The following is a 61,266-nucleotide window of genomic DNA, read 5'->3' as shown; positions in this document are numbered from 1 at the left end:
AATAAAATATTATTGTTATTTGATTATTCTTATTAAAAATTAAAAAAAAAACAAAAAGTGTAAAAGTGACTGGGCGCCACGTGGCGCATAATGCCTAGGGGTGAAGAGTTATGACTACAGCCTGTTTTTGTAAAAAAACCATAACTCTGACTGGACGCTACGTGACGCATAATGCCTGAATGTGTAGAGTTATGACTACACATGGTCTTATCTTAATACCCCTAGTACCCTAGTGGTTTTTTTTTTTAAAATAAAAATAAAAAAATTGTAATTACTTAACTAGATCAATCATGTTAATATGTTATAACACTTGCATTTCATACAAATAAAAATTGTACATCGTTTTCTATTCAGTCTTGTAACTATCTTTCTACATAAATTTAATCCAGAAGAGAGTTTTCAACTCACTCTCACCCTGTGATTTCAATCCAAAAAAAAATCCCAATCACAAAAAAAAAAATAAATAAAAATAAAAAAAATAATCATTCAAAAAAGATATTTTGCCTAGAACTTTACCAATGCAACACATCATCATCTTCTGCATTAATCTTGCCTGATTCTTGATCAATAATATTCCGATCATAAGCTATTTTGCAGCTTTTGAAGAACACACATCCAACTATGACATCAATTATGATAAGAACAGAATACATATAAGCAATTAATAATCCCTCTAATACCATACTTGATGCGGGCTTATAAACCCCGGAATCGGAATAAGCCTTTATTATCCGGAACTGGAATAGGAATTCAATTCCGGCCAACACCATGTTTACTGGAAGCGATAACGAGAGCGCGATAGACGTTCTTCCTCTTATTAATACACAAGACTTGAGAATGTACATGATCCCACCTCTCAATTCCATTCCGGAGAGATTAGAGCCATGTTGCATGTGATCAACGTATTTGCTATGACTACGGAATACGCAATTCCGCTTATGATGGTAAGGAATAACGAGGGGATATGAAGCTTTTCTAAGAAGTTGAAAGCAATGAAAAGAACCCAAAAGCAAGTGGCATTTGCGGAGATGATTACAAGTGTGTTCCAAAGTTGTGTTTGGAGGATGGAATTGAAGATTCCGGTGAAAGAAGACCGGTCAACGGTGTTGACTGATTGGATAATGAAAGTTTTTGCTAGTAGGAGGGAGGAAAGGGAAAAGGGTAGGACTAGAATGGAACTGGAAATAGTTTGGGAGAGTTTGAGGGTGAGAATGGAACAGAATTCCGATTCCTGAGGGAATCCAGCCGCGTTGAAAAGCGACTGGAGATGGGGATGAAATGAGAGGAAGTCAGGGAGGAGGGTGGAGGAGAGGAGGATTGAGAAGGAGAACGGGAGGGCGAAAATGGCAGCCACGGTGAAGTAATTGTAGCTTTTGAGAAATGTGTGAATTGATGTTCGGATGATTTTGACGGTGGTTTCCATCGGATTTGGAAGTAGAGATCTCGGACGACCGTACCAGAAAAGATGGGTGAGAATATTGGGGTTGATATGGAGGGAGTTGGGTGCAGTAGATGAGTGCATGGGCCACCAACTATAAGCTAACTAATCCCATGTAAGTTTGAATGATATATAATTGTTACTCAATTAATATATTAATTTGACTTTATTTATTTGTAATATAAAACACTAGAGAAGGGGAACTTTTAACTAACTTAAATGGAATAATTAAGGAATAAAAAGATTTATTTATAAGATAAAGTGGAAGTGTAGGTTGCTTGGTGATGAAAAGAGGTTGATGTGTCGTAGGTTTGAGTGGCGTAGGATGAGGAGTTCCATCATTATAATATTCTCAAGCTTTCTTCGTGGGGAAAATACATAAAGATGAAAGGGATGATTAAAAGTTTGTTTATGAAACGATCGTATAGCTCGATTAAAAAAAACGTGTCGAAAGTTAGGCTTGTGTACTATTCGACCATTGTACGAGGGCCGGTTGAGATGGGGAGAAGGATGTAAATGATTACTTATGAAAAGTTACTAGTCGAAACCCGAGTGATGCTTATTGTTGTTTCGACCGTGACACCAATGAAAAAAAATGTGACAATGAAGACAAAACACTTAAATTAAAATTGAAAAATATTACAAATTGTAATTTACTAAAAAAAAATAAATAAGCTATCAACTCCTATAAAATTAACAAAATAAATTATTAGTCGCTTTAACCGGTAACTCAAACAGGGTCGTCGCCTCATCAGTTGGGTTGGGCGGTAGGTGCCGGTTTGGTTGACCTGGTTTAACTTTATTAACGTGTTGGGGCCGTTGGGTTACAAATTTGTGGTAGACCAGATTCAATTCAACTGTGAGCTAAGATTTTGAGCTATTAACCATTGGGCTACACTTCTTTTTGGGCCGATCATATTTAAGCTATTAGTGAATAATAGTGATTGTTGCAGTGTTCTATTTTTGAAATCAATATTTTAAACTTCCAGATTAAGCTAGATAAAATTATGGTTCCAAAACTTGTTTAAATTTAGATAACGTAAGCAACTCTTGGTTACCATAACAAATACAAAAACAACGATAACATGCTACTGGATCTAGAAGTCCTATAAAATTTTTTAATAATGAACTAAAAAAGTAGTAGAGTACACACTCGTTTGTAAATTCTTAATTTCTTATCTCATTCACCGGTGGCGGTGGCCTCAGTGTTCAAGGGGTCACACCTCCATAGCATGAGTTCAGGTGAGGTTACACTCCCTTGGCGTGGGTTTGGGGGCAAGGGGGCAATGCCGCGAGGAAGCTCCATTTGGAAAAATAATTTGTTACCTTAATGAACTGCTATTGGATGTTGATTTAGATCTACATGATTGTGGAAAATTGCTAGAAAATAGATAATTAGTTACAGGGCCGGCTCCGAAAAGAGTAAAAAAATTTTGGGTCAAAGACGAACTTTTTTTGGGCCTTAAGTAAAAGAAACATTTTGTTGGGTTTAAAAAATTTAATTATAAATGAGCTTATTTGATTATGATTTAAGTTGTGTAAAATTTTTTGTATAAAAATAAGCTTAAAATTGTTTCAAGTAAAACTAGAACCCACAACCTTTTGGTTAGATATTATATCCTTTTACCATTAGACCAAGCTAGTGGTTATGTAAATGTGTTGAAACATTGATTATACATGTGGTTTTGATAAAAATACATATAATTTTTTTTTGAAATAAAAAATTTTCGAGCCTGTGTCGGGCCTGTGGTTGTCGACTACCCTGCCATGCCTCAAAGACGGCCCTGATTAGTTATAGTCGATTATAAAGGTAATCATAGGTAGTAAGTTACTTGATATATGACAATGTGATTCTTTAGTTGAAAATGGTTATACAGTTATCAACTACTAACTAAAATGTTGTGATGGTTCGTTTTTATATAAGGAAGGTCTTTGATATAATTCATACGTTGTTTTCACAACTAATCTATATATTCATTCATTCATTCCCGGTTATAACTCATACGCCTATATATAATACGAATTCTAAAGCCTACAATGCAACTCTACAACCTACAATATAGGCCAAGATTCAAATACATTCATCAGAATTTAAGTTCATTATTAGAGAACAAATTAGCAGAAACTGTTCAGAATCCTTATGACAATTAGAAATTAGAATTCATCAACATTGTAACAAAAAAAATGGTAAAAAACACAATTTAATCAAACAATATTAAACAACAAAAGACTGAATCTTGATTCATCTTCCTTCAATATCTTCCATCTTAGAGAACAAAGGAGACCCCATGACCACACCTGAATCATCATTTATAAGAATACTAACATCACTCTCATTATTCATCTTCTTCTTCTCATCATCTTTCTTCACATTTTCATAATCCACCATCTTCGCCTTCTTCGCCTTGCATGCATCATCTTCTTCCGGTGGATCAAGCTGCAAAGATGCATCTTGAAGTTGCAAAGCAAACTCCAAGTTCCATAACACATCTCCCATTGAAGGCCTATCAACTCCGTACTCCGCTAAACACTTCTCTGCTGCTTCAACATATTTAGCCAATGATTCCGAGCTTATAGTTTTCGCGATTTTAGGATCCACAATTGTGTCAATAACACCCTTTCTTTGTTTTTGCATTGCCCATTCGGCTAAATTCACTTGTTCTCGTGGTAATGTAGGGTCGAGAGCCGGTCTAGCGCATAATATCTCGAAAAGAACAACACCAAATGAATAAACGTCGGATTTTTCAGTTAATTGTTGCCTTCGGAAATACTCTGGATCAAGATAACCAAAACTACCTTTGACTGCAGTGCTGACATGTGTTTGGTCTAGTGTGGGCCCGGTTTTTGATAACCCGAAATCAGATACTTTGGCGACAAAATTTTCATCTAGAAGAATGTTTGTGGTTTTGACATCCCGGTGGATTATTCCCTGGGATGATCCACCGGTATGCAGGTAGTGCAGCCCACGGGCTGCACCAATGCTAATCTCTAGACGTTGGCGCCATGATAATAAAGGGAGGGCGGGTTTGGATCCGTAAAGGTGGTCACGAAGCGGGCCGTTTGCCATGTACTCGTAAACAAGGATCATTTCATTGTTTTCATCACAATAGCCGATTAATGACACGAGATGACGGTGTCGAAGCTTGGATAGTAACTCGATTTCGGTTTGGAATTCATTGATTCCTTGTGATGACTTCGGGTTTCCTCGTTTTATAGCGAGTTTCTTTCCGGGTTCTACCTCACCTATATAAACTTTCCCGAACCCGCCAACGCCTATCACCACACTTTCATCGAAGTTCTTGGTTGCGTCCCGAAGCTCATTGAAACCAAAAGACCGACCTAATCCGACTTTTGAAAACATAACACTCGAATACCCGTTTTTGCTCTTGCTTTTACTCGACAACAAATTACTACAACTCGCGTTAATGGGAAGAAACCACGACGTGAAACTATTTCCGCCTTCTTCAAATCCCCTAGCCTTGTTCTTTCTCCGAACAAGGCTAACAATAAGCACCAAAATCATAATACCACCAATGGCAACGCCAGCTGCCTCAGCAACAGTCCTGGTAACTCTCTTGGACCCACCAGGACTGTTGCTGCCAGATGAGAAAACCCCATCTAAACTCCCAACAGAGTTACTCATCTTCATGACCTCCAACCCATTCAGTATGGCGTTGGGGATCGTGGTTTCAAGATCCGATGGTCCAACCTGGACCCGTATCACACCGTTTCGGACACTAGACGCGTTTACCACAAAATCTTTGTAGTAAGCAACGGCTAGTTCGGAAGTGAGAGCCGATAAATCAAGCCTCGACACCCCGATCAACCCGTTAACATACACATTAAAGTACAAAGAGTTCAAGCTAGCACTCACAATATCACAAAAATGTAGCCTGACCAAGTAATTAAACCCGGGATCAATGTTCATCTCCCATGTGAGATTAAAATTAGGGACCGAGACACCTGAATCCGCCATGGAAGCCGCGGTTGAGTAAACCTGATTCGGAGCAATCAAGGGAGTGGCGCCGCCTGCCGGATAATTAACAACACTAGGATCAACAGACACCACTTTATCCCCTTGTGGAAACACCATGCATCCATTATTATCACTCACCCAAGTTCTTGACAACGTGTCGTTTTTCGGAGTCACCGTTGGTCCTCCAACATTAACTCTATGCACAACTTGAAGGTTGTAAGCTGTCACTCCAATGAAAACTCCTGGAGGAGACATGGCGGTCGCAGTATCAGGAACAAGCTCGTTTGGGGCCGAAACAAACTCAATAGCATTAACAAAGGCGAACGATTTCTTTAACGGTGAGAAAATTAACGAAAAGTCTTCGGACGTTACGTTAATGAGGTACTCTTTGAAATGAGAATTATGAGAATTCTCTGTGCATGAAAAGTCATGCAGAAGTACTAACCCGTCAGCTGTTTTCACAGTGAAAACAGCTGACGTCAGGTTGTACTCCTGGTGGGGGATGGGGTGGAAATAAAGGCGGATGAAATGATGCCCCGGTTGGAATACAAGAAACTTGTAAACGGATTCGCTATCGAATATTCTTGCGGTTTTGTATAAAGGAAGAGAAGTGTTTCCCGGGAGGGAGTTTGAGGTGGCGAATATGTTTTCGCCGGTGGATAGGAAAGAAACGGATTGTGAGTCGGATTTAAAAGTCCGTCCGTCGTCGAGGATGGTGTTTTGTGGCGATCCACAGTCGATAAGGTAGTTGTCGGGTGGGGCGTAACTTGCATTGATGGAAATGGAAATAGAGTACAAAATGATTAATAGTAATTTGATTGAGGAAGTTGGTAGCTTGTTTCCGCCTCCCATTGTCGCGGTGGTGGCGGTCGGTGACGGTGGTGGGAGGAGGAAGAACAAGAGTATGGGGTTGAATGACGAAATTAGTTAAGAAATGTTGGTGTTGGAAGCATGTTTAGGAGGAATGTGAACGACGTGCAATGTTGTAGTGTGTTTAATATACTATCATAAGTCATAAGGAGACTTTTGTTTCGTATAACTTTATTAATATTAATTCAAGTGGTTATATATAAACTAAGATTCATCATTTGTTTCCTCCTTGTTATAAGGAATTAAGAATTCGTTGCTACAAAAATATATGAATGACTTTTGATCAACTTTAAAATCTTTGGACATGTGAATGTGGCCCCTAGTGATCAATTGATTTTATGATGTGACTATGTGAGAGTGGTACATTAAGTTGCATAGAAAGTGGCTTGTTTGAAGGAAGTTGTGTTTTAAGAAATGTATATGATAATTATAACAATAATTAACTACCAACTAATTATCGAATGAAGTCCAAACCGCGTATCCAGCTATCACAATATTTTTTTAGTTACTTTTGCAATCCAATTATTTAAGTTGATTAAAATATATATCTAAAAGGTTCACAATATTCATACTTCTTTTCATAAGTACCTTCTATTTCATTACCAAATTGCCTTAATATGTGTTGATCAATGGTTCAAATTTCCTTTTACATTTCTTAAAATTATAACCGTTTTTATTTGATCTCTCTCATGTTTTTTACATAATTAGTTTTAAGTAAAATACGATGAACCACAACATTTATATGTAATGTTTGTGTTTCTCATATGTAGTGAGAGAGGGAAAGAGATGTTATACTACACGGCTAGCGACCGATCCATTAATACGTCGATGGTTGCGGGTTCCAGACGATTCTTTTGATTGCTTATGTTTAAGATCATGGTCATCTACATATGAATGAGGAAAAAAAACAAAAAATAGTTGCAAAACCAAAACTTAGTAGCTTTTTTTTGTCCATTTGTTCACCGAAAAGCTGAATGCATTTGTTGTGTTTTTTTCAATGATTTGGAGGATATCATAATCTGGATTTTTGAGAAAGTTGACTTATGTAGATTCTGCTTAATCAAAGGCTGACTTTTTTGTAATAGCTTGTAAGTTGTCATAATTTAGACGTATATTTTATACTACCCTTAATCATTTCAACATTCGATGTCATAAAACATGATCCCAACGTCCCTAGCATTTTCTCAAGAGAAAAGTCAAACAAAAAATATTGTATACATCCGGTGAAAAGGTCATATTATTATTATTATTATTATTATTATTATTATTATTAATTAGATAGTTAATGGAGTAACAATACCAAAGAAATAAGGTCCATGGAGACAAGGTTTTCCTTCTAGATTACACAAACAGTTGATTTGATGGTCTTCCAATGGTCTCTTTAAAATTTTGGTAAAAAGTAAATAAGTAATGACAATTTAGATATGAACACTCGGAAGTTAAGAGTTCATATCTTAGCATGTAAAGTTGGTTACATATATCCTACTTAATATTTTGGTCAGCTATTGGCTGCTAGACTAGAGTAATGAATATGCCTTCAGTCAGGACAAAAGTCCTTGTATTGAGATTCAGCTTAATTTGCCAAAACATAATTTGAACAGTTTCATTAAGTGTTGACATTATTATGTTCTAACAGTATCCAGCAAATCTAAACATTTGATAAGCTATAGCTTTTTTATTTTGGCTTATGCTTATATTTTAAAGAACCTTATAGCTTATTTTCTATTATTTGATAAGCTATTTTTAAGTGTTTGGATTAGCTTATATTCTACAAGTTAATTATGTGTCTTAATAAGTTGTTAAATCCATTATTCTTTAATTTGTTGAGTAATAAGTTGCTTCAATAAGAGTAATCCATCACCATTTGAGGGCAAATGAGTAACATACAACCTTATACAAATAAGTTTCTTCAAATAAGCTAAAAAACCATCTTTATATAAGCTTCTTCAAATGAGCTTATATAAGCTCATAAGCATAAGCTTTAAAAGCTAAACCAAACACTAAGTTCATCTTATTTTATAAAAGAAAAGCTAAAAAAGCTATAAGCTTTGTTAAAAAAGCTAGGCCAAACACCCCCATAATTATCTTGATGTGAAAATCAGTTATGAAGTTGTCTGCTGTCTATTTAAGCCAATATTCCAAGTGAACCATATGTTCGACCCCTGTATTAAATTGTAATATCTTCGGTTTTTTATGTTTGTAACTACGTGTAGAAAACTTTTTTATTATACTTGAGCAGCTCTTGATTAACAGTCTGAACATTTGAAATTTATCTCAATATCGCGTTTCTAAAACTTTTGCGTTTCGCTGCACACATTTTGTTCTTATGTCAAATGGAAAGATAGACGAAATTCACTAGTGTTTATTTTTATTGACCAAAACATGACACAAAAATAATCAAATTTTGAGTTAGCATATTTACCCCATTCATAGAACATACCGTGTCAGAATTTACCTGTTTAATCAAATGGGTTGTGTTCGGGCTGACCTATTTAACTCATTTAGTTAAACAGATCAACCCGAACATGACTGGTTTAGAGACAAAAATGATTTTAACCTTTTATTTTCAGAACCAACATCCAATCATCCAATGTATGTAACAAAACTAATCAAATAAAGAAAAATTAATGCAAATATGCAATATACCAATAAATAAGCAACTATTAAGGATTTCACAGTAACCTTTTAACAAAAAAATCTACCTTGCTTTGACCCAATTCAAATACAGTGGCAATAAAATCAACTATAACTTGTTTAAAACTCAAAACCCATTATAAAAAAAAAAACACTAAAGATCATCATCCCCTCTTGCCAACAATCCAACTTCACTTCAGTTGCTAGTAGTAGCTTGACCCGAATGCCGAATATCAAACTGATCTACATACTCCAACGGGTTCACCGTCTCATTTCTAATCCTCTTAATTTTCGGGCTCAAAAGTCCCCTATGCCTGAACCCGTACAGCTTCAAAACCTGGTTATCAGCAAAATTAAACGCCCGTTCCATACTACTTAAACACCTCTGAACCGGGTAATCCCCGTAACTCCCACACGGTTTACACCCGACAAAATGCGTCACAAACGGCCATCTTTCATCACCCAAACCCGGATGATACTTCTCCATCATTTCCTCGTACCGGTCCACCAACCCGGCCCAATACCCGTGAAGAAAATAAGAATTCTCGATAAACACCTTCTTCATCCACTCGGGTTTCGTAATCAACAAATAAATTAAAGCCGATTGATCATCGGCTTCAAACGCAGGCCGCCCTTTCAAATTAGCCGTCAAAATCTTCCCGGCCTCTTCACGAACCGGGCCTTTCGGGCCCATTGGAGCCCAATCATCAAGCAAATCCAAAGACCACTGACAGTTTCTAAACAAGAAACTCCCGGTGTTCAAAGCGATCCACGACTTCTGCTCAAATAACAAATCCGGGTACCCGTGAATAATTAAGTTATGCTCCTTGTACTTGGACAACGGAAGCTCAAACACCATATCTGTAAACAATGCATCACTATCCATCCACCAAATCCACTCGACCTCTGGGTGCGACAACATCAACCTCCGAATCAACGGCAGTTTCGCCCAATAACCCGACAACTCCTTATCCAAATGAGCCATATTATACACAATTTCAATACCATGAATCCTACAGTAATCAATCTTATTCTTGATAGATTTCAACAAGTAATGATCACCTATAGCATTATCACAAGGGCTCGGTGGAGACCCGGTTACGAGCAAGATTCGAGCTTTACCGTTAACAATATTCGGAAAATCTTGATTCTGATTAAGCCAAAGACTCCTCTCCTCATCCCAATTTGAGATCTTTGCACCAAGGGTATAAGTGTCAATAAGATTTATAGTGGATTGATTCTGCAAATCTTCCGGGTCATCCGGATCTTTATCGGATCGGATCTCTGCCAGGATCCGGTTAGTCTCTTCAATCATTGCTTGGTTTTCAAGGTCATTATCAGAAGAGAGTGATCCAAAGCCAATAGTGCCACGTAGGACAAGAATTGTGACTAGCCCACAGAGGATTGTGATCTTGATGTTGTTTAGGGTTTTGTGGATCTGGCGGTTGCCGCCGCGAAGGAGTGACCGGTTGCTCCGGCTGCCGCCGTTGGCGGCGGTGGAAGTGGGTAGAGTGGCAGAGCCTCTCTTTTGAGCTCCTTCTTGACCCATAATAATATTAATAATAATATTTAATTATTGATTTCTGCAAAATACCCAATTCTTGAAATGGGTTTTTAAGATCTTGATGTGGGTGTTAAGATTATGGGTTAAAAATTGAATCTTGCATAATTAAGAATCAATTTCTTGTGATTCTTGAAGTGGGTTTTGGAGATCTTGATGTGGGTGTTAAGATTATGGGTTAAAATTGAATCTTGCATAATTAAGAATCAATTTCTTGTGATTCTTGAAGTGGGTTTTGGAGATCTTGATGTGGGTGTTAAGATTTTGGGTTAAAAAGTGAATCTTGCATAATTAAGATGTGGTTTTTTGAAATTCTTGATAAGGGTTTTGGAGATCTTGATGTGGGTAAGGAGATTATAATGTTAAAAATTGAATTTGAATATTGCAAAATCAAGATTCAAGAATTGGAAAATAATAATAATAATTTAGAACGTGGGTGAGAGTAGGATGATGTGTGAAATAAGGGCACCGACTGCTTATTATTGTATGTGTGTGAGTGCGTGTAAATGGAAACTACTGGGCGGTAAGACAATGAAGAGACTTTGAAGATTTTTGGGGAAATATTATATATATAAAAAAGTTGTAATAAAATGCAGGTTTATGGGAGTGGATAAAAGGTGTTGATGGGGTGGAATTGGAATGTTAAGCGCGTAAAAGGTTGATGCTTTGTAGCTTCTTGTTAAACCTAACTGGTGTTTGATTATGGTTTAACAACAGCTGTCAGATTGAGATTGAGGGTGAACTACAATGTGATACGACAATTGTATATATGCATACAAAAGGTTTTAAATTATAGTAACATCTTATCTTAAGACGTTGCTATTTTTATGCGTCTATTTGTAAATAGAAAAATATTAAACAAATTATTTTAAAAAATAAAGGATTTTATACACCAATTTACTAGAAATCTTTTATATATATTAAAAATTTTAACACCCGTATTTGATTTAAAAAAATTTTAAATATATTACAGTGATGTTCTACTATTTTTACGATACATATATTGTTGCTACAACAAAGATAAAACCAATGATAGTGAATGGACTGGTTAGGCTAACAAGCTTCAAGGGTTCAGGTTAACCTAACGCAGGTCGTGGTGTCCCTCTACGTTTGCAAAACGTAGAAGGAGGTTCACTAGTTAGTTGTTTGCTGTTATAGATCACCGAAGATCAAGAACCGTGATGTTTGGAATCGGTTTTAGGATGATGTTCTTGGTGAAGCTATGAAGTTATTGAAGTAAGAAAGAAATAAGCTAAGAGCATATTTCTCAAGGAAGAAGAGAAAATTAGGGAGATGCTGTTATCTGCCCAAATCTGTTGTTTCTTGTTTGTGACTAAGCATCTCTTATATAGGTGAAGAGATGTAAGCCTTTTAGTCCAGTTAACTAAACTAGTTAGCCTCTTGTTTGCATAGAGAGTTGACCTTTATGGGCGGGAAGGTTTGGATCGTTGGTCCATAGTTAAAATAATAATACTTTATCTGAGCATGTCCTTTGGTTAGAGGGGACAAGGATGTGAACAGTGATTTGACATCGTACTGTAGCACGTGGGTACTTGTTTACATAAGTTTGGGCGGGAAATAAAGCTTTTAACCTTTTAACCCTTTTAGCGTTAATGCGTTTCAGTCATTTTATTATTTCCTTGGGCTACCCCCGTCATCAGCCCCCCAAGTCAGAGGTGTTTGGGGAGTAGGCTCAAGGGCTTCTGACTTTTGCACACATTTTGTTTATTGCTTAAAGGCTTCAAGGCTTGTAGGCTACGAAGCTTTGTTCAGTTTTGGTTATTTTTTGAATTATTGATGTGACAGTTGATGTGATTGTAACTGTCAGATTGCGGTTTCCAATAACTGCTTTTTCATTAATAGTTATCAATGGGATAACTATTCATTTTCTACCAGATTTCTTTAACAATTTTCACCATAAACACCTTCAAGTTTTGTTCAATCCATTACCAGGTTAGTTTCGATCCTTCACTTTTCTTCAAAATTATGGTTGCCAAAAAGGATCTTTCGATCAGTTTTTCCCGATTAACCCAAGAAGAGGTTGAATCGTTTTGCATTGAGTGGGGGATAGGGTTAAAGTATAAACCGATTGCTCCGCCGGTCGATTCTTCAATCGATCGTTGTCCGGCGGGTTTTATTGCTCTATATTGCCGTCATTTCGAGTTTTCTAATCTCCGACACCCTTTTTCGGTTTTTGTTCTTAATATTTTGGAATATTATCTTATATCATTCGGTCAAATCCATCCTCTAGGGCTTGCTAGGGTGTTGCATTTTGAGGTTTTGTATAGAGCCCTAGGTTATGACCCTTCTTTGTTGAATTTTCGCCGTTTCTTTCGCTTAGCAAAAAATGGTGATTGGTACACATTCGAACACACTAAGGTCGATACATGTTTGGTTTCCTCGGCGGTTACAACCCTTGGTTCTAGGAAGGACCGTTTTTTCTTTGTTTCTGATTCTATCCTTCCGTTCAAGCCTGTTTGGAGACAACCCGAGGCTGTTCTCAATGAACTAGAACCAGCCGAGTCGGAGTTGAATGAGGCGTTTTTGAAATCGATTAGGGAATGTCCGTCACGTTTTCGTCCTTTCCCCGAACACCTTCTTGTGTTGTTAGGAATTAGCAAACTTTGGGATAAGCCTAATCGGGATCCTGTGCTTATGAGGGATAATAAGGGTATGCATTTGTTTGTACCGTATTTGCTTTGTTTCGTTGGTACGTTTGCTAATTATTTTTCTTTGTGTTTTGTAGTTATGTCTGCCTTAGACTTTTTGAAAAGCGATGACACTTCGGATGTTGGGTTTACTGATGTTGCTGCTGTTGTTGGGGAGGATTCGGTTGTTCGAGGGAAAGAGGGTCGATTCGAGGATGCTGAGTATGCTGTGGTTGCAAATGTTAAAGGGTTCACCAAGACCGCTGTTCCAAAATCTTCCACTCGTCGTTCCACACGTCGTTTGTTAAAGTCTGTTGCCACCTCATCCTCTCATGAGCCAGTTGAGGCTAGTGATGACATTCAAGTTTCTGAAGACCAAGGTCCAACTGTGGAGGTTGAGAAGGAACAGGGGTTGGTGGTTTCTAAGAAGAGGAAATCTGTTGGGAAGAAAGCTGCCATGTCTGTGGTTCAAGGGTTGGATGGCGATGCTGTTTATGTGCCAGGGTGGAGTGTCAAGGTCGGGGATAGTTTCAAGGATCCCGAAGTTTGTGCTGATGCTTTAGCCCAATTTGCTCTTCCGGGGGTTCGTGATACTATCTCCAAGATGGAAGATGATTTCTTGTTGTCCAGGTTGATCTTGAACTCTTGCAATGTTTCTGCCCTTTTGGCAGAAGGTGTTACTCGGTTTCGAAAAGGGATGGAGGAGTATGAGGAGTTCATGAAGAAGAAGGTGAAGATGAAAGCCTCTATGGCGGCCATGAAGAAAGAAGTTGAAGGTTATTCAGAGAAGGAGAAAATGCATGTGAAAAAGATTGAAGAGTTGTCTCGTGGCCATGCTATTGAGATGGCAGGGTTGAAGAAAGCTATGGAAGCTGACAGGGCTAGGTTGGATGCTGACCGTGAAGCCTTTGAGGTGCAGAGGAGAGCCTTCGAGATGGAGAAGGAAGGCTTGAAGGCTTCGGTTACCCAAACTTCTGATTACAACAAGTGGTTGATTGAGCATGGGTTTCAGCAGGTTGTATCTTACTTGCTTCATTCTAAAGAGTTTAACTCGGTGCTGGGCGATGTTTACACGAAGCTGCTAGGCCATGGGAAGCATTTGGGTTTTATTGCAGGCTTCCATCATCACGAAACCAGTCAGCCTATGGAGCAGTCCCCCTTGTTCAACCCTGAAGCTTACAAGCTTTTCACCGGTTCAGTTAATGCGATGGAAAGGCTCACTTACCCTTATGTGGGTGAAGTTTCGTCATGCAATGGTAAGCCTCTTTCAGTTTTGCAGTGTCACACCCCGACGAAAGGCGGAACATGCCGGGGTGCAACGTGATTGGACAAATACACAAGACACTATTTAAAGTGACAATATTTAATCAACTCATTTTATTTCAACAAATCAATAAACAACACATCTCGTCCACACAAACAAGTTGAATACAAGTAGCAATTATGTTGTTCGTTTTACTAATATCCTAATAGTCTTGGTAACGTTTTCATCAAGTCCTCGAGTCAACAAAAGTCAAACCTGTAACATTTCATAAAATAAAGTTTGTCAACACAAAGGTTGGTGAGCAATTCATAAGTTTGAGAATATAAGTATATAGTAATAAAAAGCCACAAAACTTGTATACAAAATGATAAATAAAAGCAACAACTTGAATAAACTGACAATCGCTAATAGCATTACGTTAGCGCCACCTAGCTACAAGGGGTTGCCAAGTAGTCTAGGATTTAATAGAATATCGTTAATTGCATTACGTTAATGACACCTTGCTACAAGGGGATGCCAAGTAGTCTAGGATTTATAGATTCAACCAACCGAAAGCGATAAACACATAGACGTATATCATAGAACACCAAATCAAGCAAGTATTTAAGTAATGTATACAATCACGTTTGTGGGTTTAAGATTCAAGTAAATAAAGCATTTAGTTTGATAAGTATGAAATGTCACCCCAAAACGGAAGATGGAAAAAGGGGTATGAAAGTACTCACCTCAATTGATGAACCGAGAAATAAATAGATAAATAAATGAAGCTCGAACGGTATACGAACAGATCCGACTTGAAACGATAAACACCTTAGCTAAAATAAATAATGTAATATACATTAATGAACTTGAAACCATAATGAAACTATATTTGAAACATTGGACGGGAAGGTTCGGTTGTTTATCGGGTTACCGGTTAGTTTGTTAATGATTAGAGACTCGTACTTAATTGATAATTTAAAATAAAATGATATTATTGATAATAATTTTAGAACATGTTATATATATCTAGATATATAAGATAATGACGAATATAATATATAATAATACTCCAAATTAAGAATTATTGTTAAAACTAATAGTAGTAGTAGTAATAATAAATATAATAATTATTACTTTCTTGTTGAATATGTTATTAATAGATTTATTTGTTTTAATAATAAAAATAATTATTATCATACTAATTATATGTGCCATATTAATAAAAACTAATACTTGTAACGTTTTAATAATAGTAGTATTAGTGATAAAAAGATATAACTCGAGTGACAATGACGCTAAACGACAACTAGGCCCGACATGGGTTTCGGTTCGATAAAACAAATGGGTAAAATTAACAATATTAGGTTTTAATAATATTCCTTAATAATCATAGTAATAAAGATAATAATGATCATAATAATGACAATCTATTATTATGAAAAATAATGATAACAGTAATAGTTTTGTTAAACGATGATAATAATGATAATAATAATATTAGCAATGAATACATATAATAACCAGTTAAACAAAATAATACTAATAATAATCTTTATATAGTAATGTTAATATTAATAGTAATACAATTTTTTTAAATATAAAAATAACACCGAAACCGGTCTAGGATTAGACTCGAACCCGAGACCTCTAGTTTAACAATTAACGTACAAACCAAAACGAAAACAAGATGACGATTGTTAATTAAACCCGTAAGAACTTAATATATCTATTACCCGACTACTCATCTTTTCCCGAAATCAAATTAATTCCATACCAAACCAACTCGTTTCAACGTATAAAACCAAATATAAAACCGATTATTAACAAGTTTAAATATGAAATTTGGTATATGAAATTTAATAACACCAACACCCAAATTATATACATTTTTCGTGTTCACGAGTCGTGGCTCGATACCGGGAATGAAATGAAGATGCGAGGGTCGTCGGAGGCGATTTCCGGTCGCCGGAAAAACAAAGGCAGAGAGAGAGCCGAGAGAGATAGAGACTGTGAGAGAGAGGCCGAGAGAGATAGAGACTGTGAGAGAGAGAGAGAGAGAGTCCGGCGAGAGAGAGATGAGAGAGGAGAGGGAGACGGACGGCGACACACCGCCGGCCGGTTTTTCCGGTCACCGGAAAAACGTGGGCTGTTAGGACTGTCGAAAAACCGAGGGGCTTGGTGGGGGGGGGGGGGTTATCGGGCCGTCGGAGGAGCCGAGAAGGAAAGAAAGGTAAGTGGTGGTGCGGCTGGAGGTGGGTGGTTGGAGATGGCAGCGGCAGCGTCCGGAAATCGGCAGGGGGTTTGGGGGTGGCGGTTGGGTGATGTTGTAAGGATGAATTATGGTTAGGGTTTTATATATACGCTTACATAATTACAGAAAATACCCTCCAAGTTTCAGTTATGTATTATATGAGTTTAAAGGTTTCCAAAGCTTGTAACGAGTTTACGAAAGTCATTTTAAACCCTTTATGTTTTTCTCAACAACTTTATATTATGACAAACATCATTTTATTCAATATCGAAGTCTATATTAATATTATATAATAACTAAATAAGGTTCTAAGAATGTTGAATCGGTTTTACAAAAATAAAAGTTTACAAAACTAATATAACTCGAGACCTGAATTTGACGAATGTCACATGCAGGGCTTGAAACCAGCCGGCCTTGATGAGAAGGTTGCTAAAAAGGTGCTTGATTTCTGGTCCAAAAAACGTTCCCGTTCCGGTGATAGTGAGTAGACTTTATCTGGGGGAAGCGACGGATCTCATTTGGCAAGCCTCGAAGGCTCGGCTGTTGCTGATGTTGTCCCACAAGTCAAGAAGTCCAAGAAGGCTAAGGGTGGTAAGGCTAGTACCTCAAAGCCTGTTTCTGATGTTTAAGTACCTGATTCGTAGCTTTCTTAGCACTTTTAAAACAATATTATGTAATCTTAAACAATGTAGGTTTGGCATGGAACTCTTAAAGTTTCTGCCTTGTGGTTGTGTTTGGCCTTTACGGCCCTTTGAAAATTTTCTTGGGTGTAACATCACGTAAAATTCGGGCAAAAAATGTCAAAATTCCAAAGTCGAGGGACCAGTTCTGCCAATTTCCAAACTACAAGGACTAAAGTGTAAATTCTGATTTCCTGACCTATCGCGGTACGCGATGGGCCAGAGGAGACACCCATCGCGTACCGCGATGGGGATGTCTGACACACGTGACACGTGTGCCACGTGGCACACGGTGGCAGCGTCTGCCGCCACGTGGCAGCACGTCCGCCACGTGTCTCCACGTGTAAGCGGTGCCTGCCATGTGTCGACACATGGCAGGTCTAGGCACTGACTCAGCAAGCCTACATCGCGGTACGCGATAGGCTTGCCAAGTGACCCATCGCGTACCGCGATGGGGTCCGAGATCAGCGCTATAAATAGCGAGCTCCGGCTCTTCCCATTTGCACACCAAAAACACACACTTTACTCTCTCACTAGCTTCTCTCTCTACCTCGTAAAGCGTGCCCACGATCCACCTCGAAATCCGTGCCCCGAAACCCCGTTTTCCGTGCCTAGTACCTCGTTATTCGTGCCACGTCCCGACGACGTTCCAAACTAGAAGAAGGTGATGCCCGACATCCTGACTACTACCTCGAAGTACGTGCCAAGAAGTATTGGTGCCTCGAGAAACGTGCCAAGTGTGTAAGGAAGTGTTGATCAAGTGAAAGTTGAAAATCGAGTAGTGTCGGAGTGCTGCCCAAGTGTCTAGGTTATTTCTAAGCCGACAAAGGTAGGCATAATGCCCGACCAAAATAATAATAAAATATTATAACGGCTTAATACCCGAGTCGATATTATTCTCGATAAACAAATAAATGAATAACAAAGAAAATAAAGAAAGAGAAATAAAATATATATGAGTATATCTATGTGTATAAATATTCTTTGTTATAAAATATATTATTTAAGTATAATGAGTATACTTAAATAATAAAGAAAAGAATACGTTTCTTAAAGAAGAAGAAACGTCGGGTTTTTATAAATAAACTAAATGTTTATAAAGATTACTTTTTAACTAAAGGTTTTAAAGTAAAAGAGATAATGAACTAAAGGTTTATCGAGATAAATAAGACTAGAGGTCTTAAAGCCGGGACGTGTATCCGACTAATGAATGTTATACTCGTACTATAGGTGCTAGATAGTGAAGGAAAGACTAACGGATGGTGTTGGAAGCCGATCCCATTGAAAAGGTGAATACACCCCACTTATACAAACTTGTTTTCAAACAAACAAATGTATTATGTGTAAAACTTTACATGAGACTTCGTGTCTCTAAAAACATTATAAATAAGAGTATAAGCCAACCCTCAGGCTATGGTATACGTTTGTCTGGATCCTTACATATGTGGAATGCGGTGGGCACATCGCACCACGCTTGGTCACGACCTCCAGCCACGATGGGCCGGACCTAAGTTACATCCGAGTGAGGAATGGCCATATGTATATTTATGGTACCTAAGTTATGTCATAAACGCTGCGGTGTTTCGCTGAGGTGACCTAGTGCAGAGACTCGAGTTTATGATGATTATTTTAACTTGATTATTCCAAAGCCAAGATGGGCCGAGACTTACGTGGTCTCGAGGGGTAATTAAGTAAAGAAAATATTTTAGCATCAGCATATTCACCAGCATTCGTTGCTAACGTATTTTAATAACATTTTGCAGGTAATCAAGATTAGAGCTTGAAGGACGAAGAAGCTCTAGAATTCGATGGCTCGGATAATTTTGTGTAAATATTAAAACATGGTGGTTTTGTAAACTATAAACAAGTAAATACTAAACGAGACTTTTGTCTTGTCTTTTGTAATGTAAATATTTTATATTATCGATCCTTTGTTTTTATAAAGTCTTCCGCTAAAACCCGTAACTCTGATTTATTTACAAATATGGTACCAACTATGGATCACACTCCTAGGCCTAGAATGGGGGTGTGACATTGGGAATCCTTGTGATTTCCTCGTTTTAGCCTTAATTGGCTTATTTTGTATGAATGCTATTTAGCTATGGCCTTGGAATGGCCTTGTTTATGAACTATGATGTTCTATGTATTTGTGTGTTGGTTGCTTGTCTTGTTAGTTTGATGTGATTTTAGCTAACTTTCCTTAAGAAGTTTTAGTCTTACAGTCACTTTTAGCTTCAAGGCTTCATTAGGTGAAAAGCACATATTGGCTATCCTTTATATCACTACTTAGTGTATGTTTTTGTTTTCGTAAACTGTTTTGAAGTTTAAGGAACGAATTGGTGTAGGCTGTTCAAACCTGTCTATGAGACAAGTTTTGGTTGAAAAAGTTTTCTAAGTCTCATGGAGTCGAATTGATATAGGTACTCACCCCTTATATAGGTCCATTTAACCCTTGAACCTATTGAGCGATGTGGCCTGGGAGCTCATCCCCTTACACGGCCCTTGCCATGGAGTGTCTTGCTAGGTTCTCAACCTGATTATAGGATAGTAAAGACAAGATATGACAAAAAGTTTATCATTCATTCAAGAGGTTGTTGTTTCACAAAAAGGAGAATCGTACATCTCTTGAAATACATTTTTACATTTTGACTAGGCATGGAACCTTTTAAGGGTTTTGCCGTTCCAGTGTCTTGGAAGCTTTTTGCCTTCTGTGTCGGCCAGTTTGTAGGATCCACCCTTGTGAGCTTCAAGGATTGTATATGGTCCTTCCCACTTTGGGCCAAGTTTTCCTTGGTTTTCTTTTTTGCTGGCCTCGTTGTTTCGAAGTACAAGGTCTCCAGGCTTGAAGCGTTCATGCTTCACTCTAGCATTGTAATAAGCTTCCATTTTTTGCTTGTACTTAGCCTCTTGAATTGCGGCTTGATCACGAATTTCTTCAAGGAGTTGCAAATTCAACATGGTCTCATTGTTGTTTGATTCGAGGTCCATGTTGAGTGTTCTTTGAGTCACAACTCCGACTTCGGTTGGGATTACAGCTTCCGATCCGAACACTAGGCTATAAGGCGTTCGTTTGTGGCTTGTCTTTTCGGTTGTTCTTATTGCCCATAGAACGTTTGGGAGTTCTTCAAGCCAATTGTTGTTGTGCCTTCCCAGCCTTGTTTTGATTCCTTCAACGATGGTTCTGTTTGTTCTTTCAACTTGGCCGTTGGATTGTGGGTATGCAACTGAGCTGAACACTTGAGTGATTCTGAATTCTTTGCACCATGTGCTAAAAGGCTTCTCAGCAAATTGTTTCCTATTATCCGTGACCAGCACTCCTGGCAGCCCATAACGGCAAATGATGGTTTCCCATATGAAGTCAATGACTTGTTTGCCCGTTATTTTTGCAAGTGGTTTGATTTCAGGCCACTTGGTGAAGTAGTCCACGGCTACTAACAAAAATTTTACCCCACCCTTGGCTGGTGGGAATAGACCAAAAATATCCATTCCCCATTTGTGAAAGGGCCAAGCTGAGGAGATGGGGACTAGATCGTGTTTAGGGCTTTTGGGAACCGTTGCATGAATTTGACAAGCTTCACACTTTTTGAGTTGTTTCGTTGCATCTCGGTGCATGGTAGGCCAGAAGTATCCAAGGTTCATCAATTTTGCAACCACCGTTCTTGGCTCAAAATGAGCTCCACATATCCCCTCATGAACCTCTTTGATCAGTGGCCCATACATCTTAGTAGTGGTGCAAGGTAGGCCTTTTTATAAAGGATCTCTCCTTGCAACACATACTGTCTGGATTTGATTCGAACCCTTTCAGTCTCTGTCTGGTCCAAAGGTAACTCACCATTTTTGAGGAACTTTTCTATGGGAGTCATCCAATTGGGACCTTCTTCGGTGATTACGTCTTGAACCTCCGGTTCTTGAATTGAAGGAGTTTTCAACACTTTCACCAATAATTTCTTGGTGAGGTGTGCAAATGTGAAAGATGCTAGTTTGCTTAGGGCATAGGCTCTTTTTTTTGTGATCTTGGGACTTGTTTGATGGTACATTCTTGAAATGTGGTCATCAACCCTTTTGCCTTTTCACGATATTTCTTCATGTTGGGCTCTTTGGCTACATAGCTGTCATTGACCTGACTTTAAACAAGTAACGAGTCTGTGAAGACTTGTAGCTTGGGATCTTCATCTCTTTGGCAATCTTCAGACCAGCGATCAATGCTTCGTATTCAGCCTCGTTGTTGGTGGTCTGAAATTCAAGTCGAAGAGCATATGTAAATTCTAACCCTTCGGGGTTGATTAAGACGAGCCCAGCTCCTAACCCTTCGATGCTGGAAGCTCCGTCGGTAAAAAGCTTCCAGGCTTCGGGGTCAGAAGGTTCAGTGGCAGTTGTATGTATTTCAGGAATGACTTGCTTTGGAATTTTTACAATAAAGTCCGCCAAGACTTGGGCTTTGATAGCTTTTCTTGGGACATAGGTGATGTTATGCTCACCTAGTGCCACAGCCCATTTGGCCAATCGGCCCGAGTTCTCTGGTTTTTCAAGCACACTTTTGATGGGTTGGTCAGTGACCACTTGTATAGGGTGTGCTTGAAAGTACCTTCGAAGCTTTCTGGCCATTTGAATTAAGGCCAGGGCAAGTTTTTCCAAAGGAGGGTATTTGACCTCTGCCAGTTTTAGTGTTTTACTAAAGAAATAAAAAGGTACCTGAACTTTGTTTCGTTCGATGGTTAGAACCGCGCTTAATGCTTCTTCAGCAACTGAGAGATAGACAGAGATCAATTCTCCCGTTTCAGGGGCTGCAATAGCTGGAAGAGAAGCCAAGTGTTGTTTCATCTGGTTGAAGGCTTCTTCCGCTTCTTCTGTCCACCTGAAATCTTTCTTATTGGTGCAACCCTTTAGTGTTTTGAAGAAGGGTAGGGACTTCTCAGCAAGCTTGGAGGTAAAACGCTTCAAGGCTGCAAGCCTTCCATTCAGGCTTTCCACTTCTTTTTTGCTTTGTGGGGTTTTGGTCTCGAGAACAGCCCTGACCTTGTTGGGATTAGCTTTTATGCTTTGTTTCCCCACGATGTGTCCCAAAAACTTGCCTTCTTCGAACCCGAATGAGCATTTTCCCGGGTTAAGCTTCATGTTAATCTTTCTCAAGTTTTGGAAGGTTTCTTGTATGTCTTCAAGCATTTGATGCTCGGTTTTGCTCTTGATTACCAGATCATCGACATAAGCTTCCAAGTTTCTGCTAATTTGGCTAGCAAATGATTTGTCAATCAAACGTTGGTAGGTTGCACCGGCGTTTCGTAGGCCAAAGGGCATCTTTTGGTAACAGAAAATACCCTTGTCCGTGTGGAAAGCGGTTTTTTCTTCATCTTCCACTTTCATGAGAATCTGATAGTAACCCTTGTAAGCGTCGAGAAAACACTTAAAGGGATGGCCAGTTAAAGAGTCAACCTTGAGGTCCATCTCGGGTAAGGGATAGCAATCCTTTGGACATGCTTTGTTCAAGTCTTTGAAGTCGATGCACATCCTCCAAGACTTGTCATGTTTTTGAACCATGACTGGATTAGCCACCCAAGATTGATACTTGACCTCACGTAGGATCCCGGCTTGTACAAGCTTTTCAACCTCTTGGCATGCCACCAAGCTTCTTTTAGGAGCCAGACTCCGTTTCTTTTGGACAACAGGCTTAACATCGGGGGGTATTTTTAACTAATGTTCTGCAATGCTTCGAGGGATGCCTGTTATGTCTTCCGGGAACCAAGCAAAAACATCGATGTAGTTCATTAACAGCTTTTCAATGTGTGAAAGTGTTTCTTTGGAGAGGCTTGTGTTTACCCGTACCTTTTATTCAGGGTACTTGGGGTTTATGATTAAGCCTTGTTATTCGTCTTTGCTTTTTGAGCTTTCCCCTTCAACCGTGTAAACCTCTTGAGTAGATTGAAGGGTTGCGATTCCCATGTCGGTGGGAAACTTCACAGCACCTTGACTAACCGAGACAGCCATGTTGAACACACATTGCCCTGGCCTTCCTATGATCACATCATAGTTGGAAGGTGTGTTGATAACCACAAAAGTGAGTGGCTTGATTTTCTTCATCCTACCTTCACTAAAACAGACATCAAGGGTTAGTTGGCCTAAATGCTTCAAGGGTACATCGGCGATACCTTTTATAGATGACTCGGAGGGTTGAAGCCTTGAACGTTCTTCCTTGCTCAGCTGGTTGAAGAATCTTTCATACATGATCTCTGTGGCCGCCCCTGTGTCAATGTAGGCTTTGTTTGTTTGGAGTGTTCCCACGTTCGCTTCCACCGTTAGGGGGTTTGAGAGTAAGTTACCTTGAGGCGGTGGGAAGCAGATGCATTGAAGCTCCCAAGCCTCCAAGCGTTGTCGTTTGTGGGGAACACCTTGGTCTATATTCACCATATTCACTTCTTTGCTTTTTCTTTCAGCCATCTTGTCTTTGACCCCTTTCACCAAATGAGCCAATTCTCCAGACTTGACGGCTTCCTCAATTCTTCTCTTGAGTTGAAAGCAATCGTTTGTGTGGTGACCTTTTTCTTTGTGGAACTCACAGAACTGGGTGGAACTTTCGTTTTTCTTGCTCTTGGGCAAGGGTCGAGGAGGTCGGAAGTTGTGCTTCACTTCTTCTGTGGCAAGAATTTCCTGAGGGGTTTTGGTTAAGGATGGGAAGTTTACACTCTTCTCCCTGCTTGGAGGGTTCCGGCCTTCAGGTCTTCGTTGATCTGAACTCCGGGGATACTTGTCATAAGGATTGTAGTTCCCTCTCTTTTGGTTGGGGCTGTTGCCTCGCCAACTGAGAGCTCTTTTTCGCTGATCTTTGAAATCAACGGCCTCCTCGACTCGAATATGTGCCTCGAATATGTTCCTCAGCTCGTTCATGAAGCCTGCCACCCTCATTATTTCGTCAGCCCCCACGTATTGTAACCCTTATTTCTTGTACCTTTCGATGAAGTCTCGAAGGCTCTCATCATCTTTTTGTTTTATCTGAAAGATGACAGTGTCGTGCTTGACGTACCTTCTTTGTTGTGAGAAGTGGGCCAAAAAGCCTTTGCTCAGATCATCGAAGCTTCGAACGCTTTGAGCAGGAAGGTCTTTGAACCATATTCTTTCCGATCCGACTAACGTTTGCATGAACATCAAGCAACATTCAGCATGGGACCATTTTTCAATTCTGGCTGCCCCAGTGAAAACTTGGAGGTGGTCTTCAGGATCTTCAGTCCCATCATACGTTCTTATATGGGGTGGCATCTTGATTTTTGTTTGAAAGTCATAATCGGCGATTTGTTGAGAGAAACATGATAAGTTACCGGGCTTGTAAGGCTTTGCCAGATCTTCATCTAGCCTCACAGCAGGATTATGACTTGTTGTTCCTTGGTGAGTACCCAACGCTTGGTTGATGAGTTGGGTCCAAGGGAAATGTGCCATCATTTGATCCATAATCTGAGGCATGAGGTTAAAGCCTTGAAGGCTTTCAGGTGTTGCTCCTGCTTGGTTCGCTTCCATGGAAGTGCTCATCGCTGCACTTCGAGCCAAGGGCAAGACCGACATGGCCTGCTCTCACGTAGTAGCTGTAGGAGGAGCACTTGAAGCTAGTGACTGCCATATTTGGTCGAGAGTGTTCTTGTGTCCAAGGGGTTGTGAAGTGAACAAATGGAAAGCCGTTGGGCTTGATCTCCCATAGGTGTAGGGAGATGGGTTAAAGGGTTGACATGTTACACTTGGACCAGCTTCAAAAAGAGAAGCAGCTGGGCGTGAGCTGATTAGAGGGGAAGGTGGACGTCCGAGCGACAGTGAGGGCTCTGATTCGTCATAATCTAGCCTTATTCTTATCCCCTTTCTCTTTCTTGGCTCACGTGTTGGTTAAGAAGATGTCTTAGTTGCAAGAAATGTCGTGATACCCCTTCCATTGTCAAGTCAACACGTTCCGGAGTGTTTGTGACTCCTGCATGAGGAGAAGGAACTCCGGATCGTGAAGGGGTTGGAGTTCGAAAAGGTGAAAAATCGAGGAACAAAGGTCCCTTCGAAGTTCCTCCCGGAGTGGAAAAAATTGAGGTTGTCGCCGGAGCTTCTTGGCCGGCACTTGGTGTCGGTGTTCTTGACACTTGATTGACTTCTCCAGGAGATCCACCTTCCGACATGGTGATGGAGCTACACTACTGGTCTTTATGATAAAGTAAGTGGCGTAGCCCCACGGTGGGCGCCAACTTGTTGCTACAACAAAGATAAGACCAATGATAGTGAATGGACTGGTTAGGCTAACAAGCTTCAAGGGTTCAGGTTAACCTAACACAGGTCGTGGTGTCCCTCTACGTTTGCAAAACGTAGAAGGAGGTTCACTAGTTAGTTGTTTGCTGTTATAGATCACCGAAGATCAAGAACCGTGATGTTTTGAATCGGTTTTAGGATGATGTTCTTGGTGAAGCTATGAAGTTATTGAAGTAAGAAAGAAATAAGTTAAAAGCATATTTCTCAAGGAAGAATGGAAGATTAGGGAGATGGTGTTATCTGCCCAAATCTGTTGTTTCTTGTTTGTGACTAAGCATCTCTTATATAGGTGAAGAGATGTAAGCCTTTTAGTCCAGTTAACTAAACTAGTTAGCCTCTTGTTTGCATAGAGAGTTGACCTTTATGGGCGGGAAAGTTTGGACCGTTGGTCCATAGTTAAAATAATAATACTTTATCTGAGCATGTCCTTTGGTTAGAGGGGACAAGGATGTGAACAGTGATTTGACATCGTACTGTAGCACGTGGGTACTTGTTTACATAAGTTTGGGCGGGAAATGAAGCTTTTAACCTTTTAACCCTTTTAGCGTTAATGTGTTTCAGTCATTTTATTATTTCCTTGGGCTACCCCGTCGTCATATATTATTACAATGACATATCTATATCATTACACATAACACAAATGATGCATTTAGATTACGCCAATAGCAAAAACACACAAAGAGATAGGATACATGTATCAAAATAATTGCGATGGTGCATCAAAATTACATTACTACTAAGCTTTACATTTTGATACACACTTGTAATGCATTTTGATATGTACATCATTACATGAGACAACAACATAAAAAATTATGTACACTGATGTTAAAAACAACACAAAAAAAAAGAATAAATATGCCGCTCTAATTATATAATAGTATTCTAAAATAGTGTGACATTAACGTTGTAAAATTTAGGTATATTTGCAAGACTTCGTTTTGGTAATAATTTTCTCGTATCGCTAACATTATAACTTATAAGGAAGTGTTGACATACACGTAATTTTATAATTTTATTGACTCCTTTGATGGTAATCAATTAACGTCGTGCCAAACTTCAAATAATATGGCAAACAATGATAACCTCATAAAATATGAACGTACTTTGGAACAAATTAGTATACGAATAAAAATTCCTATTTAGCATTTTCGGTTCCTTTTGATCATTGTCACATAGGGATGAGCAAAATCGGGACCGGTACCGATTGGTACCGGTACCGAAATCGGTACCGATTTGGTACCGTCGGTACCGAATCGGTACCAAAGTTTTAAGTTTCGGGATCGGTACGGTACCGGTATTTCCCGATTTTTTTACCTCCGGTACCGGTATAATCCCGGTACCGAACCGAATATTTCGGTACCAGTACCGGTACCAAGAATTAGGGATTTTCAAGATCGAGACTAGTCGGTACCGGTCCGGTACCATGCCCATCCCTGTTGTCACACACATAACTTATAAACTCTTGTTATTATAATATTCGACCCATTTGAAAATTTTAACAAAATGGTCCCAAAACAAATAGTAGTATATGTAAAGTGGGGGACCTTCAAACAGTTCACATTTACATTTAGCTAGTTATTTGAATTTTAAAAATCATAATTTACAATCTATAGTTATTTGAATTTTAAAAAATTATAATTCACAATCTATGAGTGTCTTACATAGGGATGGTAAGGAAACCCAAACTTGGTAGAAAAACCAGAAATCCAACATAATTGGGATGGGTAATACCCGAACCATTAGAGTTTAGGACGTGTTTGAAATTAGTTTTAAAAATTTTCGTGTGTTTGGGATAGATTTGGAATTTGTAATATACTCAATTACCCGGTAACATTGACCCATTTACCCGATTATATATCCAATATACCGACATAACTTATATATATATAGATATGTGTGTGTAGTATATTCTAATTAATAATTATACTATCAATCAATAAAATCTACCTATACTAATCTTTTCACATGTTATTTAACTAGTTACATCCCACAAAAACATGATAATGGGGGATTGTTGGGTTGGGAAAGATGGTAAATCAAAGATTTGTTGGGTTGCTTGGAGTCGAATTACTACCGCTAAAGAAGATGGGGGATTGGGATTATGCCCGTTAAAAGTCTCTAATTTTGCCCTTTTATCTAGGTGGTGGTGGAGGTACAAGGTGGAAGAAGGAAGTCTTTGGAGGAAAGTGATAATGGCACTCCATAATACTCCTAGGACGTGGCCGGTACTCCCCTATAATAAAAAACTTAACGGAACGTGGGTAACGATTGCAAAGATTCATAATTTTCTTGAATTCTCTCATGTGTCGTTAAATAAGTTAATCAAAGGTGAAGGGGGAAATGGGTTAAAAATTCGTTTTTGGTTGGACGCATGGTTGGATGATATCCTGCTAAAATATTTATTTCCTAATTTGTTTAAATTGGAAGTGGAAAAAGGTTGTTTGGTGGTTGCTCGTTGTAAAAACCGAGATGGGGAGATTACTTTAAATTGGAATTGGAAAAGACAAATTTTGTATGGCACTATAGTGAACGAGTTAATGGAGTTGTTGGAAAAACTATATAGTTTTAGATTTAAAGGCGGCCAAGACAAGTGGGTATGGGGTGGTGATAACTCGGGATCGTTTTCAGTACCCTCGGTTAAAAAACTTCTTTATCAAGTTGACCCGCTTCATCAAATGAGCATCTTAGAATGGAACTCTTGGGTTCCACTAAAAGTGAATGTTGTAGCGTGGCGCGCTCTCCTAAATCGGCTGCCTACGACAGACAATCTAATAAAGAGAAAAGTTCTCTCAGGACCGACTGTGTGTAATGGATGCTTTGCTTCAGGTGAGTCTGTCGACCATGTTTTGACTTCATGTTTTGTAGCTTCGGTGGTATGGCAAAGCATTTGCACATGGTGTAGAATCCCCCATATGAACGTGGTCTCGGTTCAAGATGTTTTTGATATACACAAGCATATTCAGGATATTGATCAGAAAAGGAAGTTGGTACATTCTATAGTTATGGTGGCTTGTTGGTGTATTTGGAGGGCTCGAAACAATTTTATATTCGATAATAAACCAATCAGGTTGAGAACATTCTTGGAGACATCAAAACGTTGAGTTTTTTTTTTTTTTTTGGATTAAAAATAGGGCTAGAAATTTGAATGTAGATTGGCCTAATTGGAAACTATGGGCGGTGTACATGTTTGTTGTTTTTCGGTCATCCCTTGCTAGCTACTCGATAGTAAGGGTTTTGGCCTGTTTTAATGGAAATTTGCAGTTCAAAAAAACAAATTTAACTAGTTACAAGTTGATGTTGATGTTGTCGGTGGGAATCGAACTCATTATCTTGCTTTTAAAATGTTTGTGGCTTACCAACTCAACTATGATGAATTGATGTTAACCTTTTTTTTTCATAATTGGTATAGATTCGCAACCTTCAATTTTTATTTCTTTTAAAATACAAATATATTTACTGATCTATGTATTTTAGAAAAATATTAATATCTTATGAATCCACAAGGTATGTTATTATGTATATTATCACATTTAACTTTTTGTTGTATTTTTTAACCACCCGTGTATCACACGAGCTCTATCATAATTCTATATGAAATGTAAACATGAATAACCGGATATGTTATCAGGTTTCTTTTTTCCTTTATACCCTGTTTAATTCATGGACCTTTCTATAATTTGTTTTGAACATCAAGTGTTAGATGGAATGCTTGATGTTTTTTGCTGTGTAGATTTTGTTATACGATAGTAATTTAATCTGCTACCGAACATGCACATTTTTGAACATCATGTGATACATTTTTGAAGGTTGTATATTCACAACTGTTAACTAGTTGCAGACTTACAGCTCAACTTTATTTTGGTAGGTTATGTAACAAAATCCAATAGGAAACTCAAAACCCGAAACCCGATGGGTATCTCCAAAACCCAACGGGTAATTACCCAATAAATACCTAACGGGTTTGGGACGGGCTTTAATAATCGGATATGAGTTTGGGAATACCTAAGCCCGTCCCAAACCCGACCCATTGCCATCTCTAGTCTTGCAAGTTGTGAGTTGTGACCATAGCGAATTAATACAGTTTTTGGAACAGCAAGTAATTATAAAGAACACATAAGAAAAGCAAAAAGCTAGACCAAATACAAGAAACAAAAAAACACAAGAGCAATTAAACATATTGAAAATAAAAGGCATTATTACACCACATAGACCAATCTAAAGTTCTAGCTTTTGCTTGACCTTTGACCCAACCGGACATGGTGGCTTTGATCTACTCGACCACTTTAGCCGGATGTGTATTGACATCATTATAAAATCTTTGTTCAATCCATCCTAAGGCTCCTTATTCCTTTATAATCCTTGTTGACACTTTAGCTTAAATTATACACCATGGACATATTAACAAAACCATATAAATAGATGGAGTCTAGACTCAATAACCAACCTAAAAACAAACTTTTATTGAAAAAAGAGAGGTTAAAGTAAAATTGAACTTAAAACATTGAAAAAAGATGAATTTTTAACAAAATATCATACAAATACCAAAAGATAAGGTTATCTTAGATGAATCTAGTGTATAGGGTGAATGACGCAAATCTTGTAACCTTGAAACAGGACATTGCGTGGACATACCGAGTTTAAGGTTCGACCTAACAACAAATGTGTGTGTTCGTACATCCACACACAATATTATTACTTGCTTGGATGTATAAACTTACCAGTTACCAGTCAAGTTGAAGCTCCTTTCTTTTTTATCTTCTTATGCATCATCAACTTCTTACCTTTCTTTTTGGCAACAAATAACTTCTTACCCTTCTTCACATTTGCAACCGGCTTCAACTTTGCTCACTTTTTTTGTAAGGGTGTTTCCAAATCACTACCTTTAACTTTCAGTTTCCTCGTTGGCGTAAACACCTTAGTGATCAAAGGGTTTAACACATCACTTGAACACTTAAGTGTGAGACCCATTGCAGCAGCCTCATCCCAAAGCTCTTTACCCTTTTCAAAATTGCCATTTTTACATAGTTTCGGTATCAAAATATTATAAACCGTCTCATACCCACCTAACGAGCTTTTTTTCATCAATTCAAACAACTCAAGAGCGTAATTTACCCTTTCGACCCCACAAAGAATACCAATCAGATCATAGTAGAACTTACGTTCAGGGACTAAACCATCTTTAACCATCTCATCAACCATTTGCTTACCTTTACCAAATCTTCCAGTCAGATACAAAACTCGCGCCACAAGATAATAACTCACCCAATCAGGATCACACCCGGTTTCCTCATTGTGTTGAGAATGTGAACGGATTCTTTAACTCTTCTAGTTTTACCCAAATATGATAATAATATATTGTAACTTATAGTCGTTGGTGCGATTGAATGCGTTCGCATTTCGATCATTACATTTAATGCTTCTGGAACAAGCCCGGAAGGGTTCGACTTGAAGTTTTTCTTACAAATGCAGCTAAGAAACGTGTTGTAACAGAAACGATCTGGAACAATACCTGCACCTTTCATGTCTTTGAGAACGCGTCTTGATTCTTTGACGTTTTCTTGAACTGACCACCCGTGAAGTAGGTTTTTGTAAATAATAAGTTACAGTTTTACATCCAAGATTTTATCTTTATGGTGATAAATGACTCCTTCGGCTCTTTCAACATGCCCTTTTGAGCATAGAGCTGAAACTATGGCGGTAACGGTTGTACTATCTTGTGGACAGTTAAACTTATCCAAGTTCTTGAATATCCCCAATGCTTCGTCTACTCTTCCTAGTTTGACCAATGGGTTAGCGACTGTACTAAACGTTGAGGTTTCCATTGGCCGGTTTTGTTTACCAAGATTTGATATCAACATGTCTAATGCTATGAAATCCTTCTTCTCGGCAAATACTCGGATCACGTGATTATAATCTTTGTCTTCGAGTCCACCGTCTACATGTTTTTCTGACCATGAAAAGAATCTAAGCAGGCGTCTCGTGGGCGCTTCTTGCTTGCTGGAATCAAGCACTTGGGTGATGAGTGATGAACAGAAAGATATTTTGAGTTCGTTGAGACTCGCTTCTAAGCTATTGGGTGTTTTTCTGTCTCCAATCTTGAGTTCGTTAAGAACTGTTGGTTATTCTCAACGAACTCAAAATATCTTGCTGGAATCAAGCACTTGGGCTTCATGTCCTTAGAGAAAAACTGTGCATATACATGTTATCATGTGTTGGTTATTCTTTGAGGCATTTCGTCGAACAACTGGTGTGCAATCGGTAGATTCAAAAACATTATGCATAATGCATGTATCCTTGATCTATGCTCTTGTATTATTGAATTAAGCATAAAAACACCTGCAAGATTGAATCCCTCAGTTATTAAGAACTGTTACATTGGAGACAGAAAAATAAACGAAATTTGATTATTTCTTTCAGCACTGTGGTTAAATTATAAGCTTCTAGCGTGTCAAAAGTTGTGTTATATGGTTTTTTAAGATCTTTAGAAACTAAAATTCATTAAAAATATAGAATTGTTAAAATATAATTGAGTATTTGGTTAAAGCATTTAACTCGGTTTTTAGTATAAGTTTAAGATTGTGTTTCTGGTAACATGAACGATGAATCCTTTTTTTCTTTTAACGGTGAATTTCTGTCGTCCGGAGAATTTAACTCTAAACTCTCATCCCTTTGCTTTCAAATACTCGTACATTAACTTGTCTGCGTAATTAATTTTTATATAATTTTTCAACTCCCCCGAAACTTTGGACGTAGAGTCTTATGCGTCCTTGTAGGAAGACAAACCTAACGGTAGAGATGACAATTTCCAATATGATACGAAAATATTCAGATTTTAGGATGATATAACCCTTCTATTAAATGGGTCAAGTTCGGGCTAACATGTTTCATTAAACAGGTCAACCGGTCAACGTGCTTGACACGTTTAGATAAATAGGTTAAATGTATCGCGTTCGTGTTTAGGTTACATGATTTTAAGTGTGCTTAGGTCAGGGGTGATGCTTTTTACACAATTTTAATTTGAACATTTCAACCTGACAAGATTTACATCCCCGCGTTAGACTGGATTTTCATTTAGTCAAACTAAGGTTTTGTACAGATTTTTAATTAATCAGGCAATGTTTTGTGCAGATTTTATTTAACCAGAGTAATGTTTTGTACATCAACCATATCAGATTCAAATCCTAAAATTCAAGCATTCAACCATATAGACTATTAGTATTCACCCATATCAAATTCAATTCCATATTCTAGGAGCTCATACTAAATGCTAGCCTAGATACAAATGTTTTCTCGAATGCCTGGCTCATTTACAGGCCCGGCAACAACAATAATTATTTAAAACAAGCAAAAACTATAGCATATACGTTAGCCAATGACAAAATTTCGTACGTAAAGTCCGAGATGAAGTATCACCCCAAAATATTGGCAAAAAAATATACTTCCTTCAAGGCGCTAATGTCTCCATAATAGTAATCTGTCACGCTTTGCCTTCCAAAATTGCTCCGCGCGTCACAGAATAGATGTCATTTACACGAACAAACCACATTTCTGCAACTGTTGACTTAATAAGAGCTTAAAATCTGAAATTGAACGAGGGACGAGCTACAGTTGACTTTATAAGAGCTTAATGATCTTGAAGAACACAATCAGTAAACCGATCTCTCACGAGTCAACCTTATGTATATGAGAAACTAATTCCATTTCACCAGCATTCTTTAAATACTCAACTACATTTTTTACATAAGGAGCTTTAAGTCGTATACGTTTTTGAACCATTAACTTAGCAAGCTTTGAAGCCTCCAACAACCGCCTTTCAACGCAAAGCCCGTCCATCATAATAGAATAAATCTCTGAATCAATAGAGGTAGCAAACCCTAACTTCTCAATTTCATCACACAACACAAACGCATCAAGCACTCGTTTTTCCATCAAACACAACCGCTTTAACATCTCACTACACGCCACACTATCCGGCTTCAAATCACTAACCAACATCCTTCTAAACACCTTTTCACCCTCTTCAAACTTATTAACCCTAAATAATGTCACCACAAGCGAACTATAACATTCACCTTTTGAAACACTCCCGTTAGAAACCACTCTATCAATGACTTTATAAACTTCCTCCACTTTATCCTCTTCACAAAAACCGTTAATTAAAGTACTAACCGTAACCCTATTCGGTGCACAACCGCACGCCTCCATCCGGTCCAAAATAGTCAACGCCTCCATCGACCGACGCTTCTCACAAAAATGGCGTATCACAGTCGTGTACGTGACAACAGTCGGTGCACAAACTCCACCTTCGTTTTCCATTTCCTGCAACAAGTCCAAACCTTTTTCCAAATTTCCAACTTTACACATACCATCAAGAAGAACCGAATACGCAACAACGTTCGGCGAACAACCTTTTTCAGTTATAACCTTAAACAACCTACTAGCATCTTCTATCCTACTCGAATCACAAAACCCTTTAACCATCGAAACAAACGTCACCATATCAGGATAAATATCAACCAAACTCATCTCCTCCATTAACCTCGATGCGTCATCCATCCGACCCGTTTCACAAAACAACCTGATAACACTATTGTAAGCAACAGTATCGGGCCGACAGTTAAACTCATTCATTCTATTCAACACCCATAACGCCTCGTCCGCAAGCCTAGCTTCCTTACACAAATTCAAAACTACTTTAAAACTTTTAACACTCACTACAATATTATCATTACCATAAGCCTTAATAATATCCTTAACCACATTTGGGTTGTGTCTAATTCTAAACAGCTTACAAGCAGTGCTGTACATGTATGAGCTGTGCTTGTAATCGCGTTGGATACCGGCCCATACGAAGAATCGAAGACCGGGTATATGAGACTGATTGGTGAAACTGCATTTTTTCATTACTTCCTTTACACATGATGGGTCTAATTTAGACCCGATTTGGGTTAGGGTTTTTTCGATGTTTGGGTCGTTATTTTGCAAATGGGTCCAGTATTTATCAATTGGGGTTGTGAGTGAAATTGTCGTGAATAATTTGGGGTTTTGGTGTCGGATTGAAGATGAGATGAATCGAGAGATGAAAGACATTGAATTAAGGTAATGGGTTTTTAATAACCTAATTAAAAGTTGAATAAATAAGGGGGTTTTGAGATGTATGTGTGAGATTGACGGCCGCCGGTGAAAGCTTGACGGCGACAGATAGTTACCGACGGCTAATCTGCTCCGATCAGGGAACAGAGGCGTCAGACAAATGATGAGTTCAGTGTTTTATTATGCAGAAGAAGAAAAACTCGAACCGGCTGGGGAAAACCGGGTCCGCGAGCTAACAAGGCTTTTGGGAGACTTACGAACCGGGTATTTTCAGGAACCAAAACCGGTTGCAGGTATGGGAGACTTACGAACCGGCTTGAAGAGGTAGGTCCCAGCAGAGCCCAGTTGGACCCGCAAGACTCACCTTGAAGAGGGACGTCTGCGCAGAAACCAACTGGATCCGCAGGACCAACCATGCTCAGAGACGTGACGTCCTTACGCGCAGTACGCAAGCTGTTCCAGCAGGAAATGCCTCCCAATGGTGAAGTAATCGGCCTGTCCCCGCAGCTGCGGATACAAGCCATCAGGGAAGGCCACCCGCGCAGCAAGGCTACACGCACAAGGCACTTAGCTCTCAATCACTCAGTGTCACCTGAAGGAATGAGCAAAGCCGGGAACAATCCCGCACAAAGGCGGGAGGGGGAATACTCCCGCCCAACTAAGCCAGTCCGTACGATACGGGAAGATCTTCTGTACTGTACCTGACGAGGTATGGGCAAAAGATCTGACCAAAGATACGACAGCTTATTGACAACAGTATGGCGAGCAGCACGCTCTTGTACTGTATGTCACTATTAGCCGCTGCCTACTCACCAACTCCTGTCATACCACGTGCATAGCCGGCAGTTGGTGGAAAAGGAATGGTACACAGCAGGCCTGGTCACTATCAGCCGCTGCCTACCCACCAACTACCAGCAGGGCACGTGCGTAGGCCACAGTTGGTAGAACAGGAATACTATTCAGCCGGCCACACCTCCTTGGAAACCTACCTTCGGCTATAAATACCCCAAATGGTATGATCATCTTATCTTATCACATCTTATCATATTATCATCATATTATACCTGATATCTGCTCTAGCAATCTCTTAATATACATTTATATTTAAAGAGCAATCTAGTCTGATTCTCACGCCGGAGGGTGGTCACAAGGAGGAACCCCTCCCTTCTCAGTGACAAGCTCACGGTGTCTGTTTTGCAGGTTATCAGAACCATCTTTGCTGGCTCTAACCCCTCGTGGGAAACATCTATCTAACCCCCAGGTTACTCGTAATCTGCCCGGGGTCCGGCTAGTGTTTATTCATTGGCGCCATCCGTGCATAAAGCTAGAACTTCATTTCTTCAGTTTTTTCAAACTTCTGGAAAGATGGTTAAAGAAATTCCGGTAACCACAACCCCAGCTACTGGGGGGAATACCGGCTACACAGTCTTTACAAACACTACCCCGGTTACCCAAGCCGGGGCAAGTGAAGTAAATTTTACGAACACTACCCCAGTTACCCAAGCTGGGGCAAGTGCAGTAAATAATCGCTCACTGGGATTCACCGATACCCAGTTAGAGAAACGAACAAGACCCCCCCGGCAAACACTCGATAAAGTTAAGGCATGGGCGGAGGCACGTCAGAGGGAATTCCAAGCTGAGTTGGACGAACGCTTGCGTTCCGTCCAACAGGCTGACGAATTCGAAGAATACTTGGACGATGACTCGGAGGAATCCGACACCGACGCGAACCCTCGCCATAGGGCAAAAGGGAAGCGTAAGGAAACAGACTCCCAACCGAGAAGGCGTTTTGGAGAAGCCTTCAAACCAAAAAACACAGGTGGAAGCCCACGTGACTTCTCCAAAACATTTAGACCAACTGTTGCAAATGCGGGAACATCCAAATTTGCAAGGGACATTGCGGAAGCAATTGCCCCAAAGAGTGCCAAACAAATGTCCAACATAGGCACATATGATGGTATATCTGACCCAGATGATCATTTGAACAGATTCATAGCGGGGGCAACCGTCAGCAATTGGACGGAACCTACGTGGTGTTACATGTTTCAAATGACGCTTATTGGGCCAGCTAGAGCGTGGTTCGATCGTCTACCGGTCAACCACATCTACGACTGGGCAGACTTCCAACAGAAGTTTAGCCAACACTTCAGCCAACAACGAAAGTATACCGAGGAGCAATGGACAATCCTCAAATGCATTCGAGAGGAAGATGAATCTTTGCCAGACTTCATCACTCGCTTCAACTCAAAGAAGCTAAGTCTGGGTAACATTAGCGAAGATCTTGTTCGCGCTGCTTTTATTCAGGGCGCGAACGACCCAGAGCTCATCCGCACCTTAACGGGTAAAGATGGCATGCCATCCACATGGGATGCCATCATGACAGCAGCAAAACGCTTTGCGGAAACTGAGAAGCAACTGGGTAGAGATCTCCCACCGAGCACAAACCTCTACACCCAGAGAACAAGAGAAGACAACGTCCTTACCGCCCGATTAAACAAAAAGCGGAAGCTAGGCATTTGGCAGTCAAGGGTAAACTTTGACACCTCATCCGGCTTGCAACATCGGTTAGGCGGAAGGGATAATGTACAGTCAAACCAGAACTCCAGATGGACGCCACTCACCAAAAGCGTCACCGAGATATTCGCCACTGAGGAGCTCCCATGGCCAAAGCCTCCAATAATCCGACATCGTCACAATGCTAATCGGAGCAAATACTGTGACTTTCACAGGACAAAAGGCCACAACACTGAAGAATGCATAGACGTAAAGGACATTGTCGAAGCATTTGTCAGAGATGGGACGCTCGCGCACCTCGTGGCGCAATGAACGCTGAGCAGGCTGATCCGTGTAGAACACCAGCTGGGGAAAACACGAATAAAATTTCCAGCTTCAATGTGGAGACTACATGCTGCGTAAAAAACGAGATCCCGAACCAGGTGCATATCGGCTCGATGGCACTCCCATCCCAACAACATGGAAGGGAGCTCAATTACACAGTTTGCATGTAGATCAATTCCAAATTTGTAAAGAAAAGGCCCAGAGCCACTTCTAATGGAAATGATTCTCCTTAGAACATCGACGCTGATGATTTTACATTTATACTTTAACTATCAACACTGATGCCGGTTTTCACCGCATACATAAGTGTGAAAGTCGGTGCATGGGGAAGGCGGCAAAACCCACATAAACCCAAAAAACGGCAAACCTTCACGCAGGTCAGTTGAAGGGGAAAAGTTCAGTCATCCCACTAAATGAAAGTGCCGGTCTATCCGCATGAATCATGATAGAGGAAACTGAACACTAACCTATTAACAACCGCGCGTCGAACGGTTAATTTATTCAACACGGATATGCCGGTTTTCACCGCATAATTACGTGGAAAGTCGTTGGTGGGGAAGGCGGCAAAACCCGCATAAACCCAAAAAACGGCAAACCTTCACGCAGGTCAGTCATAGGTAAACTTTGGTCAACTAAATGAAAGTGCCGGTCCTAACCGCACAAATCATGAGAGGAAACCAAACCTATTGACAACCGCGCGTCGAACGGTTAACATTCAAGAGAATTTCTAAAGGATGAGGAAAACCTACACGCAGGTCAGATATAGGTAAAGTTTAGCCATCCTACTAAGTGCAAGTGACGGTCCTACCCGCACAATCACGAAAGAGGAAGCAAAACTTCAACCTATTATCTACCACGTTCAAAGGTTAACTTATCCTAAACACTTAGAAATTTCAAAAAAAAAAAGATGAGGAAAACCTCCACGCAGGTCAGATGTAGGTAAAGTTTAGCCATCCTACTAAGTGCAAGTGACGGTCCTACCCGCACAATCACGAAAGAGGAAGCAAAACTTCAACCTATTATCTACCACGTTTAACTTATTCTAAACAGTTGGAAAATTGCTAAATTTAAACTAAAGTATGCAAGTCATAACGTTTATAAAGCAAGGAATCCAGAGAAAGTAGCGGTCTTACCCGCACAAAGATTTATATTTCACAATGATTCATTACAAGAATGGCTGGGTAACTACCCGCCTACAAGAAAATAAATCTATACAAGCTAAATCTATCCTAGCAGTGGGAAGGGATCTTCAGGATCAGGCTTCAGGGCCACTTCCACTTGGACCCGCACCATCAGTAGAACGTGGCGGTTCAAGGAAAGCTTTAAGGATAGCTAGCCCATCATCAGCAGCAGCAACTTGGTTCACCTTCTCCACCACCGAATGCGGGAAGGCGGCATACTGATTCACTGCTTGGTCGTAAACAGCTTCAGTATCAACATTATACAAAGGGAAGTTGGAAGGCTGGACGCCTTTCTCAACGAACCCTAGACCAAGCAGGAAGCCGGCCTTTTCCCCATCCTCATGAGAAGCGTTGAGGGCTGCGCTCATAGCATCATCATAAGACGTCTCTGAGAAGATCCGATGCACAACCTACAAGAAAATATACAAGTGTCAAAACCTTTTCTATTTACAAAGAAGAGCGTAAAGAAATGAAAAGCATACCTGAGACAACGCTTCTCGAAGAAGCCATTCCTTGGCAACCAGAGCTTCTTGGAGGGCAGCTTGAGCTTCGTTACGGGCGCGTTCGGCTTCACTCTTGTTAAGGGTGGCAAGCAACACTTCTTTAGCCGCAGCCTCTTCGACGCCCTTTAGCTTCCGCTCAGTGTGGTCAAGCACCCCCCTCTGGTCCAAGATCTCTTGGAGCTTTTTGGCGTCTTCCATCGCCAAGGCATCATGAGCCTGCTGGAGAGCCTCTAATTTGGCTTTAAGCTCTTCATTCTCCACGCGTAGAGGCTCAGCAACAGCTTCAGCCTTGGTGGCCCTCTCGGTTGCGTTCCTTGCAGTTTCCTTAGCCAGCCGAAGCTGTTCATTAACAGCTTGGGCAGCCTTGGAACGGGCCTCGAGCCGGGCCTGAACTTCAACCTCGAGGGCCTTGAAGGCCTTCTCCTTTTCCGCAGCCACTGCGGTAAGCCTTTGGTTCTCCTCCCGGACAGCCCGCGCCTGAGCTACTTCTTTAATGCGAGCTGCTTTTAACTTGTCGTTTTCACGACAAAGCAGCTCGACGCGCGGCTGCATCCGGGCCAGGAGAACCCGAAGCTCATTGGTTAGCCTACCCTCCTGGTAGCTAGCCATGGCTTCCCCCAACGCACCACTGGGAGCAGCGTGACGAGCCCACTCCACGCACTCCACAGGGGTGCGAAGGGTTGTTCCTCGGCGGATGTTCCATCGTGGAACATACACTTCATTGGAATCCGACACTGCAAAAAACAAAAAGCAGTTAGGAAAAGATGATAAAAATATATATATATATATATATATAATAGGCCAAAAGAACCCTACGCACCTGTAGGGTCAATAACAGGCCGATAGCCGCCAAACCCATCACCTGAACCAACGGAAATCCATCCAAGAGGTCAGGCAGATGGGAAGGAGGCAGAGGTTGGCGATAAGCCCCGTGCATACCTGAAGGTTCGGCCGTCGTGGCCGATGACGGAGGAGGCATGGTAACAGCCGCCGCGGTCGCCGCCGCGGAATCCGCAGCAAAAGTAACCGCCGGCTCAGTGAAAGATGCGGTAAAAATGGCACTCACAGCCGGCGGTGACGTCATCACAGCTGGAACAGTCGGCTCAACGGAGTGAGCAACTGAACCAGTGGAAGCAGGCGCAGGCGCAGCCGCCTGGGTCGTCGCCTCAGGTAGGCTAACCGGGCCTACCGTCATTGGCGGGGAGGTACTCCTCTGCGCTCCACCCTGGAATGCGTCAACATCCACGCCTGCACAGAGAAGATAAGTGTTAAATGATATTAAGCTATGAAGTTAAAGATAAAGGAAGTTTGTACTTACGGGTTTTCTTGAGCCTAAATGTACGGACAGGCGGGGATGAACCAGATGGAGCCGGCCTCTTCACGCCGCTCACCATTGTCATCCTGGGCTCTCCGGTGACAGTTGTCACAGCCTCCGGAATGGTGGTCTTATCACCACAGGGATTCCCCGCCACCTCTTCGCTCTCGGTCTCCGAGTCAGACCGAGGCACCGGATCGGCAGTGGAGGCCACCTTCTCCTTCCCCTTCCCGCCGGCAGCCTTCTTCTTCCGCACCAACGGAGGACCATCTGCGGATTCCTCATCAGAACATACGATTAGAGGAATTCCAGCAGAGGTTTCAACATTGAGGGGTCGAGGGTTGAATAGCGCCTTACCTGGCCGCCTGGCGCTAAGGATCTCGTGGCCTAGTGGGTAGACCTCCACGAACCGATCCGCCGTTTGTTCTAGGATGGGCAACTCGTTCTCGTCTAGAGCGCGAGTACCCATCCGAGCGGGACCGTCAGCCTCCCGCGGGTACATGAGCGACTGCAAGTCGTTCCCCTCTGAAATAAACAGGAAAGAAATTAGAAGAAATTCTAAATCAACAAAAAGAAACAAAGCATACCGTAAGGAACAGAGTTCGAACCGTATTCAAGGACGATTGGGATCTTTTGCGCATCCGCATCCTTCCACACCCGGCTCATCCCCAGTATCACCATCCCGGACTCCGCAAACCGGTAAACCGGAGATTGGACTCGGGATATCTTCGCAAACCATTCCGCCTCCTGGTAGTTGGAGGCGTGAAGGCTGGGAAGTGCTTGCCCATTCTTGAATTTCATGGCAAGGGGGATGGCGCGAGCGAAAATGTAGAAGAACTCCCGCTTCCACGAGCGAAGACTGCGCTCGGTCGCGCAAATCTTCAAACCCTTAATCCGGGTTATCAGGTTATACCACCCCTGGATGCACCTCTAAGTGTAGAAGGTCATCAGGCGGTCAACATAGGGCTCAATGCCCAGAATCCGGCACACCCACTCGAAGTGCCGAATCTTGGCAATCGCCATCGGGTGCACCTCGGTCAGGTGCACACCGTGCCTCTCAAGGACACGGTAAATAAACTTTGTCAATGGGAACCTAAGATTCCCATAAACAAAGAATGCAACATATACCCCGATCTTGCCTCTGGGGGCATCATACACCGTCTGATGGGGTTCAGGAAACTCAGGCTCGAGAGACTCGAGCATGAACTTCCTGACGATGTACTGATACAGATCGACAGGCAGAGCACACTGGCACTCGCCAGCAGTACTCTTGTCATCGGCTGTAGATTCGAGATCATGAGAAGACATCTTACAGATGAAAGAAGAAAAACGATTTCAAGAGAATGCTTGCCTGAAAAGGTGAGTATTCGCCGGAAATCGTTTAGAAGAGGAAGAGAAAAGTGAAAAGTGTGAATTACAAAGAACCCTCTCCCCCTTTATATACTAATCGCAATTAATGCGATGAATTTAATGCAGAGGAGAGAGAAATCGAAGGTGCAATGAAACTATGACACGTGGCAAAAAACAAGCTGGCAACAGCTGTTGAAAGGACGCGTACCATTAATTTCGCGGCCACGCGCCCGAAAAATCGCGCCCACGCGCCTGAAAAAGCGTCTGGAATGACCATGTACTGTCACGTCACCATAACTTCCTGCACGTTCTGACACAGTCAGAAGAAACCGTCGCACGACGTTTCAGAGGTTTGGACTGTTCTTATCCTTTCACCAACCTTTCGAATTTCAAAAATTCAAAAAGATTCAAAAGTAAGCGGGAAAATACCCCTTACCTTGGCAACCAAGTAACCATAAGACGGGTGCGGGTACAGTGTTAAGGCAAAACCCTTCACATACCAAGCACCCGCAGGGAATTGACGCCAGGAATACCTTGGAAGTAAAATAACCGTAAGACGAGCGCGGGTACAGTGTTAAGGCAAAACCCTTCACATACCTAGCGCTCCGCAGGGAATTGAAACCAAGAGGATCTTCTGGGCAATGCTTGCGGAAACGGAAATAACATCCCCGCATAGCGGGAACGTCGAGAACTACATTGTTTGAAGCTCCAGGATGGAATTGGTGGTTTTAACATAATTGATCACTATGTTCAAAACTACCAAAACCTCATGAAGAATCCACACAAGTGGGACTCAACTCTCCTGACTTGCGAGGAGGTTACAGACCTACCCGCATCATACCCAAAGATCAAGCAGGAAAGTCGGGAATTTCTGCAAGTGACAAGGACTTCCGCGGGAAGAATCCCCATGGAAAACCTTAAAACTAAACCCTTTTCAAAACCCTTTGCTTAAGTCCAAAAGTTCACCTCACTTTATTAAACATTCATGAGAAGAACATTGGACTGGGGGGACTTGAAGAGGTAGGTCTCAGCAGAGCCCAGTTGGACCCGCAAGACTCACCTTGAAGAGGGACGTCTGCACAGAAACCAACTGGATCCGCAGGACCAACCATGCTCAGAGACGTGACGTCCTTACGCGCAGTACGCAAGCTGTTCCAGCAGGAAATGCCTCCCAATGGTGAAGTAATCGGCCTGTCCCCGCAGCTGCGGATACAAGCCATCAGGGAAGGCCACCCGCGCAGCAAGGCTACACGCACAAGGCACTTAGCTCTCAATCACTCAGTGTCACCTGAAGGAATGAGCAAAGCCGGGAACAATCCCGCACAAAGGCGGGAGGGGGAATACTCCCGCCCAACTAAGCCAGTCCGTACGATACGGGAAGATCTTCTGTACTGTACCTGACGAGGTATGGGCAAAAGATCTGACCAAAGATACGACAGCTTATTGACAACAGTATGGCGAGCAGCACGCTCTTGTACTGTATGTCACTATTAGCCGCTGCCTACTCACCAACTCCTGTCATACCACGTGCATAGCCGGCAGTTGGTGGAAAAGGAATGGTACACAGCAGGCCTGGTCACTATCAGCCGCTGCCTACCCACCAACTACCAGCAGGGCACGTGCGTAGGCCACAGTTGGTAGAACAGGAATACTATTCAGCCGGCCACACCTCCTTGGAAACCTACCTTCGGCTATAAATACCCCAAATGGTATGATCATCTTATCTTATCACATCTTATCATATTATCATCATATTATACCTGATATCTGCTCTAGCAATCTCTTAATATACATTTATATTTAAAGAGCAATCTAGTCTGATTCTCACGCCGGAGGGTGGTCACAAGGAGGAACCCCCCCCCCCCTTCTCAGTGACAAGCTCACGGTGTCTGTTTTGCAGGTTATCAGAACCATCTTTGCTGGGTCTAACCCCTCGTGGGAAACATCTATCTAACCCCCAGGTTACTCGTAATCTGCCCGGGGTCCGGCTAGTGTTTCTTCATGCTCCGATCAGGGAACAGAGGCGTCAGACAAATGATGAGTTCATTGTTTTATTATGCAGAATAAGAAAAACTCGAACCGGCTGGGGAAAACCGGGTCCGCGAGCTAACAAGGCTTTTGGGAGACTTACGAACCGGGTATTTTCAGGAACCAAAACCGGTTGCAGGTATGGTCAACATTCAACAAAGGCCAAAACCGGGTCGGGTAGAAATCGATTCCAGGTATAGTCAGGTATTTGACCGGGTTTCGGGTAGGGTCGGGTCAAGTTTTGACGGGGTATTTCCGGTTCGGTTCCGGTTCCGAGGAGAAATCCTATATTTGGCCGTTCCCGTGGGTCACGTACGAGTACAAACCGGTTTCGGGTCGGGTTCAGAACTGGGTATTTTGTGTCAGCTATTCTGATGAATGTTAAGGGTTTAAGCAAAAAACCGAAACGTTAACCTAAATGATTAACCGAAATTAATCATCATTGAAGAAAACTGACGGTTATGGTTATAGTTAATTGGTAATCATAACTGACTTTGCACAATTGCACACTAAACACTGGTGTGATGCATTTTATTCAATTTATGACAGTATCACAAGTTGTAGAATCACGTTAGTAACACAATTGTACAATTTTTTGTAATGTACTCGATCAACAGGGGCATAGCTTCTTGGGGACCGGGGTGGCTCCGGTCACTGTCGTTTTTCGGTTAATAGGGTAAATTTTGAGATTTTTTCCGAAAATTTTTATAGGTTTTAAGCGCGGTAACCCCCAATGTATTTTTCCAAAAAATTGTCGGTCACCACTGATATTTTTTATATATAATACCCCATCGTTGGATTTTTTTTATAAAACCTCACAGTTTTTATAAACAAAAGTTACAAAATAGTAGTCAAATAGTAAAAGCTTTGTTTTTATAAAACTTAAAATTGAAGGAGACTATTTTGATCCGACCCAAACCGAACCGAATCGCTGACACGAATCCTAATCGTCGACCGGAAATTTTCGGGTCCGTGACCACCCTGTGACTAAACCTAAGCTTCGACACTGTCGATAAACAACTATATCCTTTAGATCTTACACCTAGCTAGGCTATTGGTAAGGTATGAACATGATAGATTTAGACAAACTATAATTCTATTCTAGGAGATAGAGATAAAGAGGTTGTTGCCTCCAAAAATAACATAATGTACATGATATGCAAACAAACTGGACATCCATGTTCAAGACACTAATATGTTTAAACTTGATAAGTTATAAATAGATGCCATGACGATAAGTATGTCATGTACTCATGTCTATAAATACGGAGTTTAAGAACACTAAATGTATATAAAGTACGTACTTGGCACACAATGCATTGCAGCAATAGCCGTTAGAACTAATATATCAAATACTTAAACTTAATAAGCAATCTAATGTTAACTCCTTTGGAAAAGAGAAAATAAAAAGCACTTTACTCAGTAGTCACTAAACAATCAAAACAATATGGCAGGATCCAAGTTATCATGTATCATGTATATTATCCAAACTTTCAACAATTGGCACACACATTTGCATGATATGGGTTGAATGAACAAAATCATATAATTTGATCAATCTATGAAATAGATCGGTTTTATTCATTTTAATTGGCGCATCTCTATATCACTTTAGGAGTCGATAGAGTGAATTAGCATCATCTACATATTAGTTATCTTTCTTGATAAAGTTGGTTGCTTAGGATCAAATTCCATGATCGCTTTTGAACATTTATTAGGTGTAAAAGATAAACCATTTGTGTTGATTGTTTTCATAAAATCTCAAAGATACACCGCTATGGTAGCGTCGTCATAGGGTGGCGGCTCTAATTTATAGTTAATTAAACAAGGGTATAATGTGAGAGTGTGTGCTTTCACCAATAACGTGGGTGTATGCGTAAGTTGTTGACGAGGAGATATGAGTAGATACGTGACATGCGATAAGGTGTGACGATGTTGAAGAGAGATATATGAGTATGATTACATGGAAACAAAGGAGGTGATGTTAAATTCATTAGAACTAGATGTCACACTTAGATTTAAATTTTCAATATTAATATTAGACTAATATAAATCAACGACAAGTCCACCGATTGCCTTTCTTATAAAATAAATAAAATAATAAAAGTTCGGATTTTTGATGACTTTGGGTCGATTTTTGACTGACTACCAACTAATGTCACCGATTAGCAAAGAGTTAATCAGTAACCAACACTAGTGGCCAACTAATTCCGATTTTAACAACACTGATTTTGGATAGATATAAATGAATGTGACTGTTTCTGACTCGCATCCTGTTTAGGTACTTGATTTGAACGATGAAGTAGATTACAGTGGGTTATCAAAGGATTCACTGAGGCGTTTGCCATGTCATCAAATTTCACATGAAACTAAAATGTTTCAGAACATATGTTGCACAGTATGTTTGCAGGTTCTTGTTTATTGAAAACTTTACATTTTAACATGAATTACTTTTTTAATTTTGTCTCGGTTCACTAACGGAAAGTGTTTTTGCGTGTCAGGTATTGAAGTAGGTGAATTTGTGCGGTGTTTTCCTCGCTGTCGACACTCGTATCACAAGACGTGTGTGGATACCTGGCTAACTCGACATGGGTTATGTCCGATTTGCAGACAACTTGTTTTAAATTTTTGTTAGAGGTGTCAAGAGTGATTATGTGTAAATTATCTGGTGTATGCATACACATATACATATATGTGTGTGAATGTGTTACATTGGTGTTAATTGTTGTAACTTGTAAGTAGTTTGGTGTATCATAGTTGTTATTACAAAGTTGTATATTTGAAATAATGTGTAATTGAATCTTGATTTATTACAGGAAGCATTATATACCAAACTAGCTTTAAACCCTTGTAATACATAAGATTTGTCAACATTTCAATTAATAAAGTGGATTATTTGAAAAAAAAATAAAGGTAGAAATAAGAACACAAATACATATATACTCAAATATATATTGAGATATTTTACTCTTTAAATGGAAACCAAATCATTTAATGTTATTTATAGTTTTCCTTTTTTAAATATAGAAAGTTGGTTCTTTTCTCCTCAAGTACCCGGTTAGTTTTAATGGGTTACTAAACTCATGATATATGGATACTATGGATTAATGAGAATTAAGATTAGAACTAAGAATGAATATGGTTATGACTTATGACATCTCATCTTTAGTATTTTTGTGTATTAGTTTAGTAAGATAAAATAAGATTATGAGGCTCATATATGATTTGGCAATGGCAACTTGGCAAGAGTTATAATATGCATGCTTATTGTACTTATTGTTGGGCATCGAGTCAATATGATTTGAGGTTTGTAAATGGACTTTTCGGGAGAGTGATTACAACTCCCGTCCAGTGGGATACGAGAGTTGCACACACTTTTGGGATACACTCTTGTTAATCCTCGAGGCATTCCCGAAGGATATGCAAGAATAGCTAGGAACCCACACGGCTAACACAACTTGAGTAAATGAGATATTAAAACATTTGGCTCATTACATTAATCAAGGCCTTTTTAAGCTAAGAGACTTGAACTTGTTTATTCGGGCTTTACATTTAAAGCTTAAGCGCGGGTTGCAACTTGCAAGTACATTTTCAAGCTTTTTTTTTAACAACAAATTATTTCCACAAAAATCCCTCTAACCTTGCACTTCCAAGGATTTGAACCCATCGCCTTCATTTTGGAAGGGTAAACACCATACCACTAGACCATTAGGTCATTGGTACACTTTCAAGCTTTTAGCTCATATGTTAATAACTATTTTATTTAAACACATATACCTTTAACTCTATATATATTTCTAATTATAATTTAATACACATAAAATATGTTATTAGGTATGTCATCATAGTTAAATATAATGTTTATTGTATTAAGCAATATATTGTTTGCATAGTCAGTTTGTTTAACATTGTGACTCTAGTCTAATACGATATAAGAACGTTGACTTAAACCCAGACTCGGTTATTAAATAAGTTTCAATTTATGCACGGCTTAACTCAAACTCATTTAGATTTGGTTTTGTTTAAATTTTTAACAAGTTGATCACCTATGTATGGCGTGGTAGAGTGTTCTCGTGATGTAATTAGCTAGGGTTCTTGGTGTGGCCCTTCTTGGATGTATACTCAAATTTTTATAGACGCATTATTGAAATTTAGTGTACTTAAATCACTATCTACTCGAGTGTGTGGATAACATGTTAAAACGTTATGATGAACCATGTTTCCATGCTCCGAAATTTATGTTATTTGTATTAAACATTGTAAATGGTTGTCAACTGCTTTCATAGCTCAGTTGGTTAGAGCACCCGTTTAGTAAGCGGGAGGTCTTGAGTTCGACTCTCAATGAAAGCATTATTTTTTGTAACTTTTATATTCACAGATTTATGTTATTGGAAAAAAGGTTAAACAATAAAAATTTAAATGAAGTTTAGCATTTACTAGTGAATACATTGATGAAAATCTTTTAACATACTTTAGTATGTTTTACATTGTGGGCATTGGTAAAATGTTTAAAAGATATTAAAGGCGTATCAATATTAGTAGTGGGATTATGTTTTGATGGTGGTGATTAAAGTAATGCCTCAAATGTTCCCTTAATCCTTGCTAGGAATTTATCCCATTGTTGTAACGGACTAAAATTCAACACGTAGCTCTAACTCATGTTACCCATTTTTAGTTTGGTATCTTGAAAAGGCATATACATGAAATAAGGACCAATAGCATGTGGTTATTGTTTAAAAGAATATCTTTTTAAAATAAAACAATTCATTTTTATTTCATTTTTTTTGTAAAAGAAAATGATAGATTGGATAATTTATGCCGTGCACCTTAAAGTCACAATGGTGTACCAATAATGAATAGAGGGAATATGACATCATAGATGAAAGGCTAATGGTACTCTAGGCCACCAAATGCTATGAAATTCCTTTTTACTAATTAACCTATAAAGTCTAGAGAACTTAATACTCCTATAACGACATGTACGATATTCTATGTTACATACGGTGTTTTGAAAATCAACCTACAATTGATTCAATGGTTGGAATAGTCACATGTTCCACCAGTATTGATCGTGTTTGTCCTATTCACCACCGTGTCCATTAACTAGTAGCCAACTCCGAATTTTATATTATATCTTGCACCCTTTGGATAATCTATTGTTTTCCTTTATAATTGTTTACATAATTCTTGTTGGATGATCTACTATGTTAAACACATTACGAACCTTTTTGCACCAAACAAAGTTAGTTTAATACAAAAGGAAGAAATAAAAGCCGATAACTTTGGGGCATTCCATGCCAAATTCTTGTTGGGCCATTTAGTTATTTGACACAAACCTATGTAAAGTTGATTGGTGTGCATTCCTATAAATCTAGCTAGAGATCTATACATTATTATTATTATTATTATATGGTAAGATGTGGAAGTGAAGGGACTGAAAAGTGATATTTAAGAGTATATGAGGGGTAAAGTGTAAATGTTTGTAAAAAAAATACAGTTTTGTCAGTTTGTTGGATCTCGAAGTGATGTATTTTTATATATTTTATAAAAAGTGGTTTGAAGAAAGCAAAATATTCCCTCCTGGTTGTACTTTAGTCGTGAATGGGCATAAAAAACTTTGAATTATTTAAGATACCCCTGCACTTATAAAATATGCCACTTTTACGTCACCAACAATGGATAATGCATTTGCTAGTACAATCAGGATACATGCTTCGGTTGCGAATCAATAATCAACATGTAACATATTGTATAACTCTAAAGAAACCCTACTGCTATCATGTTACGTAGTCAACAAATTAGTAAATTCATTTACTAATTTTCATAAGTGACTACTGACTAATTAACAAGACCGACCTTGGCCCAGTCTTTTAAAAGACCCATAATTATAATAATTATATATTTTTTATACATAATTTTGTTTTAAAACAAATATATATAAATAACTCCATGGTGCAATGGAAAGAATGCTAGTCCCCAAATAAAAAGCCATGAGTTCAATTTTAATGAGTGGTGTTCTTTTTGTTGTAGATAAAAACTTTCTAGTGTGTTTTATACTTTCATATAGCACATCTTAATAACTTGTTTATTACTTTTTTGTTTAGGTATGTATTGGGCTTTGAAAACGTAACCCAATTGATAAAATGTCAAATTATTTATCTTACATAATTAAAAACGTGATTTTAAGGGTTTTTTTTACTCGTTCTAAGGGATTATCGAAGACGGTGGTAATAAATGTTTTGTTAATAAAGATGATACATATAAAAAAAAGTAAAGTTCTATTTTAGCCTCTATGAATTAAGCTCATAATGCTAACTTATTGCGAATGAACCCTTGATGTTTGCTTCTGGTTGCGGATTTTGACCCCAAGGCTATAAATGAAAATTTCATTTTCTTTCTATCCATACCTAAATTTTAGGCTGTATTTGTTTGGAAAACATCATATCATATTATTAATATCTAAGGGTTTTGGATGTGTAGATTATTCACATGTGAATGGAAGGAAGTTGGAACCTTTACTTAAAAAACATCCAAAGCAGTATAGTTGAGTAGTATATTGTATATGACATGTGATGGATTTGTGTGCTATATGCTCTTATTAATCTTTGTTGTGTCTAATAGTATGTTTTTGTTACCAATTAGTTTATTGATTAGAAGTCTAGTGGATGTTCTTGTCAAGTAAGTGTCACGAGAGTCCATTTACAAATGTTCTTTGTATGTTATAATAACACACATATAAAAAATCTGATTTCCCATTATTCTCTCCACCTAAAATAAGGGCATCAAAACACTATATCAGATTAGTAATATCTTCATATAAGTTAATTCGATCACTAACTTTATTAATTCACCAATTCATTTTGTCTAACACCTTTCAACGCACGAATCCGAAAATGGATCTCTTATGGTGAGGTTTCTTAATAACTACCTAATCATGGTAGAACTATGAAATTCAGGAACATGCATAAGAACATGTGGAGATGTATGAACATGTGAAAATTCAAAATAAGTGGAAGTGTAAGAACATGAAGAAAGGTAAGAACATGCCAAGGTACATAAAGATGTTGATTTATTGTAATATGGTTATTGTCGACGCAAATGTGGATGGTTTGAAACCAAAATGTTAGGCTTTATGAGTTTGTGGTTGTGCAACTTCCTAAACAATCAACACCATTTTTAGGATTTTTGGTTTTGTGGCCAAAACAATATTGATGAACCAAATTTAACAGGTGAACGGAATTCAAGCTTGGCCCAAATGCATCTTGGTGTATTATAAGATGTTTCATTACTTAGAGGTGAAGGGTTTGAGTCCTCTATTGGATATTGGTGTCATATTATTATTATTAGATTTAATTACCATGATATTGATTTAATTCTTTATGAAAAATAAGGTTTGAGTTGTGATATTGACCACGGTTTATACGTTTGTTTCAGTCACCTAAGTTGAGTGCCCTTTGGGTCGCTCATGTACGATATGAATGTAGTATTGATAGTAGAAAACATTATAGTTTGAACTGATATTTGGATGTCCCCGTATACTTAATTTTCATACTTGTGCAATTTCTTGAAAGAGCATCAGAGGACGAGCCACGATCTAGTTGTGCAGCTTCGTGAGATTTGTGTTCATTCTTCTTCTTGTGCATCTTTTGAGCCTTTTGGTTGTGTCAAACGATTTGAAGCAAGACTTATCACCATATGATTATATTTAGCTTGTATTTGGCTTATATGATTTAATTTTTACCATCAGCAACTATAGAATATGTGAAGACCATTATAAGGTGTTGATAGTAAATATGTGACTATAAGAATAATGTGATGCTAGTAAATATATATGGGTAAAAAACAAGATGTTATCGTCACTAGGGTTCATGATTTCATTGACTACTTAGATACATTTTATCTTGATTTTTCGTTTGTGGTATGCGTTAGCCAAATTATTGTCATGTTTATTGTGATAAAAAGTTGTCGGACCAAGTAGTACAATATAATATAGAATAACTGATTTTGTCATGTAACTCAAAACAGTAGCAATACTAATAATATAAAGTAAAATATTTAAAAAAATCACATTATCTTTTATTATCAAACAATAAAAAATGTCACGTTATAAAAAAAGCAGTTTATATGTTTTTAAATGACAAATGCAATATAAAATCATCTTTAATTGAATGAAAAAAACATAAATTGTCCCTTTAGAACAAATTAAAATAAATAAGTATTTAATATAAAAACCATTTATATAAAGGACATGTATGCTAGATTATATATATTATCAATGCTATATATAAGTAGCAGTAGGCATAGGAAAAAACACTTAAACCATACCAATAATCCGTAGGGCGGGTATTTAAAAATGAGATTAGATATAAGATTAGTTTTAAAAGATTTAGGTTTGCATTAATTTTCTAAACCCGTTTACCCGCATCAAAATCGAACATGTTATTGAGATAAGTATAAGATCATGTCTTGAGTAATGAACGTCCAACAAGTACATTTTAAGGGAAAATCCCAAAATAAGCGTTTATGAAAACGTTTTTCAGGTTTTAGGTTTCATTTGCAAGAAATTACTAAAATAGGTATTATAAACTAGTCGTGACGAGTAGTTTATGATTACACACGTGTAGTTTGTAGAACCAGATAAAACTTGCCACATGTCCTTAAATTAACCGTAACGAGCAAATTCACTAATAATTTACTCGTCACGACTAAATAAGTTTCATGCCTTGTAATCAACGCTAATGAGTAATTCATACGTCCTTTAGTCGCAACGACTAATTTACCTGGTTTACATTCCCTACACGAGTAGTTTATTAGTAGTTAATTTGTCGCGACTAGTTTAACCTTACAATCTACTCGTCGCGACTAAAGAACTTATAAATTACTCGTTCGCGTTGATTACGGGGCATAAAACTTATTTAGTCGCGATGAGTAAATGGTTAGTAAATCTGCTTATTGTGGTTAGTTTAAAGACATGTGTCAAGTTTTAATTGGTTATACAAACTAGTCGTCACGACTAGATTATAATACATATTTTTGGAATTTCTTGCATATGGCACCTAAACTTGAAAAACGTCTTCATAAACCCTAAGGGTATGTTTGGCATGAAGCTTTTTGGAGCTTTTAGGAGCTACAAGCTTTTAAGAAAAAACTCCTACTTAATTAAAAGCTATGTTTGGTTCAAGGAGCTTGAAGCTTTTAGGTCAGGAGAAAAAGCTTAAAGCTTAAAGCTTCTACTAGTAGCGTTTAGAAAGAGCTACAAGCTTTTAGTATGATAATTTACTTAAATAACCTTTCAAAATAAATACATTTACTATTATTGATTTTAGTTATGCCCATTTTAGTAATTTTATACGTTTTATTAAAAGCCCCAGCTACTCTGTCAAACATCTAAATATAGAAGTATAAAATATGATACTCAAATTAAAGAGAATAAAATGCTCGTTTTTATGATGTAATTTATTAAAAAAATTATTAACATGTGAAAAAGTTATGGCCTTTTAAAAAGTCATGGGGTAGTTGGTTTTGAATAAGAGTTAAATATGTAATTATTATATGAATTAACAAAAGGTGATGGAAGTTCAAGTACCAAAATTGTAAATATGAAATACCAAAAGCTTGTAGTTTTTTCTCTAAACGCTACTAGTTGGAGCTTTTAGCTTAAAGCTTTTTCTCATAACCTAAAAACTTTAAGCTACTCTAACCAAACAAGACTTTTCAACAAATATAAGTTTTTTCTTAAAAGCTTGTAGCTTAAGGCTCTTAAAAGCTCTTTATCAAACATAGCCTTCAACTACAATAAGATCATAAGCAAAGATACCCTTGTACTTAACGGATATAAGTGACTAGTATCCATAACGTATAAAACATGGTTTACAGACACAACTTTATAATCAGATTTAAAACTATGACTAAATAACTTATTCGATACACAATCCATTGTCATCCCTAACAAAATGACTGAATAATCAATTTATATAAAAACATAAACATTAAGTAATAAAAAAAATAGTAATAAAAAATAGAACAATTAAATAAAAAAAATACAAAACTTGTACAGATTTATATATTTTTGAAATAGTCATCATTACAAAGTATTATGTCTTTACATGAGCAGAATCCAATTACAATCTTGAAAAAGTATATTAAAACTGTATTTTCCAAATTCAATGAATATGGTAATCCCACAGATACACAAAGCCAGAGCTCCTATTTGTCAATTAGTAATTTATTCAACCTTTAAGTTTTATTAAAATCTATAAATTATAAATACCCCCCACTCCCCACCCCTCACACCATCAACAATTGCACCAAATTATAATAATATTATTCTCAAAATAATAATTCCATTTACAGAAAAGAAATCAACAACTATGAGGGACTCACTTCAAGAAAACAAAACCCAACAGAACATGAATTAAAGTCTCCATAACCAATTTTGCAGCTAAATTTCACATCATATGTGTGTGTATATATAAATATATATACATATATATAATCAAGAAATACCCACCAAGCTCTCTTCTTTGTGACAATCTGTAAGCTTTAATTTCTCTTTGTTTGTTTTATATTATATATGATCTTAGTTTTATTTTTATTAATTGATTGGGTGAAAGTGAAACCAAGAATTTGTTGAATTTGTAGTTCTGCCATGTTTTAGTTTTTGATTGGGTTGTAAAGTTTATTGCTTTTTGTAGTATTTGATAATATTTATGTTTTATGGTGAAACTAAGCAAACTGTTATTTCAATTGATGTATTAAATTTATGTGATTTAGGTCAATTTGAGTCAATATGTTGCATATTTTGGATTGTAATTTGGGGGTATCTTGTGGTATGTGTTCATCAATAATTTCTGATTAGAATTGAAATATTGAATCAACCAAAAATTAAATTTCTTGAATTTAAGCCTAAATTTGACTTCTTTGAGATATCAGTTTGGATTTAGTATAAGTTAAAGTGCAATCCTTTATCCAAAGCTGTCATTTTTATCCTATTTAAAGTTTAATAATGTTTAAGGGCACATCAAGAGGTATGATAATGTTTTAGAATTCTGTAAATCTGTTGTCAATTCGTAGTTGTCGTATGCAGCTATCGTTTCCCTGTATCTTTACTTAAATTTTTAATCTTGATGATAAGTTCTATGTATAATAACTTAACATCTAGCTAGCACTTAATATAAAGTTACAAAGATGGTATTTTGTTCTTCTTGGTGTTCTTTATTCTGCATATTATTTACATTTACACCCAATTCGTTTAACAAAACGTATATCGTTGTTATAGATAGGAATCATGTTGGAGGGTCCTGCTTTTCTTGTCTCACGAGACTTACCAAGTGCGTGTGAACAAGAAAGCACATGGGCTTATAACGCCTTCTGTGTAACCGGATTTTCAAAAGGAAAACGCAGTCTTGATCACGAAGAAGAACCCTTAACCGGGTTGAGAAAATCTTGGAAACCGTCCAAAAACGAGACTGAAAAGGGTATTTCAGTCATTTCACTTTCCGAATCCATCCCATTAGAGAACCAAGAACAAGATGATCAACAAGATCAATCAGACTCTAGTTCACTAATCAGTGAATTAGGTCGAGATCTCTCGATTAACTGCTTATTACACAGTTCAAGATCGGACTACGGTTTAATCGCGTCACTTAACCACGCGTTCCAAACCCTGGTTCGCGGTGGTGAGCTTTATAAGCTAAGACGGTTAAAGGGTATTCAAGAACATTGGGTTTATTTCTCATGTAACCTTTTTGAATGGGAAGCGTTTGACCCGATCCGGCGTAGGTGGATGCGCCTGCCTACCATGGACTGCAGTGAATGTTTCATGTGCTTAGATAAAGAATCTTTAGCAGTCGGGACCGAGCTGCTGGTGTTCGGTAAGGAAATAGACACACATGTAGTGTATAAATATAGCATCTTAACTAACTCATGGTCACCCGGTTCAAAAACCAACACACCCAGATGTTTGTTCGGGTCTGCAAGTCTAGGTGAGTTAGCCATTGTAGCCGGTGGGTGTGGTCCATCTGGCAACATATTAAGCTCGGCCGAGCTTTATAATTCAGAAACCGGGACTTGGGTTACCCTACCTAATATGAATAAAGCAAGAAAAATGTGTTCAGGGGTATTTATAGAAAATAAATTTTATGTTATCGGTGGCATAGGCGAAGAGAATAATAATGGGTTGACTTGTGGGGAAGTTTACGATATGGAAACGGGTGTTTGGACCGAGATTCCAGATATGTTTCCGGTGTTGACCGGTCAAGATGCACCCGCAACCGCAAAGGCACCGCCTTTGTTAGCGGTTGTGAAGGATGAATTATATGGAGCTTATTATGAAGAGCAGGAAGTCAAAAAGTATGATAAGGGTAGAAATGTATGGGTCAGGGTGGGCGGGCTGCCTGAAAGGGCGGGGTCGATGAACGGATGGGGGCTTGCTTTTCGGGCTTGTGGTGATCAGCTTATTGTTATTGGTGGGCCTCGGGTTTCTTATGGCGGGATGATAGAGGTGAATTCGTGGGTGCCTGATGAAAACCCGCCTCAATGGAACTTGCTTGCTAGAAAGCAGTCGAGTGGGTTTGTTTATAATTGTGCTGTAATGGGATGTTGAGAGTTTGAGATGCTAAGAATGTTTAAATTAAAATTGGGATAGTGTTTTATGTATGTTTTCTTACTGATTATACTTACAGTTTCTTAACTTGTATGAAGGTATTAATATTTGATTTGCATGTTTAAATGAATTAGGAAATTAAAGTTAGCCGTATGGTTAACGATTATGTAATTTCCGCCCCTGATATCAAACATCTATTGTCTGATTTGTCTACGTATGCTTAAACCGATTGTTTATGTTACATAAAAGAAACACCGTATGTGTAATAATTATATATATATATATTACATGGGAGTAGTAGAAAGTTTTGTGATTTGATACAAATATATATTTAGATAAAATGTGAAGTGTTTATTGCTGTAGAAGATTTGTGAGGATGTCTTCATCAAGTCCATTGGTTTCAACATAATCCAATAGTTGAGATAGCCTATCTCCAGCATTCTTCACCTCTTTTTGCAGGCTCTTAATGTAATTGCATGTGTCCTTGATGATCTTTAGAGCTTCAACCTTATCCTTCTTATGCATGTAAACCACATTGTATCTTAGTACAACAATATACAATAATTTATAACAATACGTATTTGCATGTGTCTCTTTGAGCATTTGTTTTTAGGTTACTCATTTGTGACAAAAAACAAATTCATGGTTTGAGTCATGTAAACAACCTTTTCATATGGAATGTTGTGTTCATAGATTTCATTATGCTAAAGGAAGAAAGCTTAACTCTTAGAAGGAATTGTAAATGTGTAGCCTTACAAACCTCAATTGTATAATGGTAAATGCAATTACTTCAAAATTTTGATTCTTTAAGAAAATTTTAAGTTTAAAAGGTTGAAACAAAGATATATACTTAAAATGTTATCAAAACGGTCTTGTTATTAAATGTTTATCCACCCATGAACATTTGAGTATATAAAAAGTTTTTGAAAAAAATATACCACTTATGTCTTGCGGTTTGCATGACACTAATGCTCATTAGATCACAACGAATGTTAATAAATCGAACTTAAATGCTGACAACATTACCAAACGTACCCTTTGCCTGCCTTTGGAACTTGAAGCTGAGAGCAATGCTTGTAACTTGATAATAAGGTCATCGAGCTCATTGTCACGAGTTTGGCCTTTTCGGGCTCTCTTATTTGAGCTAGACATGACTTGACTTAAAATATTTTGGGACATTGGATATGGGGTTTGCTTAAAAAGGGCACGTAAGTGTGTATGTAGTAGACAATTTATGTTGGAAGTTAAATAATTAATTAGCCTAAACTTGTTTGTTGCAGATGATGAGATAATCTTGGGCCAATTTGTCTCTTATTCAACGTGCATGTCATTCCCTTTAATATATTTTTTTTTCACACATTAAACGAATCTAAATTTAAAAATTTATTTTATTGAATCAATAACCAATCACGTTTGGTTTTAATCCATGATTGGAAGATTGATTATATTGGCTGTATTCACCAACTCATCCTTATGTTTAGTAAAGACTAAAATAAGTGTTTACGGTGTCTCTTCCTTCACTATATGTGACTTAGTTCTCGAAAAAACCATGATCTTAGGCCAAAATAATCATCTTAGTTAATAATCTTTATTTTAACTTAACCAACATAAAGGAAGTGCGGGGAGAGATATACACTAGTCCTAAAAGTTTCAAATAATTGAACGTGTGCAAGAAAGCAGTTGTAGTGAAGTTGGTGTTGCGTCTACTTGTCATATATTGAGATCCTAAAGCCATCGCGTTCTTTGACAAGAGAGAAGAGTGTGGTTGACTACTTTATATAGGAGATGGAACTTTACATAGAAGGCGTATGAATTAAGGACCACGCGACCAAGATCATAATGACCACGATATACTTTCAAGGATGCAACATTATTTGTGTGGAGACATAAACATGTGGATGATGTACATATACCATCAACACTTGGATGATGATCCATTTGTCTAATTTCTTGATGGCTACAACAATGGACAAAGATGAAGCTAAGAAAGCAAGGAGTGTAGGACTTTGTCATGACCATAGCAAAGGCATGGACATTATCGAGAGGAAATCATGTAAGCCTAAGGATGAAGAGATTGGCAACGAGAAAGGTGGGTGGAAGACGATCAAAGTTCAAAAATAAGTATGATAATTGCTAAGGAATGAGTTAGGACTGTCAACAAGTAGGTGTTACATGTTTACTAGATCAACAAGCATTATATTGTCCAAAGACATGAGTTTGAATTGAACTGGGCTCAAAGACTTGATGATGATGGTGAACTGGTGGCGACGATGGCGGTGGGGGTGGTGGTGATGTTGGTGGAGGTGGATGTAGTGGTAGTGGTGGAGGGATGAAGGCGGTGTTGGAGGTAGTGATGGTTGCTACATAAGCAACTAAGTCAACAAATAATTAAATTTTTGTGTCACATAAGTAACCATGTCAATAAAAAACTAAGTGGGTTAAGGCTCTGTTAGAGAACAACTTGATGAAGGAAATAAGTTGAAAGATGAAACTGTCACGACACATTTTTTTAAGTTAGTGTCGATCAATGAGTTAATTTCAATATCTCTGCTTCTAAGAAGTTATATCATTCAAAAATCTCATCAATACTTTTTAGAATATATGGGATGTTAATCATTCATTACATAAAACAATTTTAATATACATAGTGTCTTTGAAACATGTTGAATCGTCATTATACGTTTTAGAAGTAAATTTAAATAACAAAAAAGTAATATTAAACCAAAAGCACACTCTCTCTATATTGCAATTAAGGCCCCTGTCATTTTCAAAAGTCGAAAGTTGATAGCCACTTAACTATAAAAAAGAACTTTGTAATGATAACTACGTATATGATTAGTCTTGATCTAACTCTACATTTATATTTTTTATAATGTTAAATTATATAGTACTTTTTCCATTAGTATTATTGTAAAGTACTTGAATAATGGATCTAGGTGTATACTTTCTTCATTTAATTTGTGTTTCGCTATAAATATTTTGAACAAGCGATCATATATACCGCTTAACTCACGGCTTTGTTTTTGGTTGCCCAGGTAGAGACTTCCCAGGTGGTCGACCATCCTAGTACTACTTCCATCTAAGCACGCTTAACCGTGGAGTTTTCATGTGCTCCACAGCCAACTAAGACCAAAACGCGTTGGTGGTTGAAGAGGCAGGACATTTACTTATGAACCAAGGATCTCTCTTGTCCACGGCCGATGTGGGATTTACCTAAGAGTGGGACGATGTTTTGTTTGCCAAAGATGTTACACATACCCTTTAGCCTGAGTGTTTGGAGTTTCCAGGCGGATTCTCTTTTGGGTCCTCAATGTGGTGATACTAGAGAAACAGTGGGTCACCTTTTCACTTCCCGCTATTTGGCCTCGGTTGTTTGGCAAGGTATTACTGTTTGGTGCAAGGTAAATCCAATATTCGCTTTCATGGCCCACGACCTTTTTGAGCATCACAAATTGGTTCCAAAGGAAGATTACATTAAGGGGATTATACATGGTGTTGTGATGATAACTTGTTGATGCATTTGCAAGACTAAAAATGAAGCTCTTTCATCTCATAAAAAAGCTAATCCTAGGAGGATTTTGGAAGACATCAAGGTTATCGTCTTTATTTAGTTTAGCAATACATTAAGAAAATTGACTTCTTAGTTAGATTGATGTAATTTCACACTTGTGTGATATGGTGTAATTGATGTTTTTCTGTATTGCCTCTTCTGAGGTGTGTTTAAAAGTTAACTTTAATAAAAGAATATATCTCGTCAAGTCTTTATAAATAGTTCATTAATTCGGTTTACATATAATCTTATGTTTAAAAGTTATAAAATAGACTCCTTAATGAATGGTGACAAGCCATCTTTTTACGTTATTTATTGTTGTCACGTTTATTGTAAATGCAAGAACTTATTTACTGCAATAAGATGTACACATCTCATTAAATAGTAGATATGAAGGGTGTTTAAAAATATTGAAATTTGAACTGAAAGAAAGGAGATGGTTCGTTAGGCCCATTGGCTCAGAGTCCACGTGGGTGGCTTTTATATAATTAAATTTCTAAAGACAATGGTGGCCCATGGGTGGGCGCCATCCTATAAGTCAAGAGACTAGGACAGGCAAGATGATCATCAAACACTTGTGGATCCCATTTTCTGATTCAAGTAATAATTTCTTTTCATTCTTTTTCCTTTCGAGTTTGAAGTTCGTTTTCTTGTTTACGTGGTTTGGTTAAAATTGCCATTTTAGTTTAAAGCTTTGATACTGTTATTATTATGTTAAATTAAAAGGGTATTTTTGTTCTTTTAAATAAGATACAAGTTATTAATGCCAGGGGTGGCTCGTGAGACAGCGAAAACAAGTTAAGGCTTTAGACCCTCACTTAGTAAAGGCCTTCAAATAAAAAAAAACATTGTATATAGATATATTATAATGGCTATAGTAAACTCAAAGTAGTGTATTGGTATGGTGGTAGGATTGGTTGTTTACGAAGTATAGATTATGAGTTCAAAACTTGTAATAATCAATTTTTTTCTTTAACACTTATTATGAAAAGGTACCTAAATCTTGTTTTTATTTAGGCCTCCACATTCGTTGAGACGGCCTTGATTAATGCCTGATACAATCTCTTCATTCATTTATCCCCTTTCTTTGTTTTTTTTTTTTTAAATATATTTCATTTCATTCTCTTTTACCCTATATCACATCCTCCATCGACAATCACTAATCAACCACCTACCAACACTGCCACCGTCACCGACCACCACCCCCACCCCCACCGCCGCCAACCACCACC

At 38.6% G+C, this 61,266-nt stretch overlaps 1 protein-coding gene, 1 non-coding gene and 4 pseudogenes across 4 annotated transcripts; 2 read left to right on the top strand and 4 right to left on the bottom strand.

Annotated features, from left to right (window-relative positions):
- Nucleotides 1-3,624: 3,624 nt before the first annotated feature.
- LOC143548483 (putative receptor-like protein kinase At5g61350 pseudogene) lies at nt 3,625-6,592 on the bottom strand (annotated as a pseudogene).
- Nucleotides 6,593-8,873: 2,281 nt separating this feature from the next.
- On the bottom strand, nt 8,874-11,241 carry LOC143548508 (putative xyloglucan 6-xylosyltransferase 5 pseudogene; annotated as a pseudogene).
- An 18,833-nt stretch (nt 11,242-30,074) lies between these two features.
- LOC143548493 (pentatricopeptide repeat-containing protein At5g61370, mitochondrial-like) lies at nt 30,075-31,853 on the bottom strand (annotated as a pseudogene).
- A 1,177-nt stretch (nt 31,854-33,030) lies between these two features.
- LOC143548507 (pentatricopeptide repeat-containing protein At5g47360-like) lies at nt 33,031-34,731 on the bottom strand. The gene has a single exon (XM_077039649.1). It carries the CDS (start codon nt 34,660-34,662, stop codon nt 33,235-33,237), a length of 1,428 nt encoding a protein of 475 aa, XP_076895764.1. The 5' UTR covers nt 34,663-34,731; the 3' UTR covers nt 33,031-33,234.
- A 13,425-nt stretch (nt 34,732-48,156) lies between these two features.
- On the top strand, nt 48,157-48,230 carry TRNAT-AGU (transfer RNA threonine (anticodon AGU)). Its single transcript has one exon. It is a non-coding gene; the product is annotated as a tRNA-Thr (tRNA).
- Nucleotides 48,231-54,139: 5,909 nt separating this feature from the next.
- LOC143548506 (F-box/kelch-repeat protein At1g74510 pseudogene) lies at nt 54,140-56,629 on the top strand (annotated as a pseudogene). 2 transcript variants are annotated; one of them, XR_013137965.1, is made up of 2 exons: nt 54,140-54,415; nt 55,163-56,629. The product of XR_013137965.1 is annotated as an F-box/kelch-repeat protein At1g74510 pseudogene, transcript variant X2 (transcript). The 2 variants fall into 2 exon arrangements; XR_013137964.1 differs by having other exon boundaries at nt 54,145-54,415; nt 55,159-56,625.
- Nucleotides 56,630-61,266: the final 4,637 nt, after the last annotated feature.

This window comes from Bidens hawaiensis, unplaced genomic scaffold (genome assembly GCF_021521415.1).
Source record: "Bidens hawaiensis isolate Kalapana, Puna unplaced genomic scaffold, B.hawaiensis_p1.1 tig00015188_1, whole genome shotgun sequence".
NCBI lineage: Eukaryota > Viridiplantae > Streptophyta > Magnoliopsida > Asterales > Asteraceae > Bidens > Bidens hawaiensis.
This window is presented reverse-complemented; position numbering and strand designations above follow the sequence as displayed.

Coding starts and splice junctions, on each gene's coding strand:
- LOC143548507 (XM_077039649.1), bottom strand. CDS start 34,662: ATGTCTTTCATCTCTCGATTCATCTCATCTTCAATCCGACACCAAAAC.